Source organism: Quercus suber, unplaced genomic scaffold (assembly GCF_002906115.3).
Source record: "Quercus suber isolate HL8 unplaced genomic scaffold, Cork oak 2.0 scaffold_164, whole genome shotgun sequence".
NCBI lineage: Eukaryota > Viridiplantae > Streptophyta > Magnoliopsida > Fagales > Fagaceae > Quercus > Quercus suber.
The window spans coordinates 391341-463429 of NW_027069625.1; the positions used below are offsets into that span (position 1 = coordinate 391341).

At 35.2% G+C, this 72089-nt stretch overlaps 2 long non-coding RNA genes across 9 annotated transcripts; one reads left to right on the forward strand and one right to left on the reverse strand.

The window, feature by feature from the left end:
- Positions 1-18380: 18380 nt before the first annotated feature.
- On the reverse strand, positions 18381-48613 carry LOC111990751 (uncharacterized). 8 transcript variants are annotated; one of them, XR_010630596.1, is made up of 8 exons: positions 48172-48613; positions 39306-39672; positions 38725-38772; positions 36317-36490; positions 23258-23307; positions 19972-22320; positions 19298-19393; positions 18381-18485 (listed from the first exon to the last, which is right to left on the reverse strand). It is a non-coding gene; the product is annotated as an uncharacterized LOC111990751 (long non-coding RNA). The 8 variants fall into 8 exon arrangements; XR_010630595.1 differs by lacking the exon at positions 36317-36490 and adding an exon at positions 37896-37961 and having other exon boundaries at positions 48172-48612; XR_010630594.1 differs by lacking the exon at positions 36317-36490 and having other exon boundaries at positions 19972-22024; positions 22169-22320; positions 48172-48609.
- Positions 48614-70078: 21465 nt separating this feature from the next.
- On the forward strand, positions 70079-71968 carry LOC136069343 (uncharacterized). The gene is made up of 2 exons (XR_010630586.1): positions 70079-70507; positions 71751-71968. It is a non-coding gene; the product is annotated as an uncharacterized LOC136069343 (long non-coding RNA).
- Positions 71969-72089: the final 121 nt, after the last annotated feature.

Below are 72089 nucleotides of genomic sequence, written 5' to 3' on the forward strand. Positions count from 1 at the left end.
ATGCAGTTACCGTTAAATGGAGCGAGGCACAGTTTCGGTCGAGGCGATCTGGGTCAGCAGCTCCTCTTGCTCCTACAGCTTCATCCACATCTAGTTCCTATTCTTCTTCGAGCGATGTGACTCTCGAGGACATCATGGCACAACTTTAGCGCATGGTTGCTCACCTTGACACTCCTAATGATGAGTTGTGTTAGGTGAACACCCGTGTTGGTCGTATTGCACGATGGCAGGTCATGGGTGGCTTCGTTTCTTCTTCTCCACCTACTCCAAAGGCTTCTAAGGATGAGGATGATGATGATGATTCTACTGCTTTCGATGAGGAGGATGATGGAGATGCTAGCTTTTCTAGTGTTAATGAGATGTCTACTTAACACTTTTACCCTTTGTCACTCGTAACAAAAAGGGGGAGTAGTTTTAGTTATGAGAGTAGTCATAGTTAGGGGGAGAGTTAGTATAGCTAGAGGCTTAGGTGAAGGATGGCGTGGTGGTCTTGCCCAAGTGTAAACTTGTGCCAACAAAGGAGGAAAAAAAAGGTACACTTTACTGTAGGTATCACAAAAGAAGTGACCATGACATCATGGATTGTTACGCTTTGCAAAACATCTTTCATGAAAAGGTGGTCAAGGGTGATTTAGTCATCAAGAATGGGAAGTGTATAGACCAAAGGATGCACAGGCCCAAGGTAGCAATGACCTTGTTCATAGGTTACAGGGACCCTATGGAAGAGGAGGCTGGGAGCATGGCTAGCTGTAGTGCTGCACCCCTACCATTGCTGTGGGCACAACGGTTTTCTCCTAAGAAAGGGAAAGTATGCCTTGGTTGAGTGGAGCGGGGCGGAGAAAATATGGAGTCGTCACCTAGATTAGGCCTAGGAACTATTTACATAACACCCTTAGGTGGAAAGACTGATCTTACTACTAGAGTATTATCGGTTTGGAGTTTAGGTATGATTTTGGGAAGGTGTTAGGCATCCAAAATCAGCTGACCTGTGGGTCAGCTTCCACTCATTGTTTCTTACATCTTAATCCCATTAAAGGCATATTCAACATTGCATTCTATACTCACACACACACACACACACACACACACACACACTAGCATACATCTAACAATCAGTATGACATCAATCATTCCAAAACCCTAACTTACATATATCATGGCATCATATCATCATAAACCCCAGCATGGTCCTATCTCATTGCATCCAAGACAACAAGTAAATCATGGCAGAAACAGAGGCATGGCAAGATCAAAATAAACATGTGATAGATATCCCTACATATCATTCAACTAAGGATATTCATATCCATCACCAAAGCATAAGATAAATGCATGTTCATATGAATGCATACCTTACCTCACTTACCTTATTGCATCTCATCACCTATGCATCAATGCATGGACATTTGAATGCATGTTCATAGCAAAAAAAGAAGAAGAAATCATTGAAGAGGAACCCTAATCTAGCATGTTAAAGACAAATAAACAATCAAACAGAGAAACAGAGACTCAAAAACATAAAAGAGGGTCAAAATAGAGGCATATTATGTAAAAGAAATAAAGAAACAGAAGTAGAAAAAACTCAGATTAGGGTTTCTAGGCATGAGTATGCATGTGCATACATAGGCCTACGTACGTAGCCCAGTTATATGCGTATGCATACTTTGAACTTGAATCATTGAAGAGGAACCCTAATCTAGCATGTTAAAGACAAATAAACAATCAAACAGAGAAACAGAGACTCAAAAACATAAAAGAGGGTCAAAATAGAGGCATATTATGTAAAAGAAATAAAGAAACAGAAGTAGAAAAAACTCAGATTAGGATTTCTAGACACGAGTATGCGTGTGCATACATAGGCCTACGTACGTAGCCCAGTTATATGCGTATGCATACTTTGAACTTGCGTATGCATGCACACGCAGACACACCTGAAAACCCTAACCTAGAAACAGAAATGTAGAAAACAGAGCAAAAACAAAAAACTAAAGAAACTAATAACCTAACACGCTTTAAAACAGGGAAACTATGTAAACCTGTACTAAACAAGCATATTATAACAAAAATAAACAAAAGAAACAAGGAAATGAAGGTCAAAACATATCATAGAAAAGAAAAAGAGACTTAGAACATTACCTCAAAACAAAAGCTCCTAGGCTTGATTTTGACCGTTCCCCACAGTCAAATCTATTCACAATAAAATATTAGAGTGATTAGTAATCTTAAATCTCAAAGATCAAGACTAGAAAATGCCCTAGTCAGAAAATATTGACCTAATGATGTTTTATGAAAAATTACCTCTTTGATTCATTATTTCTAGTGAATCTTGTGTTTTCCCTTCGGATTTTCTATGTCTTTTTGAAATATAATATGTAAGCTGTATATAGTTGAAAAATGGGGGTTTAGAACGATTCCTAAGCGATGTGGGATTCATTCCAAACCTCAGCTTTAATGTAGAAAAAACTTGCATTTCATAGCTTCTGGAACCCTAGCTACATACGCAGATCTATGTAAGCATACGCATATATCAAGCCTGCATATGCATATGCGTGTACGTGTACGCAGCTCTAGGGTTTCCGTGGCCTTTATTTTCCAAAAATAGTTTTATTTTATTCATAAAAGAGTTATATATTCCATAAAAAGCTTCCTCAAGTCAATTTATAATCTAATCAAGACCAAAACCAATCTTGGGCTTTAGAATTTTACTATCATTGGGGAATAAAGGCCCAGGTTGTAAAGGTAAAAAAATGCAATCTCTACAGTTTCAAGATGAAGAAATAACATTAAGAATCCAATAGGATGATAAAGTTCATTCCTTTCTTGAGGTAATAGGTCTCAAGCCATCGGCTAGAAGGGAGACAGCATAGGCTTTGACTTGAGTGGTGGAAAGAAGCAAGGGATTGACTACTTTTGAGGGAAGCTTGTTAGGATATATGTGTTTCACTTGTTAAGAACATATGTCATTATTTTATATAATTGGCTAATCCTTTGACAAAACTCACTTTACTTGTAAATTGGGTAGATCTAGGATGTATTTAATGCTTCAAGAAATTGTGTTTTAAGATCAAGTGTTGAAGTCATCAAGTTTGTCCAAGAAACAAGCTGAGAAGTGCAAATTCATTAAAGCTCGACAGCTAGCTTAAAAGTTGCACCTATCGAGCTCAAGAAAGCTGTTCTAGCCTTGTGTGCTCGATACCTGCTTGACAACTTCTCGAAACCTCCTATTTGTCGAGGTTTAAGAATTTCAGAATTCAGATCTAATTTTCTTAGGATCCGTTTTTACGTGTTTGGGCTTTCTTTTCTCTTAATTCTAAACATATAAAAGAATTGTTTTAAGGGCCGTCAAAGAATTCACAATTTACACAAGTGTTGAGAAAAGTTTGCTCAAGCAAATTGTGACCGGAGATAAAGTTTTGCCCTAATTCATCATTCTTGAAGAAGTTGCTGTTTATGTGCACCATAGGGTTTTGTGACCAAGCATCTTCTTGAACTTCATCGTGCGGATGAACTGAAGAACTTTGCAGCAAACAACCTCCTCTAGTTGGTGATTGAAGTCACGTACTGGGATCCGCGCAATTGGTTAGTCATATACTTGGAAGTCGTGCATTAAAAGGAGAAATTGTTACTACCGAACAAGTCCAATTGGGTATTGGGGTAAGGGTTCAACTGTAGGTTGGTATAAAGTACTGGGATTCCTTTACTTGTAACCGTTTGTTGTGATAATAGTGGAATTTCGGGAGTGGTGACCTGAAAATCACCCGGTAGGGTTTTTGCCGTGTAGGTTTTCTCCATTCATAAATAAATCACCATGTTAATTTATTTTCCGCTACACTTAGTTTAATTAGTGATTTGTTTGTGCTACCACGCACTTTGTATGTTAATTTGATTAATTAATAACTTGGCTAATTAATCAATTAATCTAAATCACAAGGGGTCAATACGTTTTTGGCCTATCAAATGGTATCAGAACAGGCACACTCTGATTAGGTTTAATCTCTGCTGTGTTGATCCATTGACCCCTGTTGTCATGGTTGTAACTGGCTTGAGGAGATCTTTGTTTTCAAATACATCTTGTTTTTCTAATCTCTATTTGTTTAAGTGTTTTAGAAAATACAAGTCTAAAAGTTATTTGAATTCTCTTGTAATGACTATTGGAAAAGATCTCAGTTTGACAAGAAGAAACTAGACTATTTCATAATGAAAATGTGCAAAGGAATTTGTCTAAGAAGAGTAAAAATTAAAGGCTTAGCTTGTAAAAGGCAGATGAGAGAAAGTACCGTTCCCACTGATCTGTCATCTAAGCACGAAGTGTGTTTTATGATGAAGTCTGCATTTAAAGTTACGGACACATGTTTGTGGTACCTTGACAGCGGTTGCTCAAGACACATGACTGGAAACTGATATCTCTTCAAGGTTTTCGAGTCTAAGAAAGGTGGCAATGTCACTTTTGGTGATGGGAGCAAGTCACTGATTAAAGGGAAATGAGTCATCTCTCTACCTGGACTGTCGGACTTTGCAAATGTTCTTTATGTAGAAGGTCTAAGGGTGAACCTGTTGAGCATAAGTCAGATATGTGATCAAGACTTCATGGTACTATTCTCAAAGGGAAAGTGTCTTGTCATGGATGAGTCTGGAAAGAAACTCATTAGTGGTGTTCGCACTTTAGAAAACTGTTATGGATTGGTTCCTAATGTTGATATTATGTGCAATTGCATTCGTTTGCCTAATGAAGATCTATGGCTTCAACGAATGGGACATGCTAGTTACAAACATCTTTCTATTGTATCTAAGCATGAATTAGTCTTAGAGATACCAAAGCTTAGTAGAATAAGCAATGTGGTGTGTGGACCATGTCAACTTGGGAAACAGACAAAAGCTAAGCATTCATGTACTCAGACATCAGTTACATCTAGGCCATTGGAGCTTCTACATTTAGATCATATGGGTTCAACTAGAACCGAGTCTCTTGGTGATAAGAGATACATCATGGTTGTGGTAGACGACTTCACTAGGTACACTTGGGTCATTCTTCTACGATCCAAGTTTGATGCTCCTGAGCACATTGAGGCTTTGTACACAAGACTACAGAATGAAAAAAGCCTGAAGATTGATTGAATTCGAAGTAACTACGGTAAAGAATTCGAGAACTCATATATGGAGTCCTTTTGCACAAAGCAGGTATATCTCAAGAATTCTCTGCTCCTATTACTCCTCAACAGAATGATGTGGTAGAAAGAAAGAACAGGGATGATCATATTAGGAAACCAGAATCAGTTTTCATCCTCTTTTGCTCCTCTTGGAAATCTTCTCAAAGCCCTCATGTTCTTTTTGAACTTGAACAGTTTCAATTCTTCCCCTCATCACTAGTTCAAGGGTTCACTTAAAGGAAAGGTTCTTCCAAGGTATGGAAGGAAAAGGGCTCTAAGTAATTCTATCACTTTTTTTTCTCTCTTCATGTTTTTTTTTTTTTTATTTGCATTACTTGTGTGTTTTGCTTTCAAGTTTTAAGTCAGTCTAGTTTTATGCTTTACTTTGTTTAACTTGTTTTTGTTCGTTTTCAATTTTGTTTATTTTGTTTTTTCATATAAAAATAAATAAATAAAAAATTTAAAAATCAGAAAAATACAAAAACAATGTGTGTTTGTGTACATTGGTACTTGTGTACCTTAAATGGCCATTGAAACAAAGTTATCTAAATGTTGTATCTTTTGTAGCTTAGTTGAGCATCTCTATGCACAACGAAGCAAGTGAGTTTTGTGACTTTTATTTGTGATGAGTAAGATTAAGAAATCTCTTGTACTTAACACTCATATCACTCTTTTTGATAGGAAGGACTATAAAATCTTAAGAGAAAGGCATAAATCACCATCTCACCACTATTGCCCGCCAATCATGAAATGACATCTGTATGCTTCGGCATACCAAAAGTGCAATGTTAAATGCTTAACATCATTAGGTATTTTTTTTCTCTCTCTTATATGCCCATGCATGATTTGCTCAAAAAGAAAAAAAAATGCAAAGAAAAAAATAAAAAATAAAAAGCAAAAAGATCAAAATGCTTTATATGATTGCAAGCATGTATTCTTGGAGATGTAGGAGTTATAGGATGTACCTCGAAGGTGATAGTCCCTATCAAATAGTTATGATTGTGTGTGAGTTAAAGTGATTTTCTCATATCTTAAATCGTCATAACATATAGACACTTATGCAATCTTACGATGTTTTTCACACACAACACACAATATTCTTTTCTACTTTTGATACATGTGCAGGTACAATGTGATTTATCCATCACAAGGTTTACATGTGTTAATGTATGCTCACTAAATTGTCTTGACCTGTTTTTGAAATATAAAATTAGTTAGACTTGTTTAGTGTGTATGTGTCTTAGGATCTATGTGCTAGGAGATTTTTGTTAAGGGGAGTGTTGATTTTTAGGGATGTAGTGAAGATTTTATGTATCTTTTTCTTTTCTCCACTTTAGATACATTTATATCTTGTACATGGGTCTTTTGACCATTTTGACATACATTGTATTTATATTTATTTATTTATTGATGTATGTTTTTCACCTACCTTACATGTGTTGTTTCTTTTCTCTCTTTATGCACATGCTTCTTATATCTTGTATGCAATCTATTATTTATGTTTCACACAAAGATGCCTTGATGAGTTTTGTTTAAAGTGTTTCAAAAATATAGGTTGTCAAAGTCTACTTGTCATAAACTTTTTTCTTGCAAAGTGTTTCAAGAGTTTGTGTTAGGATAGATTTTATTGTATTCAACAAGTGAATATGAGTTGAGTGATTTATGACTTCTCTCACATGTTCATTTGTTTGTTATGGTTTTGTCACGAATTTCCAAAGGAGGAGATTGTTAGGATATATGTGTTTCACATGTTAGGAACATATGTCACTATTTTATGTAATTGGCTAATCCTTTGACAAAATGCACTTTACTTGTAATTGAGTAGATCTAGGATGTGTTTGATGCTTTAAGAAATCTTGTTTCAAGTTTAAGTGTTAAAGTCATGCAAGTCTGTCCAAGATTCAAGTGTGAAAAGTGTTGTTCATTAAATCTCGACAGCTAGCATCTATCGAGCCTTACAAAGCTATTCCAGCCCATGGCTCGATAGCAGCTTGATAGATAGGGTATTTTGTTGATGTTTATAAAATTCAGAATTTCTGGTCTATTTTTCATCCAATCTGTGATTGTATGTTTGGGCTTTCTTTTCTCACAACCCTAGACATATAAAATGATTATTTTAAGGGCCGTTAAAGATGACACAAGTTACACAAGTGTTGAGCAAAATTTGTTCATGCAAATTGTGACCAGAGATAAAATTTGCCCTAATTCATCTTTCTTGTGAAGAAGCTGCTGCTTTTGTGTACCGTAGGATTTTGTGACCAAGGAACTTCTTGATCTTCATTGTGTGATGAACTGAAGAACTTTGCAACCAACAACTTTTTCTAGTTAGTGATTGAAGTCACGTATTGGGATCCACGAAATTAATTAGTCACGTACTGGGAGACGTGCATTGAAAAGGAAAGATTGTCACTACAAAACAAGTCTAATTGGGTATTGGGGTAAGGGTTACATTGTAGGTTGGTATAAGGTACTGGGATTCCTTTACTTGTAATTGCCTATTGTGATAATAGTGGTGATCTTAAAATCACCTGGTGGAATTTTTGCTATGTTGGTTTTCCCCATTCGTAAACAAATCACCATGCCAATTTAATTTCCATTGCATGCTTTAGTTATTGATGATTTTTTTTGTGCTACCACTCGCTTTGCATGTTAATTTGATTAATTAATAAACTTGGCTAATTAATCAATTAATTCATCACAAAGGGTCAATATGTTTTTGGCCTATCAGAAAGCAATTTGGAACATACTACTTTCAAAGGGGGAGAAAGTAATAAGAACAGTGGATTGGGGTTTGCCTAGGTTCTTTCACTTTCTCTATCTTTAGAAGTGACTTCTATAAAATCATTTTTTTTCTTGGGGATTGTTGGTGTACGCCCGATTAGAATCCCCTCCCCCCCCCCCCCCACCCCCCCCCCTTTTAGCATCAGATCTTCTTTCCTCCTTAGAAACCATTTCCTGTACAGAGGCATCTTGTGCCAAAGGAATGGCTTTCACTTTGGTTTGAGTTTGAGAAACAACTTCTTTAACCTGTCAAAGGTCAAAAGAGAGAAAGAAGAAAAGAAAGTCACATACGCCATTGATCAAGAAAAACTTTACAAAAAAATAAGATAAGGAAGGAAAGTAGATACTCTTGGTTTCTTTACAGCTTGAACCTTGATGTTCTTCCCTTTTCTTTTACTGGCTGAAGGTTTGGCTTTGGCAAAGAGTTTCAAAGTCAAATCACCTTGGAAGATAGGTGGAATGTCCACACGTTAAGATCCACTCTCTCTAAAATTCCTGACACGCTCCCTAATACTAGACCATTATGCTTTAAACCTAGGTGAAGGTAATCCAACTCTAAATGGGGGGGCAAGAGGAACTTCGGAACTAGGCACCAACACCTTAATGAGATTCCCACTCTTGAAAGCTAATAATGCCACTAGAGTAGGTGGGGCTGGAGTGAAGAAATGCTCTAGTGCACCTTGTTCAAAACCAAATTGGCAGGCAAATCTCTAAGATTGTAGGCTCAAGTTTCAAAGTCATTCTGAAAACATGCCTATAGATAGGAGATACCACAACCTTCGCAAACCAGGGAACATCTTTATAACAAGAAACAGTTTCATTTTTCAAGGAATGGAATAAAAATAGAAATCCACTCTCAAGGGGGGAATAAGGTCTAGCTGTCCAATTAGTAGGGCCATCCAACACCTTGCAAAAGAAGCTATTAGAAGATACCATAACCTTATTCCAATCCCATGATTGTGGTAAACCTTGGGATGATGGCAAATTGGTCTTAAAGGAACTTAAAATTTTGGGGACAGGAGCATAATTTTTAAAGTGTTCCCACAACTAGATTTGTAAGGATACTACAAGCATGAATATTTCTACTTGGAATCTACCCCAAGAGTGTTGTAGATCAAGGGTGAAACGATCTAAATGAGAATACGGAGTTCCTAAAAAATAAGGGGCAAAAGGGAAATAGTATCCTTTGGTCAACTTGATAGCTATAGGGAAATGTCTACCTAGGATCTTTTCATGGGGATATCCTTCAAATAAACGGCAGGATAGTAAGAAATTAATAAAGCCTCGAGTTTAAAAGGGCTAGAATAACCTTCTCTCATAGCGAAGTTTGTGCCCTCCTTTAAAGAATCTGAGTTGGCTTCTTCATCCATGCTATCAGCATGCTCCCTCTAGAAGTATATAATCCATTCCCAAAAGTTGGCCCTGGAACTTTTGTCTCTGCCAACACTAGTGTCTTTTGACACTTCCTCACTATGGGCTTTCCCTTTCCTCACCACCTTTAGAATTGGTTTCATCAAAGTTTTCTTTACGGCATCTTCAAAGAACTTTATAGCTTTGGCCTCATCGGGAGATAAGGAAATGTTAGCTACCTCTCCATCACCAAACAAGGGGAGTCTCAATATCTCATAAACACCCTCAAGAGAGGGAGAGGCTACTTGACACCCTGTAAAGAAAGTGTGGGTAGTAGAATTCTAACAATACAAGAGAGAAAGAGAGAGAGGAGGCTTTCACTATCCTTTCTGATGTCCAGGCTAGAAAACACCAATACAATGTGCACAAGATGCACTATCTATAAGATATCCATGAAAGGAGGGCGTGTTAGCACTCTTAAACACCAATTTCTCTAGCCTTTGGAAACTGAGGTGTGAGATTTAAAGACCACATCAGTGGTAGGAGCAAAATTTCCTCTGTAAGTGCCAAGCCGAGGGATATGCTTCAACTCCAAATCCATAGTTAGAAGATCATCAGGCTCTCCACATGCTGTGTAGGGAGGATCTACGGAGTAAGGAACAGACTTCTAATCAAAACTCTTATCGAACAACAACCTATTGGTTTTGGAGGTTGAAAGTTTTGTGGCCTCTGAAGAATTGGATCTCAAATTGCTTTTGACACCCATGAGTTTTATGCTTGTGAAAAATTCTAAGATTCAAGTTTGGAAAAGAATAAGATAAGAAGAAAATGAGAAAAATCAAGAGAGGGAAGCAGTTTCTTTCCTTTTATACCTTGGCCAATTATCCTTTTCCTTCTAAAAAGAGCCGTTCAAAGATGAGGCATATTTTCAAAATTATTGACATGTGTCAGCAAGGGGGAATGCCTGATCCTTGACAAGTCAATTAACAAAAAAACCGCCTTTACAAAAATTGTGAAAAGGCGTGCCTCATCACCAAAAAGTTCCATTTTACATCTTTGCTTTTTATTTTGATTAACTGATATGTTTATGTGTTGTTCGTCTGTGCAGAAGCCTTTTTTTCACAAATTTAGTTTTCTTTTAAGTACATTAACAAAAAGGAGGAACATAAAAATAAACATATGAATTGTGCACAGAATATTTATAATAAACTATATTGTTTTAATATATATTCAAGAAGGAAAAGGGGGATTTACACTTGGTTTGGCCTTTATGGTTTATCACCCCTTTCTATACTTTAAGGGAAAAAAAAAATAAACAAGCAAACAAAAAAAAAACAAAATAACCTACAACCTAAGGCTTATAATATGGCACGTTTACAAGAAAAAGAAGAGGATTGCAGGTTTGAAGGTGAGCAACTTAAGGAGAACAAGGCTTCTAAGCGTCCTAGTCTCTCCCTGAATTAGAGTCTTCTTGGAGATAGCACGAAACGAGGTCCACCTCCTCCTCCTCCTCCTCTTCATCCTCCTCCTCATCCCCGGAGTTTGAGGCTGGGTTTGGATACACGTTTGTGTTTAACGTTTGCATTTTCTGCGATTTTTTTTTCCAGTGCATGAACAGTAACATCACATGGATGCACTGTGCAGGAGACAATTATCATTGTAGCAGTACTGTTCACGCACTATAATAATACTGTTCATGCATTTAAAAAATATTAAAAATGGGTCCCATGGTACTATTCACACATTTAAAAATTATTTTGCTACAGTGTTTTTAGTTTTTAGTTTCAGCAAAAATAAGTTGTATCCAAATAGACCCTGAGTCTTCTGAAGAATCTGACCCTTTTGAGTCAGAGTCAAAACCACTGGAAAGATCAAAGGACGTCACGCTCGAATCAAAGCTAGTTTAAGAACCCTTGCACCTTCTTCTACGCCTTGGAACATTCCCCATGAAGGTGTTGTAGGACGCATTCTCAGCATCCTCTTTGGCCTTCAACCGAAGTTCTTCTGAGTTCTCTTCTTCTTCCTCTTCTTCACTACCTTCCCATAGTTGGACTTCCCCATATTAGGAAAGGAAAACTTGAGGAATAAGGGGGAAGATAGGAAAGGAGAGAAGAGGAGGAAGGGGAATGGGATTTGGAATGGTTGGGGGTGCATTGTTGACACTGGGAGAATCTAAGCCACTACTAGAACTACTTCTGGGGAAGTTGGAACCTGCAGACAAGGGGCTAGCCATTTTGTTGACAATAGGGGATTTTCTGTGTAAGAGAAGGAAAGAGTATGGATGCAAAAGGAATGAAGAATAAAGGAAGATTTCATTCCTTTTTAATCACCAACCAGAGTCAAGTGAAGAGACACGACATTTATGAAGATTAATGTATATCTGCCAAGCATAGGAAACGACGATGCCAAAACGGCTAGAAACACTCACGAATGCCACATGTCCCAACTTCAAAAGTCACAGGGGATGATTACACAAGCATTGAAGTCTAATACAATGTGATTGTCAATGACTTTGGTCATTAACGCCATTGACAGTCAGGGGGCTAATGTACATTATACTAGCCAAAGCACATGAGAATGCTAACATGGCTAGATCTAGACCCCACACGTGGAATATCTGTGAGCAAAGGAAGGGAAACATTGGCTGAAGAGTAGGATCTTTGGTTCATGCCAATGGTGTAACCACCTTGGGAAATAGTGAGATTTGCACTTGACATAGATACGCAGTACTTGCACAAAAGGGAGATAGCGAGCCCTTATGGTTAGATGCTATAAAACACTCCTTATTGGCTGATTCTTTTCTAGACCACTGTTGAGGACACATACATCACTCCTAGCCCCCCTGATGTCCTTTTTCTTGTCGATAGTTTGCTCCTCATGTAGTAGCAAAGCCACCCTCCATTCCACTACCCTAACATTGGCGTGTTTTCTCTCTCCTCCAGTAGTAGTATAGTACAATAGTTGTATTAGGGTTTGAAATGGGCAAATAAGGGTTTGACACATGTCTTAATGTGTCTCACAACATTACTCGTACTATAAGGAGAACAATTAGGGCAAAGATTTAGAGAAAACAAGAGAAAGAGTAGAAAGTTTTGGTAGGAAAGTGAGGTAGAGAGAAAAATGCTTTCTTTGGAAGAACATCACCACTGTACAAAGACTTTCATTTTTCACATAGCAAAGAGCTCTAAAGAGTGAGGGACATTCTTCCCTTGCTCACCTATGGTTTTTCATCCCTTCCAAAGGGTTTTCCACATATTTTCCCATGCCTTCTTTACTTTCCATTTTTATTATTCTTAAGCTTTTTCACTTAAATGTACTGTTAGATGCATCACCCATTCTCTCACATGGTTTTGATAAACTAACTTGCACGTACAAAATGGAACATGAAATGCACACTAATAAACATTATATCTTTGATTCCATACAGAAATAACATATGGAACATAAATCAAGATAGTAGCCAATTGTGGAATATAGGGTGGGCTTTAAAAATGATGGCCCACAAAAAAGCCTATAAAGCAAATTGAAAGCGCTTTATATATTAAAGCCCAAACTACTGGCTGTGTATATTAACTGAGAGTAGGGAAAGGAATTAAACTATATATATAGTTGTTCCCTAGCCCTTTAGTTTAAGCCCAAACCCTAACCCTTCATCTCTCTCTTGCTCTCTTTGTCTCATCCTAATGGAGGAAGAAGGATCAGTGATAATTTTTGGTGGTTATAGAGATAGAATCCTCGACGAAAGAAATATGGAATGGTATTCCATTAACGCCCCAGTCCCAAACGCAGAGGCAGACTCAGAGGAAAAGCAAAAATTCGAATCCTTTTCGGTATTGAACTTCAATAATTGAAGCACATTTATAGAGAGTTCAGACGACTCTCAAACAGGCTTTATGCAAATATCATTGGTTCCAGACTTTTGGCCAACAATTTATCATATAATGAGCGGCTTAAAGGAATATAAGGTTTTAAGGGTGATAACCTGCCCTAATCTTCTTTAAAATTATAATGAAACTAATCACTAACCCGTGCAATGCACGGGAAAGCTATTGCGTACAAAGATTGAAACAATTCTTTGTTTCTTCATCTTTGATCTCACACTAGGATTCCTATCCTTGATATGAAACATAAAATAACGAAATGGAAAATATAAATCAAATTAAAATTAAAATTAAAATTAAAATTAGGATTTCAATCCTCTCCATCCTCAAATATCCAATAAATGCTAAAATATCAATTTCCAATAAATTGAAAGACAACTTTAAAGTACTTTTTGTATCTTCTTCCTTTGTTGTTCTTACATTCTTTTGAAGTACCACTAATATAAGCTCGTCAATAAAACATGTTGAGATATGTATTACGACATGTAGAAGTTAGATATCAAATTTGTAATTTTGCTATATTAAAAAAATATGCACTTCTCAAGCTAAATGTGTTTGTCAGTTTCTATAATAGAGTCAAAAACTATCTTAACTATGTAGAATTCCCATCCAAACTTGAGATTATATTCATTTAATTATATTTGGAAAACAAATTTTTTTTCTATTCAAATGTTCTCCTTGCAAAGGTAGGTCGATTTTAGATTGGTGTCATAATACCCATTGACAAAGCATAAAACAAAACAAAAATAAAAAACCCCCTTTCACAATCATCAATCAATAATATTTTAAACTAATATAAATAATAATTCATAAAACATTCATTAAAAAAGACATTTTATATTATTTACAATCCATATAAAATAATAGAATTTGTTAATGCAATTGGAATTGAATCTAATTCTTTTTTTTTTAAGATCAAAGATAGAAAGAATCAATTTCTCAATATGCAGCTCTTGATCCTTTTTTTTTTTTAACTTGATAAGTGCAACTCTTGAACTAACTTATTGTTTAAGACAAAGCAAATAGTTAAAAAAAAATGCATTCAGAAATATCTTAGAAATGTGAATCCTTCTACAATCCATGCAAACTCAATCACTATGCAGTTTTTTATTATTCAACCATCTTGCAAAAGACCAGAACATAACAATATCACTAAGCTATCCATAAAACTCCATATGTTCTATAGATTGACATGCACAATTCAAATTCCCTTCTCACTACTTTAAAGTAGCAGCACATCAAGAATAAATATTCATATGAGCAATCAAACTTAAGGCAACATTTTTATTTTGGTACGTGTAAACATGTAAATATAACATTTCAAGTTTAATTTGCATTCAGCAGCATGTGATTGCAGAATCCTTGAAAGTGTTGTGCACAAATTTTTTTTTATAAGATTGCAGCATGTGATTGCATTCATTCAAATCCAGTATGTTAATACTCCAACTTTCTTCATCATCTTCTTCAAATCATGTGGCTTCTTATAAGGAGATCTTTGACCATGGGGTAGCCCTAACTTTACCCACCAATCTTCATTTCCAGTTGGCCACCAAGGTGGCAGAGCTCCCCTTTCTAGCAAGTACTTCCTTTGAGGGGGGTCATAGTGTTGCATTTAAGAAGACAAAAGTGACCCAAGAGTAGCATCTTGCAAGTCTTGGAGAATGCTTTCAAAGTTCCCATTTTGATTATTTTCTGCCTCACTCATGGCAAGGCATTTTGCTTCATACTTGGCTATGGCTACTAGCCCATTCTTATGAAACTTCACCTTTTCTTTCCACGAAGCTCTAATGTTGTCAAAAGCACCACTCACTGGCTTACCCTTCTTAGGAATGATACCATAGACAAAGCTGCAAGCTTTGCAAACTTCCATCAGCTTTAGCATATACTTGAGAATCCCATCCTGTGCTCTACTTCCTCCGAGCCTGATCTCAGTGGTCTGCTTGGGCTTCTGCTTCTCTGCAGCTTGTTAGGCTGCAATCTTCTATCTTTCCTTAAGCCTCTTGAGTTTGATACGATCCTTCCACGTTCGCCTTTCCAATTCTTTTGCTTCAATCTCTTCATCACTCACATCTTTATCCACTATCTTGTCACACTTTAATTAAGTCATCATCTTCTAAATCCAAACTGTCGCCCAATGTGTCATCAACCAGCATAAGGTGGTCCATTGAATCAAATTACAACAACTCTCTGGTTGATGAGAAAAACACTTGGAGAAACAGAAAACGAAATCTTTAATCTTACTACTTATTTTGTTTCAGTCCCCAAGCTATACAGCCATTCTAGGACTAAAACGAAAAGCTGTACCGAGCTCCCTAATAGCACAAGATTCTATTACATTGACCATCAAAATCAACAAAACCAAACAAAACAAAACATAATTATTGCTGAGATCTTAAAAACCAAACAAAGTTGTACCGAGCCCTTTATCTCAAAAACCAAACAAAACATAATTATTGCTGAAATCTTATGAATTCACATATATTGTGCCAAACAGGGCCCCCTTTTCTTTATTCAATCAAACCCATCTTCCCGATGACCCCAAACCTATAAAAATCCATAAAAAGTCTTAGATTACAACAATTCAAATATTAATATACAAGACCCAGCATCCTATAATAGATTTATAAACAAATCCACATCTCCAAACAAAAAAAAAAAAAAAATTTGATATATAAAACCCCAATTCTCAGAATTTCCAAAAGCTGAATCTTTTAAACAGATAGAAATGAATCAAACTCAAATTCTACAAAATTATTAAATTACACATAAAATAGGTCCACAACAGAATCAATTCTTCAAAGGACCAGGTTAAGTTATACAACAATTTCAGTAGCCATAAAACAAAGCGGTTGACAAATGACATCAAAAGTTATACTGTTATACTACATGTTCATTGAAATCACACAGAATAAAACCCAACCCAAATACTTACACACAAAAATGACAAAAAATACTTTCACATACCTACACAATAGTCGTTGAAATCACACAGGAGAAGACCCAACCCAAAAATCTAGGCTCACATGATGCATGCAACGTAAATAAACTCAAATTCTTTAAATTAATCCCTATCTAACAAAAAAAAAAAAACACTGGTGCAAGCCTAACAACCAAACAGCAGAGCAAGCTCTGCATCATTCTGTATAGCATATTGCAGCTTTAGCTGCAACTTGCAACCTCCATATACAACACAAAGACTGATACTGTTACAGCAAAGGAGAACCCTAATTGCAACGAAATCACCTATACAAAACTATATAGATGAATCTAGTCCATTCCATTACTTGGACTAAAGGGATATTAGAATTGAGACTCCAATTCCTGCATAAGGCTCTATCAAGAATTGAGTCATCATAAATGGGGCCACTCTCCACTCTATTAAGTAGAGTAGATGGAAAAATGAAATAGTAAAACAATGGAATTAGAGACTTCTTCTTTTTTTTTTCTTTTTTTTTTTTTGTGGCTTTTGATAAATAGAATTATAGACATTACTTATCATGCAAAATCGAAAAATCCAAGACTGGAAAAGGAAAAAAGAATATGATACTCCGGCTTAACTTAGTCAAGGCAACTAGGAGAGGGAAAAGTGTGTTTTTGATAAGGAGGAATCATAGCAAGTACCATGGGCTTAACCCGTCAGCTTCTGCTCAGGCTGACGGGCCAATCACGACGGATGTTAAGGACTCTAATACGCCGACGAAAAGAGACACGCTGACAGTAAGGGAAATCCGAGAAAAGCTTAAGGACTAATTATGTTCAAAGAGGCTGACGGCCCTTTATCGACGTAGGGAACGAGACAAGCCGACGGGTAAGAGGTCGACGGTTCCAAGAAAACCTTTACTTGGCCACCACGCTCAATGATAGATTCCTATAAGGAAAGGACTCCGCAATCTACGCTCATAAGGATTCCTATATGGAAAAGACTTCTGCTCCAAGGAAGAAAGGTCAACCCTCTACTACTATAAAAGCCCCAATACCTTTACAAATCGAGGTACGCATAATTAACCCCTCTCTAGCACTCTAGAGTTGAAAGAAGTTCTAACTTGACCTTCGGAGGGTATTTGGCCGGCACCACACCGGTGCTCTCTATTAGGTCCTCTTTTCTTTGTACAGGTGCCGTTTCAAGAGTACGAGCATTGTGCAACTCACTGTTGATATTTTCGGCATCATCAGTTGGCGCCGTCTGTGGGAAACCTCGTAATTAAGCCATACTATCATTTCCCGGACTAAAGGGTTGCATGGTACTCACTCGCTCAATGGCGACTACTAATGACGTACACGGAGAGGAACCACCCACGACTGCCCTCGAGAGACAAGTTCGGATCCTCAGCGCCGCCGTGGAGCGTCTCACCAAACAGAACCTCGACTTAGAAGAACAGCTGCGCCAGAAGGATGCAGCACTAAATGACCAACCAAAAGATCAGGAAGGGACTAGCGCTCCAAACCGGAATCAGGAGAGACCTGAGGGCAGCCACGCCCCAAGCAGGCCAGAGAGGCAGCACGTGAGCATGCCATCCCTCACGAATGCGACTCCTATGTATTTAATTAGTTTTGGATTACCTAGTTTTTTTTTTTTTTTTTTTTTTGTGGATATTTTCCAGATTTAGTATTATTTTTGTTACCACGTAAGCTCCAAGTGTGTCTTTGTCACACATGCATTTTTTGTTAGTGAATTAACGGTATGGACCAAATTGACTTCAAGTTAAAAATAACATTGACCAAATTAACTGTTATCAAAATGTAGTGACCAAATTGACCGTGACACCAAAATGTAAAGATAAAAAAAATGTAGAGATGAAAATGATGTTTTCACCGTCATATTATTAGAGACATCACTTGTTTATTTAAGGAAAAAAAAAAAAAAAACTAGTTATCCCAAAACTAATTAAATACATCTTTATTTCATTTGAAAAATGAATTAGATTACATGATTTTAGAATGAAAAATAAAAATTACAATTTATTTCCTAGTCACATTCTAAGAAAAAATAGATAATTTTGATTCCTAATTACATTTTAAAAATGTAAGACTTACATAAAAAAATAAAAATAAAAAGCCTAATCTAAAACTATTGATTAAGGAAAGGAGGATATGTTATGAAATGGGAAAGTGTCTGACACACTTTTTCTTGTGGGTTAATTAGAACTTAGAACAAGGATTATGAGCTATAAACTAGAAAAAGACTTGAAGAGTTAATATGGAACTGTAATTTAAATCCATACCGTAGGTCATCACATGCATTCACGACCTGTCGTGGAAGATGTAACAAGATAGCAAATTGGCTTGAAGATCCTTAGCTATTCATTCTTTGAGCAAATTTTCCAATCTGAAAAGAAACCAATTGAGCATAACTCCTAGTGGAAAGAAGCAAGCAACTATTTACTATTTAGTTGCAGCAAAACTACCTAGTGAAATAATATTGATTATGGTAATTAATAAGGGGTATATGAATTATGAATAACATAAGATGAAAAGTACAAGGACGTAATTTCATCAATATCAGTAAATATGATATCACTGTATCGTAAAAAGCTTAATGGGATAATGGGATCACAAAATTCAATTTAATTATATAGAAATAATAAAGTCATGCCGAAACTGACGAACCTTATCATGAACAGAAATAATAAAGTCATGCCAAAACTGAAGAACCTATCATGGAGAGACAGTACGTGGAAATGTCCCCAAAAAAAAAAAAAATATGTGGAAATGTGGCATTGAGAATGGCATGATGATTCCCAATTGCCCTTGCAAAGACCATTATCAATTATCTAAAATGTCTTGTTAACGAGTATTTTTAAGGTATTTATAATAAATTATTTTTAAAAAGTTTTTACATAACTTTTATAAAAAAAAATTATCAGAACATTTTTTTTTCCAGAACAACTTTCTTAAAATTGTTTATTAACAAATGTCCTTAGTTCATCGGATAACATTTTCTTTATCTAAAAGACATGGAACAAATATTTATGCACCAACCTATGTACAAGTAAAGATATGTCTAATGGCTTACCAAATATATATATATATATATATATGCCCAATAGGGGGAAAATAAAAAAACTACCGAAAAAAAAATTACAAATAGAAATAACTTTTCTTATATCTTATCTCTTTTTCTTAAGTGCAATCATATACCCATGTGCAATCACAGAAATGTCTTTTGCTATAGCTTTTCCTCTTTTTCTTTGGCTGTGGGTAACCTATGTGCAATCATAGACTCATAGTTGCTACCTGCACAAATCATGCACACATCATTCACACATCATAGAAGAAGTGACATCAATTTATTTAAACTTAAGCAAAAGATCATCTTAACAATAAATAAAATAGTTATTGGAAATTTTGTTCCACACATGTGAATTACATTGTCAAATATAAAACATGATTTTAAGTAACAATTTTAGTTGATTTGGGCAATCACAATATGTGCAACCAAAACTGCCCAAAAGTTATTTAAATACAAAATAGATGTACGGTGGCTAATTTGGAAATGATAATCTAGACTTTCATAACAATGGGTTACCCAAAATAATAGATATTACACAATTTATTAGCTCAAATATTGTAGAAGAATACAACTTTATAATCATGAATCACGATGTCAACCAAAACGCCACACATATATGAAATGACATACCTAGTGGCGGTCCCTTGTTTGTCTTTTTATTGAGAAACAAGTGGCCGTCCCAGTTGAAGGCAAAAAATTATATATATAATATTTTTATTATTTTTACTACCCTATAAATGAATAAAGAGCCCCCTAAAAAAAAGAAAAATAGGAAAGAAAAAAAGAAAAAGAAGAACCAAACATCTCAAAACAATTCGCCCGATTTCGCTGACACCACGCTCATCTGCGATCTCTCGTCGCCTTCACCATCATCGGCAATCGCGATCGGAAATCGCTCGTTGCTCTCATTCTCCGCCTAATACCGACCTCATCCGCGTTAGCTCGTCCCCTTCACCATCATCGGCGATCGCGATCGGAAATCGCTCGTTGTTCTCAGTCTCCGCCTAAGACTGGCCTCATCGGCGATCGCTCGTCGCCTTCACCATCATCGGCGATCGCGATCAGCAATCGCTCGTTGTTCTCAGTCTCCGCCTAACACCGACCTCATCTGCCGATCTTTTGACTGGTATTTCATCTCAACTCTCTCTCTCTGTTTTGGACTATAGCTTATGAAATATGTGTTGTGAATTGTTGTTCGTTGAGTGGGGCCAAATTAATATATGATAAAGTTAAAGAGTAAAGAATTGTTTGCGCGTGAAGGGAGGAATTGGGGTGCCATTTCTTTCCACGCAACCAATTCTTTTTACTTTTTTATTGAGATTAAAAACTGTTTTTTTACTGCTATCAATCTCTCTCCTTAAATTATTATTATTATACGCTTTAAGTGACGTGGCAGTGGGATTTGGTGGTGTTATGTTTGCAACATTTTCATAATAAATTGTTAGTTGTTATTGGATTAAACTTGAACCTAATACTAAAATTATTTTTTTTTACCACAATAATAATAACTAATAACAACTTACCACTAAGGATTTGTTGTGAACATATCATTTCTCTATTTTTTTTATTATTTATTTTTTTCATTGATTTGTGGAATTTTGATAGAGTAACGTTAACACAACACAAATTTTCTTAATACAGTTACAAATACCAATAAGTTGATTTGAATTATAGAAAAAGCACTTTCCCCCAAATGCCGTTCATTATAGGAAATGTTATGGTAACGGAAGACTTAGAAGGACATTTGTTAGTTTGTTAGGGAACCATTTTAGAAATATTTTCTAAGATGTTCTTTTAGCAATTGTCTTAAAGAACCTGTTAACAGGACCTATCATTTAAACCATCCAATTTCCCCTTCATGTTTAAAAAATGAAGTGTCACCAATGACCTTGTTTAACTACTGAACCATTAGCATAGGTAATGAACTCAAAATTCCTAGGCTTGTTAGTATACCATCTCTCATTATCACCACATTTGTTATTTCCCCATTTTCTCAAAACACAACCAACAAAAAATAACAAATCAGAAGCAGAATTAAAAATCACAACTAATATGCCCAGATTTACCAAGGTGCCATCCACATCTAAGCCATTTCACTCAACTAATTATGGTCGTAGTCTTCATTAAACAATCCCAGTTTAAACATCTCACATCAACTACCCAAAAGGCTAATGAGCCTAGTTCAAAAGGCTTTTCAAGTGAAGCGTGTCTTTAAAGCAACTAAAAACCTCAACTAAACTTTGAACCCAAGCAAAATGTTATCAAATATAAGTAGAAGGTTTATCCTATGCTTAAGGCAGATCACTTCTTCAATAAATTTATCTATAAATTTTCTGAAATATTTAATATCTTTGAAGTTCAAATTAGTGAGTTTTTTTCCTAGAAACAAACAAATACATAAAACTATGTTATCCAAAGTACAAAATGATAAAGAAGAAGTGAGTTACTAAGATTATTTCTGTGCAATCCTCATATGAAAAGCTTATGCGTTTCAAAGAAAAAAAAAAAAAACCTAGATCACAAAAGCTTGGAAAATAAGGAATAAATCAAAACCACACAATTCGTCTGCTTTTGGTTGCCGAGAAAATGCCAGAGACAATGTAAACTGAGCAGGATATCACACAGGTCAAAAACCTTCCCTCACACTTCTCTTTTTCCTTCTAGAGAGAGAGGGAGAGAGGAACCTAAGGCTAGCCCATCATCAAAATACAAATTATTGCTTCTAGATTTTGAGCCCATAAGTGACAACTGCTGTGTATTTGGATTCTTCTGAGAAAATGAATGATGATTTGGAAGAGAGCTTCTTCAAATAGAGCAGGTAAAGTTGCTCAACTTCTTTTTTCTAGCTGGATAAACTTTAGAGTGAAGTGAAGGCATGGAAAACGATGAGGGAGAAGAGGAGTCAGAGAGCAGGCGGGAATTGGAAAGGGAAAGAGTGAAAGAGGGAGAAACCCACGCACAAGCACAACACCATGCAGAGGGACCCAGTAGAAACTCACCTGCTGTCTGCTGTCTGCTCCTATCCCTTCCATCCTGATTCGCCTCACTGAATCATGACACCTTGTCCTCTCTCTAGTAGAAATAGTGAGTTTTCCTGCTCTAACCCAATCAAACCATTTTGGCTTACATATAATACCAACGGTGCAAACATCTGCCCAAAATAAACCAATAATCATCTGCTTTTCATGCTTTCTGTTAAGTTCAAAATTTCAATTCACATTATCTCCTAATTTTTATGGGTGAGCCTTAAGTCAGACTGAGGTTATAGTACATAGAAAAGAGAAAAGTAACTAATCACGGGGACATAACGCACAAAGGCACCACTAACTACTCATCTTGGCATTGAACCTCATTCAAACAGCTTGGTCATGGTAAAATATGTGCATACCTCATGGAACATATAAAAAAATACTACTCCAAACACACAGAACTGAAGTGATAAAAGGAATGATATGAAGGAACTAAAACATCAAAATTTTCAACAATTAAACATGATCATATTTGAGTAAAACAATTAGGGTCCATTTGATTGGGGGGGAAAGGTGGGAAGAGGGGAGAAAAGTGTGTTTGGTTAAGGAGGGTGGGGGGTGTGAAAATGGTGGGGTCCAAGATTTTTTTCGCCAGGCCTACCATTTGGGGTGAAATAAGTTTTCTCCCATTTTGGGGATAACATGGGGAGGAGGGAGTGGGTTTGATGGGAATTACCCATCTGCCCTCTCCCCCCTATTCAACATTGCTTTCCTTTTCCTTTTTCTTTTTCCCCTGTATTACGTTAAAGTTGTTTTTTTTTTTTTTTTTTCACCCTTAGTTAACTCACCGAAGATTGGGGAGAGGCATTGTTTTCAACAATGAGCAGTGTAATACAATACACTCCATCATCACATCCCTCAATGCAAATTCTCAATCAACAATCAAAAGCCACCAGCCAAAAGCCAAAAATCTAGATTACGAGGTAAAAAATCTAAATCACAATAAAAGGAAAGAAAAGGACCCTAAATCAGCTGAAATTTTTTAGGGATTAGATCCCACGATGCAAAATCTCAAACAACAACCAAAAAACTGCACATTATAGAAATCAAGAAAAATACCTTCAACGAAGAAACTTTGATGGTATAAAATTCCTTAGCAACTTCATCAACTACAAAAGCCAATGCCAAATAAGCCCATATATTAGTCTATTTTAAGCCAACCAAAAAATTGTACATTAAATAGGCCAAAGAACAAAAATGTTGGGCAAGTACAAAATAGGGGCTTAAACTTGTTCAAAGCAAAGCCACGATTTGTAACCTAGCGGCTTTTGTTGAACTAGTGACTCCTATCTTAAGCCAACCAAAAAATTGCACATTATAGAGAAGGCTGCTTCTAATTCCCTATCGTGAAAGCCCCTATAAAATCCCAAGTTCCAAATTCTATCATTTCCACCACCTATCACTAGAGCCAAATGTTTGGAGAAACTCTCCCATCCTTCATTAATACCATACCATACCACACCCATGGGCTCTTTTGTAGACTTCAGTATTCCACCCCCCTTGACCCTCTCCCTACTTAGTGGCAACAACCGTCCACCAAATATGGGTACCTTCTTGTCCATACCTCCATAGTCATTTCTTTAATAAAGCTTGATTAAAGTGCACTAATTTCTTGATCCCCAACCCACCCATCTCTAGAGGTGAACAAACCTTATCAAGCCACCAAAGGATATCTAAAACACTCCTCTGAAGACCCCCATAAAAAATTTCTCTAAATATGTTCCAACTTATCAGTCACAACTATAGGTATGGTAAACAAGGATAGGCAGTATGTAGGGAGACTTGAAAGGGTACTATTCAACAAAGTAAGTCTACCACCCTTAGATAAATAAGGATGCTTCCAACTTGATAGTTTCTTCTCCATCTTCTCCAAAATAGGATTCCAAATGGATGTTGTCTTGAACGGAGTACCCAACGGAATTCCCAAGTATTTCATAGGCAAACTACCCACCCTGCAACATAGGATATTAGCCAATGCACTAGTGTTACCAACCTTCCCAACAGGGACAATCTCACATTTCCCCACATTAACTTTCAAACCTGTAAAAGCTTGAAAACAAGACAAAGCCAGCCTAATGAACAACAACTGTTCTCTAGAAGCATCACAAAACAAAATAGTATCATCTGTGAATAACAAGTGTGATAGAGTTAACTGGTCCTACATGAAAATCATGAATAAGACCACTCTCCTCAATTTTGTTTAAATACTGACTTAATACTTACATAATCAAAAGGAAAAGAAGAGGGGACAACATATCACTTTGTCTCAACCCACGAGAGCTTCCAAAAAAAAACTTTCAAGGGATCCATTCACAAGAACAAAGAAACAAATAGTAGTGATAAAAGTCTTATTACACCCCCACCGTCTCACCCCAAAGCCCATCCTACCCAACAAATAGAATAAGGCATCCCAATTCACATGATCATAGGCTTTTTCAATGTTCAACTTACAAACCCCGGTGTATGACACTTCAATCTGCTATTTAGACATTCATTAGCAATTAGCACTGAATCTAGAATTTTTCTACCACCAACAAAGGAATTTTGAGACTCATAGACGAGACAATCTAACATCACCCTCAATCTATTTGCCAACACCTTAGATAGCAGCTTGTACACAATATCCAATTAGTACTCATGTCTGCCAATGATGAATTTAGAAGAAAATATCCAAGACTTATGTGATTAAAACTAGGACGAACACAGCATCGAGTAATAGATGTCATTTACATTCATCCAAAAGTGGGGGGGATATCAGAATTTAAAAAACAGTGCCTCTCCCCTCTCTAGAAGTATTAGAATTCTACAAGTCAAGCCAGGCAAAATCAACAGTTTTTATTTTTTATTTATTTTTTTAACGGTGTTAATCATGTGACAAGCCCATGTGGTGAACAGGCTTAACTTTTAATCTCTAATGGGACTTTTGTTTTTAAATTTTGTAATGTTAGTCACAGGATTGCCAAAAGAGGAAGATTGTTAGGATTCTGATTGGCAACTCTCTTGTGATCTTAAGGAGAGTGTTTGAGAGATTGAAACCACAAAGTCTTCTTTTCAGTGAGTTTCACTATTTCAAATCTTGAGGGAAGTTTATTGCAAATCTTATGACTTAGGGGGTTAAATAAATAAATAAGGTTATGCATTTAATACCTGCATTGGCCTATTTGGAATTTGGTAAGTTCATTTTGTTTTAAGCCACAGTTTTTGTATAATCTTATGCTTCATCTAGAAATTATTAGTCTGGTTGTTTATAACAAATGCAATTGGATTTCAATCACCTTCTTTGTTTCTTCAATTTGTAAAATTTTTGTAATTTTGACTTTTTGTAATAAAATTGATAGTGACTTTAGCATGATTCTAATCACATGATTCTTCTCTATCCCTCTTGTTGCTCTATTTGTTGCAGAAATTTTAATAGCCTGATGGCCCTGGGAAGAGCTATTTTGATTTCAATTACAGTTCTGTGGGGTTTGGTATTATACCGTCAGACTGCTTTGGCAGAGGAGTTTCTTGTTGGAGGTCCTGAAGGTTGGACCGAAAACATTAGTAATTGGCATCCTAGTGGAATGACCTTCCATGCTGGTGATGTACTCGGTGAGTTTGATCTCTTATTATCATTATTTTTTTGGCCCTAGAAGGTAAGCTCACCTGCAAAAGGGAAATTTGCTAGCAAACATTCTAACTCTAAGCTATGCGACTGATTTAAGGCAGCCAGACCTTATAGTAAGAGAGACGTAGAGAATAGATGGAATAATGGGAATAATGAGAGAGAGAGAGAGAGAGAGAGAGATAGAGAAAAAAGTAAGAGGAATTAGCATAAGCTTGTCAGTCTCATCATTATCTCTACTCATTGCTTGATTACACTTATATCCATATTCCAACTGTTAATGCAATCACACCAACTAACAGGTCTAACAGCTTAACAACTTGCTGTACCAATATTCCAACTGTTAATGCAATCCATATTCCAACTGTTAACTCCTAACAACTATCTTTAACTGTCTAAAGCACATATAACAATATCAATCTGTTACAATGAGCTAATTACAATGCAAATCTATACTAGACTACATGGTAGTTGTTGCTGACAAGGCCAGTGAGCTTGGACTCTTAACAAAGCTCACCTCTCTGTGGGTGAGCCAGAGGTACCACCAAGCTAAGAAGTCTGTGGTAGATATGAACCATTATTACCGACAAATAATTGCATAGTTTTATCAATGAAAATTCTCTTTCTCACACTTCATTCTAATCTATCAAATTTCTTGGGAAACCTCTACAAGAAATCATTTCATGTATCATATTCTAGATTACCATAATAAAAATTATGTCCTACACATTGTGGTTGCACTTAATGACTTAGCGTAATTCTTACTGTGATATATAGAAAATGGAAGCATATGACTTTTGTTGCCTCTTTCTCATGCTTTCACATCAGTTTTTAAAATCTTACATTTTCCATTTCCACCAAATTTTTTAGTCAAGTTAAATTTCCTTTTTCTTTCAAATCATGAAATTAGATTCTTGAATCTCCAACTAAGATTCTAGATTTTCTCCTTGTTTCTATGTTACAGAGTTTGTATACGACCCAAGGGAGCACAATGTGGTTGTCGTAGACAAACATGGTTATGAAACCTGCAAAGCACCAATAGGTGCTTTTGAAAACAACAGTGGAAATGATCAAGTTTATCTTGAGAAAGGAGCAAACTATTTTATTTGCACTAAACGTGGATGTTGTGAAAAAAACATGAAAATAGTGATCATTGCGGAGTAAGCAAACGAGAAGGGGAGAAATCAGGTGTGTTACTTTTTAATGTAAATGGTTTTGACTAAAGTTAGTATATATTTTGACTTATTTTAAGATGAACATTTTAAGTTCTTTCTATGGAGCTCTCTCATCTAATTCTGTGATTTTTCTATTTTGGCATACTTGAATTGATTCGCTCATAAGACAGGGAATTTTGTTGTTTGCACTAGATATTATTTGGTACTCGTGTGCATCAAACATTTTGTTAGATGTACGGTCATAATCCAGTTCAACCCCCCTCTCCCGAAATATTGAAATAAATTGATGTCCATCTTCAATTTGATTGAAGTTAAGGTTTGCTAGATATATTTCCTTTCCTAATTTGAATTGCTTTTATGTACAAGATATGCTTTGATATGCTGAAAACCAATTGCAAATATATGGTTAAAAGTGTGAAGAAATTTTATATTATGGTGTTGTCCAAGATGTACTTCCTCATTTAGGGTCCACGTTGTGTTGGGTGCTTGTGAATGCCAAAGTCCAGCCCACACCAAAGTAGTCTTATGTTTGTGTGGCTTACAAGCCACATGAAGTTGAACTCTCTTAGTTGAATTAGAATTAGGAAATAGTAAATAGTAGCGCTCTTTAAGAACTTTATTAAAGTTGTGTTAGGAATCCTAGTATTACTAGGAGTGTAAGGCGGCTGAAGCTTTTTTTTTTGTATATAAAGAGCATGTTGTGCACCATAAGATAGTTTGATAGCAGCAACAAGGTTTGCCGCACAAGAGAAAAGAGAGATCAACCAAGAGGGAGCCGCTTAGAGAAAAAGAAGACAGCCAAGAGAGAGTTGTGTGTGGAAAAGAAAATAGAAAACAGAAATGAGAGATCAAAATGTTGCTACCTTTAAGAAAGATAATTAGTGTGTGAGAAGGAAAAAAAAAAAAAAAACAATAGGGATTTTTCTTTAGCCATGAGACATACACGAAATATTATAATTGATTTGATAATAGTGAATTGATTCGGAGTTTGTCTCGTGGTTTTTCCCTTCAAAGAGAGAGAATTTTTCATGTAAATATTTGTGTTCTTGTATGTGATTGTTATTTTGGATTGATAATATTTGTGATAATATCATTTGGAACCTAACAAGTGGTATCAGAGGATAGTTTTGAGTGGAAGCGATGGCCGGAGAAAAAGGCAAGGCTTCAAGAATTGAGAAGTTTAATGGAACAGACTTTGGGTATTGGACAATACAGATTGAAGATCATCTCTATGGGAAGAATTTGCATCTGTCTCTTTTGGGGAAGAAACCTGATACTATGAAGTATGAAGAATGAAGAATGAAATCTTCTTGATAGACATGTACTAGGATTTATTCAATTAACTCTGTTAAGATCAATTGTACACAATTTTGTGAAGGAGAAAACCACAATGGATGTAATGAAGGCTTTGTATAGCTTGTACGTAAAGTCGTCAGCTAACAACAAGGTGCATCTGATGAAGAAGTTGTTTAATTTAAAGAAGGCAAAAGACACTCCTGTAGCGTAACATCTGAATGAATTCAATACGATCACAAATCAATTATCCTTGGTGGAAATTGAATTTGATGATGAGATTCGAGCATTGATTCTTTTGGTTTCTTTACCAAACGGTTGGGAAGCCATGAGAATGGCGGTAAATAATTATATAGGGAAAAGCAATTAAGATTTGATTTTAAGTGAAAAGGTTTGTAGGAGAGATGCGAATATAGACAATGCCCAAGATCAAGCTTTTGTCACGAAGAACAAGAGCAGAGGTAGAAGTAGAGGACCTAATGATCGAAAATTCAATGGTAGGTCAAAATCAAGAGATAGATCCCAGTGTAAGGAAACTAGATAATGCTTCTATTGTGGGAAAAATGGTCACATAAGAAGAAATTGTTGACATTGAAATAAATAAAAAAATAAAAAATAAAAAACTGAAGGCAAAAATAAAAATAATGATAGTGAGAAAAATATTACAAATGTTTGATTGCTAAGGATGTTGTGGTGCTCTTTGTTGAAGAGCAAAAATGTGAGCATATTGTTAATAATGATATTGAGTGGGTTGTTGATTTGGTAGCCTCTCACTATGTTATCACTATTAAAGGGTTGTTTACCATGTACAAAGTAGGGGACTTTGGTACAGTGAAAGTGGGTAATTCCAGTTACTCAATAATTGTGGAAATTGGTGATGTTTGCGTTAAAACCAATGTTAGTAGCACTGTGATATCAAAGAATGTGCGACATGTTCTAGATTTAAGGATGAATGTGTTTTCTACATTAGCTATATACAGAGCGGGTTATTGTAACCACCTTGGTAATGGAAGATGAAAACTTAGGGGTCATTGGTTGTTGCAAGAGGACATGCTTGTTGTGGTATGTACAAGACTCATGTGAAGACCTGTAAGAAGAAGTTCAATAAGATTAAAGATTTTGAGAAACTCCAAAGATAAGAGTTGGGATTGATGGTAATGATGTCAAGAGGGTGAAATTCTCATTGCCTATAGTGCTTCAAATGAGGAAGTAATATGTGATGAAGAATATGAAAATTCTAAGGCTATATGGGATGATGATGAAGTGAAAGACCTTGGAGGTCTTGAGCAGGGGAGCAATATCTTCCACTAGAGATTGATAAACTTCACAATAAGAGGACTAATGGAGAATGTCAAATTGTTAGCTTCAAGAATAATTGGGCTTCTGATGAGGGGGAGCCAAGGGATTGGATTAAGAAAATCCAAGATGAGATGAAGTCTTTGAGAATGAAAGGTATTGACATTGATAAGGCGTTCTTAGTGTTAGTGTAGATAATGAAAAATGTCAAATCTTGTGTTGGCTTCACTAGCATGGAATTGAATTGAAGAGATAGAATGAAGATCTCCTCCCATCGATGCGCTGGAGAGGGATATTGCTGGGTGCACATGGACACCAAAGTCTAGCCACATCGAAGTAGTGCTCATTTAATGAGCTTATGTTTGTGTGGCTTAAAAGCCACGTGAAGTTGAACTCTCTTAGTTCAATTAGAATTAGTAAATAGTAAATAGTTCAAGAACTATAATTAAAGTTTTGTTAGGAATCCTAGTATTACTAGGAGGGTAAGGCTGCTCAAGTTTTATTTTTTTGTATATAGAAAGCATGTGTGTGCACTATAAGATGGTGTGATAGCAGCAACAATGTTTGCCACACAAGAGAAAAGAGAGAGTAGCCAAGAGGGAGCTGCTTAGAGAAAAAGAAGACAGTCAAGAGAGAGTTATGCATGGAGAAGAAAATAAAAAAGAGAGATCAAAGTGTTGCCGCCTTTGAGAGAAATAATTAGTGCATGTGAGAGCAAAGAAATTTTTTTTTTTTCTTTAGCCATAAGACATATATAAGAGATATTGTAATTGATTTGATAATACTGAATTGATTCGGAGTTAGTTCCGTGGTTTTTTCCTTCAAGGAGAATGAGTTTTCCACGTAAATATTTATATTTTTGTGTGTGATTGTTATTTTAGATTGATAATATTTGTGATAATATTATTTGAGACTTAACACTTTGTTGGAGAATGGAAAAGTGTGAGAATATAAATAGATTTTAGTTTTCTTTCGTAGTGTTTAGTAAAGGGTTGAAAAGTGGAAAGATAGAAAAAAATTTTATTTGGTTAAGAAGAAAAATGAGAAGATAAAAAATGTAGATTGTATAAATTTACTCTTATACCCCTAGTATTATACTAGGATAAAACTTTTCTATCATTTATTTTTAATGATAGATAAAACTNGTTTTTTTTTTTTTTTTTTTTTTGAGAAAGAGTATCAACTTATAATGTCTGCTACTGATAATAACTCTTCATCATCAACCAAAACATTAATCGATTTTTGGTGTAGACTAATTGAACCAAAAAAAAAAAAAAAAAACCCCAATAAATAGATGATCCATTCAAGTATTAATCTTTAATTAATTAATTAATTTTTATTTTTTTTTTATTTTTTTTTTTTAAGCCTACTCTCATATTGTTTGTATTGTGGAAAACGAAAATCCATGCCATTATACAATTATCACTTGAGTGTTACAAACCCATGGGTAGAACTCAACCTTGGAAACCGGCTTACAAGGGGAGGGTGCCCAAGAGCTTATAAACACATGGTTAAGCTTATACTTAATCCATGTGGGATACTAGGATCATAACAGTGAATAATATTATGTAATGTTATCTTTTCTATTTTTTTCTTACATCATTAATGATCATTATATATATAGAAGTGGCCTACTATTACTCTTTTGGGATGGAATCTTATATCATTAATTTTCATTTCATCATCTATACTATCTATAAGAATATTCCTCCTTTTTAAACTAAACTTTTATGTAGTTCAAAAAGATCTTCATTAATGAATGGTAACTTCTCTTAGAAATTTGGTCATAAATGTCAAATAACAAATTTTATTTTGAATTAAAAAAAAAAATAACTCATAAAATTTAGGATGTTTTTCCTTTACGTTCATCTTTTTATTCTTTAAAATTTAGCATTTTTTATTCATTTTTCATCCGAATAAAAGTAAAACACCCTTAATTAAAAAAAAAATAAATAAATAATAAAAACTAAGAGAACTCCTAAAATTTTGGCCTTCTTTCCCCTCACATTCATCTTATTTTTCCTAACAAAACTTTTCTTTATATCACTACACCACTTTCAAACACAAATTCAAAAAAGAAATTGCAGTTATTGCCTATTTCCAAAGTTTATCTTTTTTATTTGTTTGAAAAATAAAAAATATATTTCCAAATTATAATGATGCAAATTATTAATTTTTACTTAAAAAAATAGAAGAGCTTCTGAGCATGTGCAATGTGCGTGCTTAGAGGCTAGTATAGACATAGTAATTCAAGTGGCCTATTACGACTCTTTTGGGATGGATTCTCTTGGGTTGGAATACTTGGTCAGTGCACTTATTAGTGGCTTTGCTCAAAGGATTTGGATGCTTATAGTTAGTAATTTGCTTATTCGTCTTGGTATTAGATATGCCAATTAGGTTAATTATCCTTGATCTGTATCTCTAATCTTCATCATACAAAATCCACTTCTTTTTTTATTTCTTATTATTAAGAAGGTGAAACCATAAGTATAAAGGAATTCTCTTTCAAATATTTTGTTCTTTGAGGTAATTTACACCTTAAACTGCAAATTTAATTAGTACTAGCCAAATACTCAGTTTTTTCAAAAAAAAAACTTTTTAACATCATTTATCAAACACTCTGCTTCTTTAGAAGATCACAATTTTATATCGCACTTTTTAAAACCACCATTTTCAAAAAAAAAAAAAATCAAAAAGCTGAATGAAACCCACTAAATGCAATACATTAGCTTCTCCAATTAAATTCAAACAACTAGTTGTTTTAAATTTAATTTTGTTTGGAAAAGATAGCACTATATGTGTTTTATTGGTCAATGTAACCAAGTATTCGAAGTTAATTGGGAAACCTAATGCACAGCACCTAAACTATTGTAGCTAAGTTTTGCATTTTTCAAAATAATCGAATTACCTCTAATGTTTGGCTAAATACGAGACAAGTAACATTTGTCAAAAATCACTTAACTTTCCAAGAAACCTCTAACATGACCAAAATATCCTCCCAATTACTTTAAAAACTGAAATATTACTCTAACACAACCAAATTTAGTGATTTTGATGCTATTATGGCAACTTTAAAAGTTTGCAAGTATTTTAGTCATTCCAAAGGTTTCAAGGATGTTTGAATGAAGCTTTCAAGGATGTTTACATCATTCTTGGTATTTTAGCACTATTTTTATTCATTTTAGTTTTTTTATTAAAATTTATTTTGAAATCTTAAAAATTTATTTTAGTCACTTTTAAAATTTTAAGGTTTTATGGGTATTTTACTTATTTTAGGGTTTCAAGGATATTTTGGTCCTTTTTAAAGTTCTTGAGGGGTATTTTCGTAATTTAATATGTTAATGAGGTTATTTTGGTCTTATTCAAGGCTATGGTATTTTCTCATTTTACAGATTATGTAATTTTTGAACATCCTTAATTTTCATGGCCAGTACATGTGGCATCCTAGGTAGCATAAAACTAATTTTTTATTTTGATTGTTAGCTATGTCATTTTTTTAATCACTTTGGATTGTATTGTCCAATGTTACGTTAGTACCATTCAATGTGTTTAAAAAAAAGAACCACCAAATATGACATTGGTACTGAGCAATGTAACATTGGGACACATCTCATTTTGCCTACCACCTAAAAATTTGTTGTGTTTGTTATTGCTAGTTTTTCTTATTGCTTATTGCATCACATTTTCTTCCCTTTGGTTGTAGAGCCCTTAGACAATTTTATACATCATCTTGGATATAAGTTTCCTGAGGTGTTGCAATCAAAGTAAGGATGTTTTATTGATTCTTTTGATACTGAAATTTTGGAAATGATCGAGTCCAGAAATTTGGATATAAGTTGTAGCCCGCCCCCCACCCCTCCATTTTATTATTTGATCCCTTTTTTTGTTTTTGTTTTTTTAATTTTTTTTATTATGTGTTATTGCATTTCTTTTGTGCTGAGAACATCTCGATCAGTTTTCAATATAGTGAATAATATTTTTAGATGATAGCATGCAAAGAGATTGGGAAGTATCTAATCTAATGTATGGTAGTAATAGGATGCAAGGATGCTATATAACTAATGTATGCTTCAACTTATATTTTTATGATTCTTTTTCTTTATTGTTTGCCATTTTGTATCTCACACAGGTTTTTTCCCTCCATTTTCAAGTGTGTGGCATGGCGGTTAGAAAAGTCAAGCAAGTGATTGAGCAACGAATTTCCAACTCAAGCAGAAAACTCAAACATGTGCCAGGAACCAGATTAAACTTTAGTGTGTAATAAGTGTTCGTATTATTGTATGCATGTAGAAAAAAATCTTTATAAGGAACATGAGGAGCAGTACCAATAAAAAATCAGAGTACTTGAAACTCTTTTGAAAGGAACTGTTAGGTTCTAAGTACTTAGGAACTAATGTATTAAAACTCTAATATGTATTGTTAGCAAACCATGATCAAAACAGGTTGTTAGTTTTGATTACACTTGCTCAAAGTATAAGTCTTTTATGTAAAGTTGGAATCGAGTTAACTACAGAATTGAGTATACAATTCTGTTTGGCTCGATCGATCGAGAATTAGACTTAACCAATCGAAAGTCGGGTAGAATGTTTTTTCTGCAGAATTTTTAACTCAGCCCCAAGCCCATATAACGTGTAGGGTTTTATGTTTTGCCCTAGGTATAAAATGAAAACCCTAGCCACGTTTTAGAGGTTGCTCTACTTGCTGTGTGTGTGAATCTCTTGTGAGATCTGAGAGGTAGTTGCCTTCACACATGCTTAGGATTATCAAGAAGGAGATTTCATTGAGAGTTTGATGATCATTCAGTTGCAGCACTAAAGAGCTTAAAGATACACAAGCAGGAGTGCTTGTACTTGCTGAAGAATCCAAGAAAAAAAGAGTCCGTGGTCTCGGAGTTTGCACGTGGTCGTGTTAATAAGTTTTCTACATGAGGTAGTAATAGGATGTTAGTTGTCTAAGTCGCTATTGTAAAACTTCGATTCTTTCATAGTGGATTCAGTTTTACCTTGAGAATAGTTAGGTTAAATCCTCCCCAGGTTTTTTCCCGGTTTGGTTTTTTTGGGTGATCATATCTTTGTGTTCTTTATATTCTGCACTTTACATTGATATGATTATATGATTGTGTTAACTTCGATTTGTTTAATCTGGACTAAGTAATCACTTGGCTTGTTAACTAGGTTAATCCAATTGTATTTTAAGGGGTCTAAAAACGTATAAGTGGTATCAGAGTGGGTAGCTCTTTTGTGTTAGATCTTTTGATCTAAAAGTTCATCCTTGATCCTTGTTATCATGGATAATTTGAAGTGTCTTTCTGCTCATGTTTGTGATAATTTGGATAAAGAAGATGCTGTTGTTTCTATTGATCTTATTGATGCCTATGAAACTCTTCGTAAGGAATTATTGAAAACTATGAGAATTGCTAAGAAATTCAAGGAAGAGTTAAAATTGGCTAATCTTGAAAAAGAGGAATTGATTATTAGATTAGATAAATCTAATAAAAAGAATGAATTTTTGCGAAATCAAATTTCCTCTCAAGATGAGAAGATGAAAAGTTTGGAACAAGAGTTAGTTGAATCTAAAACTAAAATTGCAATTTGACTAGTACCAAGCCTGCTGTTGATAACAGAAGTGTTTTTGTTTCTCTTAAGACTAAAACTGAAAAAGTTTATATTCCTCCTTTCAAGAGGAATAATAAAGAAAAAGCTTATTTTGCTAGGTTAGACAAATGTAAAAGTTCTAATGTAGACGCTGAAATTTCTAAACCTATGTTTAAACCTACTGTTAGAGAGCATGATAAATCTGTTTTTGTGCCTACTTGTCACATTTGTAGTGTTGTTTGTCATATTAAACCAAATTGTTCTTTGTTGAAGCAAAAACCAAAATCTGAGACTAGATTTATGGTTAGGAATACTGATATTCCTAAATTTGTTCTTGTTTGTCACTTTTGTGGTGTCTTTAGTCACATTCATCGTACTTGTCATAAATTGAAATTTAAACATTCTGTATTTCAATGTAGGATATGTGATGATATTTCTCCTACCATAAGTCCATATAAATTGTTTCATAGCCTTTTGAAAAATTTGAGCTTATTGGCTTGTGAAAGGAATTTGCAGGATTTCAGTCTTTCTTAGAAAATTGGTGAAATCCCTTAAATACACTTTACTTCTCATGGTTTTTCACCTACAAAGCCGAAGACTCGTGTTATATGGGTGGGAAATGATTCTCTAAGGTGAGTGGTGCTGACTTGTCCCTTATTTAATTCTTTCAATTATTTGTGAACATGTTTATTTTTAGTTTTTGGTTGTTTTGATTATTCAAAAATCCAAAAACATTGAAAATTTTCAAAAAGACAAAAATATTTTATTTTGTGTCTAATTTTATTTTTCTTGAGGATTACATGAATTATGATATCTCTCTCTTGATTTTGAACGTGCTTAATATTGTGGAGAAACTTGAATAGTATGTGCTATATAAATGCTAAGCTATTTCTAATTTTGTGTGTGTATGTACTAGTTTGTACATGTACTCATCGGTTAATTAAGAAATTGATATTTCTTGTTTGTGTACCCTCTATAACTTAGTTAAGCACTGTCATGCATTGCATTTGCATTTTTAATCATTTAGCATAATGTATGCTTTTTGTTCTTGGTCATAAATTTTTTTTAACCAAAAAGATTTTTGTGTTTTGTATTATACATCTTGGATTTGAAATCAAAATTGGCCAATTTATTTTTGCATAAGATATTTATGTACCTTGTTTAGCTTGGATGAGCTTATTTATTGCACTTTACTAGTTTGAGCTTTGAAGTGCATGTTGTGTGAGAAGATGTTTATAGTTTTTTATCACTTTGTCTTGATCTTGAAGTCACATGCCTTTGATTGTCGGACTTGATCCTTTTGAGAAATGCATAAATAACCATCTCACCACTGTTTATTAGCCAATCATGAACACCGTAATACATATCATAAGATTTTGTGCTCGAAAAAGTGTAGAATATTCACAAAAAGAACATAAGGTGTAGCCTCGGTTTAAATGCTAAAATTGATATGTACATTATTGGACTATAATTAAATCAATCAAATAAAATTGGTGTGTACATTATTCTAGCTATTATTAATAAGTTTCTGCTCAATTAAATTGGTGTGTACAATATGAGGCAAATTAAGAAACTTACATGATTGCAAGCTTTTATTCTGGAGATGTGGGAGTTATATGATGTAACTCTTTAGGTGATAGTCTTTCTCAAATTCTATGTTATGAATTTTGTAGACACTACAGAAGTTACTTTTTGCTAAATTGTGTACATGTTATGGTGTGTAATTTTGGTTTGGCCAACTAAGTTTGAAAATTCCTTGAGTTTTTGCAAAATCATGTTTGATGCTTCAAAATATAAGGGTCTTGATTGAAAATCTTAATTTTTGGGAAATCTTGGTTCAAAACATGTGTTTTTGAAAAGTATTTCATCTCATACTAATGCATTTTATCTATAAAATTCAATGCTTTGAGAAGTTTCTACATAAAAATGTTTTGTTTTTCAAAACTGTGATTTTTTCCAGAATTTCGATCAATTGAACTTGTTTTTCGACCAATCAAAAATGCGATTAAAATTATTGGTTAGCTTCTGTCTGTTTCGACTGATCGCACCTAATTTTCAATCGATCGAAAATCGTATAGAAAGTTTTATAAAAACATTAGCTTTTCACATGTTCATCACTATTTCAAATTTTTCAAAAGCTGTTCTCTCTCTATCCAATTGGTCAAGGGCTTTTACTTGTAAAGGGCTTTTACTTGTAACTTTGAGTATTGTGTTTGTGTTTTGTCACGGATTGCCAAATGGGGAGTTTGTTAGGTTCTAAGTACTTAGGAACTAATGTGTTCGAACTTTAATATGTATTGTTGGCAAATCATGATCAAAACAGGTTATTAGTCTTTATTAGACTTGCTCAAAGTATAGGTCTTTTATGTAAAGTTTGAATCGAGTTAACTGCAGAATTGAGTGTGCAATTCTGTCTGGCTCGATCAATCGAGAATTAGACTCGACCTATCGAAAGTCGTGCAGAATTTTTTTTCTGCAAAATTTCCAACTCAGCCCTAAGCCCATATGACAAGTAGGGTTTTATGTTTTGCCCTATTTATAAAAGAGAAACCCTAGCCACGTTTTAGAGGTTGCTCTCCTTGCTATGTGTGTGAATCTCTTGTGAGATCTGAGAGGTGATTACCTTCACACATGCTTAGGATTATCAAGAAGGAGATTTCATTGAGAGCTTGATGATCATTTAGTTGCTGCACTAAAGAGCTTAAAGATACACAAGCGGGAGTGCTTGTACTTACTGGAGAATCCAAGAAAGAAGGAGTCCGTGGTCTCGGAGCTTGCACATGGTCGTGTCAGTAAGTTTTCTACATGAGGTAGCAATAGGATGTTAGTGGTCTAAGTTGCTATTGTAAAACTTCGATTCTTTCATAGTGGATTCAGTTTTACCTTAAGGATAGCTAGGTTAAATCCTCCCCAGGTTTTTTACCGGTTTGGTTTTCCTAGATGATCATATCTTTGTGTTCTTTATATTCCATACTTTACATTGATATTATTATTTAATTGCGTTAACCTAGATTTGTTTAATCTGGACTAAGTAATTACTTGGCTTGTTAACTAAGTTAATCCAATTGTGTTTTAAGGGGTCTAAAAACAAACAGGAACCACTAAAGAATTTGAGATAATTTTAGTTTCAGGGGTATGCGCTTTGTTTTATTTCACCCAATTGATTTTTAACTGTTCGTGTTTCCTTATAGATTGTTATGGAACAATTTAACAATTTATATTCAAAGATAATGAAAAAAAAATTTCTTTTGTTAATCCTTGATTTTTATGGTTGTCTTATACCATGAGCAATCCAAATTGTTTCATATGACATCCACATTTTTGTGTTTTGTATCTTATGTTCTCTAATACATATTAGATCTTTTTAAATTTTTAGTGATCCATATCTTTCCTTTATGAGTTTTTTCAGGTTGAACCACATACATTTTATAATAAAAAAATTACCAAAAACTTACATTCTTACTCCTATAATTGTAGGATGAAATCAAGAATATTGAAAGCTTTGTTGACCTCCCTTATGATAAAAAGTTTCTTATCCATTAAGAGTAGTAAGATTTGACATACTTGGAGAATCCCGAAAGAAGTTCAACATGGTCTTTGCTCATGATCCACCTAAAGAAAATGAATGAACATGTAATTTCAGGTTTTGTAAAATAGAATGCACTATTTTGGAACTATATTAAAGGATCAATAAGGCATATAAAGCAGGACAAACCAACACTAACATTATGATGTATCTATTTAACGTTTCAAAGCACATTTATATATTTAAAATATAGTATAATGTTGGTTTGTGATGTATTATGTGTCCTATTATAATCTTTGTGTTTCTTTCTTATATAGTTAAATTAATGTCTCATTTAATGGTACAATTTCTAAGTACTTCAACAATCAAATAACTATATTTTTGGTTTTTGTTATAAATAAATTCTAATTCTAACTTTAATTGTTAACCTTTATACTGACAAACACATGCCTTGCACGTGCTGCCCAAACTATTAAGAAATAAACACTCCATTTGTTTTGAAGAAATATACACTTCATTTTATTTGAAGTAAAATATTTTTCCATTTTTAGGTGATTGTTTGTAGGTAAAATGTAGTCATACTTGTAATATATTTATAAAAAGTTGTAAAATGTATTACCTTTGAAAATTTGGTAAAACATTTTCCAAAAACACACAATGGCTTCCCCTCCTTCATCTGGTGGCTAGGTTACTAGTCCAATGGTCAAAAACATCGCTTTGACATTCCAATGTTCGGAAATTCTGCTTCGGTGACTTATGTCGGTGGTTAGGTGGATGAAGATGCCTCTTCGGCAATCAGTGTTGGCAGTTTGATGACCAAAGATGTCGCATCGGCGACTGGTGTCGATGGTCCGGTCACCAAAAATACCGCTTTGACTATCAATTCCGGTGGTCTAGTCATTGGCCCTCCAGCACTAGCAACTTTGGTGGCTGAGCTATCAGTTTTGGTGGTTTGCTTGAAAAAATTTACTCGTCATACAAAACACCTGAAAATATTTTACATTTGAAAACATTTTACTTTAGAACAAATGCAACAAAAGGAAAGAAGAAAAGATGAGAATTCCATCTTTCCTTGCTTTAGTTTGTAAAGGGAAGAGAAAGGCTTGTAAAAGGGAGAGAAAGGAAATGGTTAAGAATATATTAGTCATTTTACAATATAAAAATCAAATATATCTTAAGGGCAAATTACAACTTATCTACTTATGATTTAACAAAAATTTAAGTTGCTTACTAATGGTTTGAAATTTGACACTTTACCCACCTAAGGTTAGCTAAGTTAGAGTCACTTTTATTAAAAACATAGCTAAATATGTAATTTTGCTCTACTTTTATGTTTCTCTCCTTTGACAACATAAAAAACATAAAAACATAAAATCAAACAAGAATAAAAAGAATCTAACAGAACACTTACATCATGAGATTTCAAACTATAAGTAGGCAATTTAAATTTTTGTCAAATCTTAGGCGGATAAAATGTCAAATTTCAAACTAAAAGTAGGCAACTTAAATTTTGATCAAATTATAAATAGATAAGTTGTAATTTACCAATATCTTAATCATGCTTTCTTATTTCTCAAAAAAAAAAAAAAAAAATCATGCTTTCTCTCTACGCCCCCATTCCCCCTAATTTGGGCTGACACCAAAATGGTGGCCCCCACAAAAATTGAATGATTGAACCACTGCATATCCTTATTTTTCTCCTCCCTTGTTTCAACCAAACAAGGGATTCTCTTGTTTCAAGAGGGCTCCTCCCTTGAAAAATATAATATATATATATATATATATATATATAAAAGGCAGAAAACATAGTAGATTCGGGAGGTCTCACTGTTACCATAGTCGCACGTACCAGGTATTTGCTTTACATATTTCTCAAAAATAAAAAAGGGATTTTCTTTTTCTTATTTTTTAAAAAAAGGTATACTTTTTTATAATTTTAATTCAATATTTCATTTTATTCCTCTTGTTTTTTCTTTTGTCAAGGCAGATCTCCCTCACCTTTTTTTGTCCTCCCAGCTCTCATTTGTCACCAAACATTTTTTACCAGTTATTCTCTCTCCACTCTATCACAGAAACTCTCTTCTATTGTCTCGCACAAGTAATAGCAACTCTCTGTATGTCCAATAACTAAAATTTGAAATCTCGCTTCACTCGTGCTAGTGCCTTTTTGGCACCTCTCGCTTGGGAGAAAGTATATCATGTTTCGGTAATACCAACTCAGCATCTGTTTTGGTATTTCCTACCCAATAAATGAGTGACACATGTTTCAAAAAATCATATCAGACTACTCTAATAAATGATTAATTTATCTTCCCGATGGTATAGAAGATTGTGATTAATTTATTGGAGTAGTCTGATATGGTTTTTTGAAACAGGTGTCACTCATTTATTGGGTAGAAAATACCAAAACAGATGCTGAGTTGGTATTACCAAAACATAGTATACTTTCTCCTCGCTTGGTGCCTCTTGCCTTCATTGTGGTAATTTCTTAATGACTGTTCTTGTATGATCAAGTTATGCTATATGTTCACATATCTCTTGTTTATCTTGATTGCATTTTACTTGTTCTCTATACATGCCTAGTATTCTACTTGCCTCGTGCTTTATAAAGTTTATTTGTTATGTGCAAGTGTTTCAGGATACTAGTGTATATGGTTCAAGTGCTTCACGGCTTTTAGATTTAGGTATGAGTAAGTTTTGCCCATGTTCCCAAACTCACGTTTAAGTTTATATTCAATTTAGAGGTTTTGTCACGGGATAGCCAAAGGGGGAGATTGTATAGTTGCAATTTTCAACTAACTTTTGTTGGCTTCAATTTCTGTCAAATTTGATTGTAATTTCTTAAATCATTTCTCTATATTTATATGAGTTTATTTGTAAGGGATGAGTGTGAGATATTGGTGAAGAATCAAGCTTCAAAGAAGAATCAGTGCAGTTCGCGACTAGCTCGCGAGAAGAGTAACTCGCGAAAGGCCATGTGTGAAGCACATGACTGGAAACTGAAAAGTCATGCCAAGCTGTCAAATTCGCGAGTACTTCGTGAGAAAGGTCATCTCAAAAGGTACCCGCGAAACTCTCTGTTTGGCAAAAAGGAAAAAAAAGTGTTTTACCAAATTCTTTACTCACACTATATATACCTTCATTACCTATGAAATGTAAGGAGTGTTTTTCAGATAAAAAACCCTAGCAAATACACTTGAGAGTTAGAGATTGTTATACTCATAATCTTCTACACATTTCCTCTTGGTTTTCCTCTACTCCTACCTCTACATCCTTGAGAGGTTCTTAACTCAAACACTTACCACACCTAATCTAAGTGTTGTGTCAAGTTTTGGTGCTGTTGGGAAGCATTGGAAGGAGCCATTAAGTGGCAGATGCAATTGGGTTGAATTGTAGGATCTGGAAAGCTAGTGAAGACAAGACTTCGAGAAGTCCATTGGTAGCAAGAGCTTGGAGTGCTCAAGTACATAGGGTAGACTAGGTTTGAAGGGTCTTTTGTTATTCGTGTACTCCAACTTTATTCACTAGTGGATCGATTTCGACTTGGAGGGTCACAGATAGGTTTTTTGCCAAGTTTTTTGGTTTCCTCTTCGATAACAAGTCTTGATGTGTCATCTTGTGTTTGCATCTCTTGTCCCTGCTCTTTAAACTTTACTTTTATTGTTCATTGTGGTTGGATATGGCTTAAAATAGTGTTATTAGTTTATTACGCATATTTACTCTTGTTCCACACTTTGTTAAGTTAGAGTAAAAGCAATCTAGTCATAATTTTTAATTTAGGGTCTAAACAAGTTTTAATATTTTCACACTAATTTGAGCTTTCAGAAGGACTATCACATTTCACATCAATGGCCTCATCAATCCTAGCAGTAGTGGTGAAAGCCATAAACTTACCCTCCTGATCACTATCAGAATCTTGATTAGATCCTTCATCAATTAAAGTGACAGCCATGTCCTTTCCATCAGACCTCAAGTAAGTAAAACATTTAGATTTTATATGTCTATATCCTTGACAACCAAAACATTGTTGACCTAAAGAATTGTTAGAGGATTGACCGACCTTTTCTTTTCTAGAATCTGATTTTTAAGGAAAATCATTCTTAGGTTGTTCAGTCTTCTTCAAATTCTTATAAACAACAAATTTTTCTTTCTTGCCTTTTTATTATTGTTTTTTAAAAAGTTTCTGAATTGTTTAGCAAGATAAGCAATTTTAGTGGATGAGATTTCATTATCAAACAAGTTTTCATGTACATCATCTACTGTTTTCAATGCCATAGATTGACTTGTTGGTCTTAGGAAGGTTTGACTCGTAGGTTTGAGGAGATTCTACAAGTTCATCAACTTGGATAGTATCAACATCCTTGCTTTTAGTGATGGCAGTTACTTTGGGTCTAGCTAATCATAAACCTTACCTAGGTTAAAAGTTAAGTTAACAATATCGAGTTTAGCATAAAATTCATCAACAGATTCAACCTTATACATTTCTATACTCTCAAATTTGGAAGTTAGCTATTACAGTTTGTTGATTTTATCAGCCTTAGTTCCTTCATGCACAGTTTGAAAGATATTCCATCAGTCCATGCTACCATAGGTGTAGCAAGTTTGGTCCATCCAGTTTCTATAGATTAGCATACTTTATCATCAAGAGACTTTAAGAAGGATTTCATCCTCACCTTCCAATAAGCAAAATTATTCCAATCAAAGTGAGGAGGGGTTACAAAAGAGTGACCACAATCTATGACAATAGGGGTCAAGCATCAACTCAAGGTAAGAACTACCTAAACACAAGCTAACTCGCTCTGACACCACTTGTTAGTTTTCAGACCCTTGAAACACAATGTTTAACATGATTTAATTGACAAGTTGTTACTTAAGTCAATTATGAAAATATTAGGTTAAACATTCATCATACATATCGTGCAAGCAGAAAAGTAAAGAAGACACAGATATAATGACTTAGGAAAACCAGTGAAATAATCCTATTTTAAGGTGAAAAAACCCGGGGGACCAATCTGAAGATAAAGAATCCACCATATCAAAAAGAAGTTTACAATCAAGAATATTAAATTCATAGTAAACTTAACTTTAATTATCAAACCTAGCTCTGAAAACCCTCAAACTTTTTTAATGTAGATCTGCTCCAATATAAACCTCCAGTTCATGCCTTTGAGCTTTAGTACGCTTGATATTTGAAGCTTAGGTTGCAATTTTCTTCTACCGATACTTGTAGTATGTGAATGACCTCCCATAAATGCTTGAAAGAGTAGAAGGCACAAAACCTCTAAAATCTAAAAAAAGTAGCTCTCTAAGACTTGAAAAACGTGTTTTAAGGTTTTCCTTATATAAGAAGTAAATCTAAACTAAAACCCTAAACGTTTAATGAGCTGTTGGGTTTCAAACAATATTCCGCAGATCGCATCTCGATCGATCGAGCTATTCTCTCGATCGATCGAGCTCTTCAAATTTTCACTTCTTGAACTTGCACCTTATACGTTCTTGAATTCTGACTCGCAGTACTTTGAACAATGTTTAATACACATCATAGACACTAAGAGCATTATCATCAGATGTTTTATAAATATGCCATTTTAACACACCAAAAAGGCTACTTTATTATTTTAACAGACCATTTTACAATTCATCGTACATCATATCTTCTATTCTTCAATTCTATAGATTAAAATAACAAATACAAATATTAAATTAACATTAAAAAACTAACAATATAAAAAAAAATACAAAATAAAAAACTCATTTCAACAACTCACCGCCACCTCTACCGCAAGCCTCCCCCACCATAACCCACAACTCACCATTGTTACTAACCCACCACCATAACCTACAACCCACTGTTGTTACAAAAAACATCCAAAAAACAAAACCAAAATCAGCCCAACCACTTGCAGAAAACATAAACCCAGCAAACCACAATACCACTGGCCAAAACCACCATTAATCACCACCACCTCAAAACACCAAACCTACAAAACTACAATTCAATTTCTCAAACCAAATCTAATCCCTAAAATCAACCATAAACAATCCAAACAAATAAGGGGATTCAGATCTTAGTGATATCGGGCAGATTTCGAAGGAGACAGGTTGCTTGGCGAGCGGCATCGACGGAGGCGAAGTGAGCTGCTTGGTGAGTAGCAAGCAGCGTTGGCGGAGGCGAGCGACGTTGGCATCGGAAGAGAGGTGAGCTGCTTGGCGAATGAAGGAGGCGAGCTGCTAGCGAGCGGTGGAGGTGAAGCGGGCGGGTGGAGAGATCACTGTGGTGGACTGTGAGAGAGGCTTGCTTAGCGAACGACATCAGTCAAGGTGAAACGAGCTGCTTAGCGAGTAGCAAGCGACGTTGGTGGAGGCGAGCAGCATTGGGGTCGAAAGAGAGGCGAGCTGCTTGGTGAGTGGTAGAGGCAAGCTACTGGCGAGCGGCAGAGGCAAGGCGGGTGAGTGGAGAGATCATTGTGGCGGATTGTGAGAGAGGCTTGCTTGGCAAGCGACATCGGCGAAGGCAAAGCGAGTAGTAAGCAATGTTGGCGAAGGCGAGCTGTGTTGGGGTTGGAGAAGAGGTGAGTTGCTGGCGAACGGCGGAGGTGAGGCGGGCGAGTGGAGAGTTCACTTTGGAGGATTGTGAGAGAGGCTTGTTTGGCGAGTGACATTGGTGGAGGCGAAGCGAGCTGCTTGGCAAGTAGCAAGCGGCGTTGGCGAAGGCGAGCTGCTGGCGAGCGGCAGAGGTCAGGCAGGCGGGAGGAGAGATCACTGTGGTGGATTGTGAGAGAGGCTTGCTTGGCGAGCGACACTGATGAAGGCGAAGCGAGCTGCTTGGTGAGTAGCAAACGACATTAGTAGAGGCGAGCAACGTTGGGATTGGAGGAGAGGCGAGTTGCTTGGCAAGTGGCGGAGGCGAGCTGTTGGCGAGCAGCGAAGGCGAGGTGGGTGGGTGGAGAGATTACTGTGGCAGATTGTGAGAGAGGCTTTCTTGGTGAGCAACATTGGTAGAGGTGAAGTAAGTTGCTTGGCGAGTAGCAAGCAGCGTTGGCGGAGGCGAGCAACATTGGTGTCGGAGGAAAGGCGAGCTACTTGGCGAGTGGCGAAGGCGCACTGCTTGGCAAGTGGCGAAGGCGAGCTGTTGGTGAGCAGCGGAGGTGAGGCAGGCGAATGGAGAGATCACTGTGGCGAATTGTGAGAGGAAGAGAGGGGGGAGAGAAGGGCTGAGAGAAAAGATAGGTAGATATTGAGAGAGAGAGAAACATGAGAGGAGAGAGAAAAAAAGGAGATTAAAATAATGAGAGGAGAGAGAAAAATAATAATAAATTAATTTTTTCATATAGCATTCTCGTTTGCACCATTCCAAAGTTGGAATGGTACTGTTCACTTATGCTAAATGTTTTGGCATTTAGAACACCTCATGTGAGTGTTTAATGTGCCAAATGCCAAATATTTGATATTTGGCACACCTGATAGGAATGCTTTAAGATATATTCCTAGACAAGTTTATGTATATGGTTTGCCAACAAATAAAATCATTTAGAACCTAAACATTTATACATAAATATTTAGAACCTAACAGTAACAACTTTTGAATTTTTCCTTATAGCATAAGATCTTTAGAGTCCATTTAGGAACAACTTATTTAGTTGAAACTGAGAACTTTTTGTTAAAAATACTATAAATAAAGTTAAAAGATAGTTGAAATAGTACAGTGAAGCCCATAATAGTAAAAAAAGTGTAATAGAACCATTGAATAGTAGCAAAAATAAGTTAAATAGTATAAAAAAATAAAAAAAAAAACTGACTTTTTAAGCCAATATCAAATGCAAGCTTAGTATTGCTATGAGATCAAAATCCTATAAGATCCTAATTTTAAGATTTGGATCGGGATCTCACACGAATTTCATTTTAATAGAGATCCTAATAAGATCCTTGACATTTTAGGGACGTAGGATCTTGGGATCTTAAGTCCTAATAATTTTGGTTACATAATCCTCACGTTCTTCCATTAAATTATGTTTTTCATATTGTTCTCACCTGCCTTTCTCTCACTATGCCTCTTGATTATTTTAGTTAGACTCAGATCCATCATATTTTTTTTCTCCTCTGTCTTATACAAAGATGATCTACAACATGTGTAGTGGTTCACAGAGTGGCCAAATGATAAATTTATTTCGGCCCTGATGCCAGGAGTGAGCTAATAATAAGCAAAAAGAGACCAATGATGACCAAGTTTTATTCATTTTTTTTTTGGCTAATTGAAAATTAAATATACCTATAAAAAATAATTTCTCAAAATCCAAGGGAGGCATGGCCCCCCTGGTCAAAGAGTAGCTCCATCCCTTAATCCTCAGGTTCTTTTCCTCAAAATGAACTAAAAAAAAAAAAAAAAAAACTTTTCGTCCTTTAAAAAAAAAAAAGAAGCTTAGTCTCTGACCCCTCCCAAGATTTTGAATATATATATATATATATATGGTTGTGTTCAAGTTATATTTGGTGTAACTCTAAGTAATGTTACACCATTTAATTTTTTTTAATTGAATGCAAATTTTGACAAATCTACTGTTAGATTACATTGTATTCATATATTCTCTATACTTAATAGCTATGTCATCAATAAATTTTTTAAATTCAAGTTTTTGTAATTTAAAATAATATATAAAATATGAGTTTGTGGATTAAACGGTAAATAACATCCATTGACATGAAAATTGACATAATTGTTAAGAACATATAGAACATGTAATTCAACGGTAAGATTTCTAAAATATGAATTCTATAACAAGTTATTTTGTGATGTAAAATTGATTAGAATTACACCAAGTGTAATATATATATGTGTGTGCGCGTGCGCACCCATTCTTTCACCCTTAAACAAATTTGCAATAAACAATAAATAATTAAAAAAAATCAAATCTTCATAATAAGAAATTTTTCTTCTTTTCGAAGATAATCATGACTTCAAAATCTAAATAAATACTAGTAAACAATCGCAATCACAAGAAATTATAAGGTTTTCATAGACCACATGCGATGTGGTCCACCGTTCTATTAAAAGATTCTCACCTGTTTAAAATTGCTGAGTTATAAAATTTGTTTAAACAGAAACTGATTACTAACTCAATAATTTTAAACAAATGAGAGTTTTTTGGTAGAATTGTGGATAAATGATAATGGTCTGTCAAAAGACTATATAGTTTTTCTACGAGAGATACGTCCACAATATTTTTACAATATTTTCACAACAAAACAAATCATAGGTGGTTAGTTGTTATTGTTTCAAATTTGAACCTAACATTAAAATTACTTTTTTGCCACAATAATAACAACCAATAACAACTCATCACTTATAATTTATTGTAAAAATATTATGCACATGTCATATCTCTTTCTCCACAATCACAAAACACAACCCCAAAGTTCACATCCTCAAAGATCCAAACCGTTTCTGCCAAAATATAAAATCTGAATATATTAAGAAACAAAATTACCCTGACGCTGCCAAGTGCCAACGCAACCTTGCAAGTTGAACATCGATCAGTCATCACTCACCAGTCCAGTTTGAGTGGTTAACGATACCGCAGCTGCAACAGTCAACAACAAATCAGCCTCCACTCGACAATTAGGCCACCTCTACCCCTTCCGCGTCAAACTATCTCCGGTGTGGACATGTGGGTTTTTTTTTTGAGAAAAACGGCAGAATTTTATTAGAAAATTGAGAAACCAAATTCAAGGGAACAGAAGATCCAGTAGAGAAACCACCGGGTACTTGAGCTTTAAATCTTTAGATCTAGACAGACCTCCAGACTTGAAAGAGAAACTCTGGAAATTTTGCATTGCGGTTTTCGCTAGGTAATTTCGTGGAACTTCCTTATAGGATTCCTCCCAAACCCTACGATGGGGACACTTTGAGGAATTATGCCAGGACAAAACTTTTTAAAAAGTTTGTCGACACACATGGGGCCCACCCACGTGGATGATGAAAACTTTAAAATCTGGTTTTCTTTGGGATTTGTTTCAATAATACTAAAGACTATTCTCTTTTACTTTCGCTGTCACATCATCCAGCCCTTTATTATACGGTGAGAAAAACTCTTCTTTTTTTTTTTTCTTTAAGCTATGCCAGTGCCATATGGCCACGTGGTACAAGCATAATTCTCTCTCTTTCATCTTTGAAGTGCTTGTCCTTTCTCACCCAACATTTGGTGGAATCGGGTTTAAATGCTTCTCCTTTCTCGTCCCCACAGTTGGTGGATTCGGGTATATGCTTTTCTTTTCTGGTAGATTCGATTAAGGAAAAGTTTAAGACTACCTAATTTTTAAAGAACTTTTTATTATAATTATGACGTAATAAAATGTAATTAGAATATAAAAAAATAATGAGTTTATATGTAAGCGATAATTAATCATTTATAATTTATTACGTCAAAATTATAGTAAAAAAATTGTGAAATAATTTATGGTTTTAGAACTATTCTTTCATTAATGGTGAGAGAGGAGAAGCATATTCTTGGTGTGAATTTGGGAAGTGCAAGTGGGTGCTTTTTTTAGTGATTCTAGTGTATTGTTTATGGAACTTGCAAGTACTTTATTTAGCAAAAACAACTTTAAAATTAGGTTCTACAGTATTATTCATACATTTAAAAATTATTTTGCTACAGTGTTTTTAGTTTTCAGCAATAAGCGACATCCAAATAAACCCTTAATACACTTTGGTGGATTTTATGGGATGGAAAAAGGAAAGGAAAAAAATTTACTGGACTTATTTGGTTAGATGGATTGGCGGAAGAAAATTTGGTAAGTCCTAAGTGTTTTTTCCTCATACTTATTGAAATATTTTTTCCCCCTAAATTGAAGAAAACCTAAAGGTACATTGTATTTGATAACTATTTTTTTTCTTTATTTTTTGTTTTCAAAAATAATTTTCTATTTTTTGGACTAAAAAACTTGTTTGGCAACCCAAAATGGGCAGAAAACAAAAATTGTTTTCAAAACTCAATTTATAAAAAAAACTGAAAACATGCAAAAGACTATTTTAATTTAATGAAAACACATATTTAATTTAATGAATCTATCTCATTTAATGAGTTAGCATAATTTTTTTTTTTTTTGAGAGAGAGAGAGAGTTAGCATGAAAGTTCAAATCTTAGTAATAACATATTTTAGTATTTTCTATTTTTTTCTTCAAAAAACTATCTTTTTAATTTCTACTAACAAAACATGTTTTTGATCTAAAAATTACAAAAAAATTGTTTTATATTTATATTTCCAAAAACAAGTTTTTGAAAATAAAAAATAAAAACTGTTAGTAAACATAACCTAAGGAGAGTAGCCAGATAAAGAAAAAACAATAAAACCATGACCATCTATTTCGGTTTTTCTTCTTTGATGTCTTCTCCTTTTTTTTTTTTTTTTTTTTTAATATTGAAGTCTCTTACACAAATTTTTAATTAAAGAAGTGTTTTTTTGTTTTAATAGGGACATGATTGTAAACTAATACCAACTTTGTTTTTTATCTTCTCATTTTTCTTCTCAACTAAACAAATGACTTTTTCATTTCTCCACTTTTCTATCATTCCAACCAAACAAAGCCTAACGGAACTTATAAAGCTAAGAACATTTGTATCAATAGGAGTATAATAGAAAAATGTGTCAAATTAACACATTTAACCTCCATAGTCACTTACATCAGTCAAGCTAAATATGTGTAAAAATTTCAAAGTTGCTACAGTATGTAAATAAATATATACAAAATTAATGTATCTTTGTATATCATTTTTTTTTCTCTCGCCTTTTGTCTTATCAAATTCGTCTCTCTCTCTCCCTGTGAAGATAATAATAAACAAAGAATAAAAAATGAGAATTTAAAAGAAAATATAATGTAAAATAAATAATTTGTGGGTGTTTTTGAAAGGTAATAGTATAAAATATAAAAAAATAGGTTATTATACTAAAATAAACAAATTTTTTTGCACAAGCTCGTGTGAATGATCTTGGAGCACCCGCATAAATGCTTCTTAGAGCACTTGCATAAGTGCTTTTATAATAGAAAAATAACCACATTTTATTCAATTAAGTTCAAAATTCACATATATCAGGTCATGAAAACTTGTGTAAAAATACATGGTTGTTACCATAACTGTGTAAATTTATACTAACACTATTTATTTTTTGAGGATAAAGAAAGAGTGTGGATAGTAGTTGTTGTGTGTGAAGAAAGGTAAACAAAAATTTAATTTAAAGAATTTTATATTTTAATGATATATAATGTAAAATAAATAATTTGAAATGGTGTTTTGAAAAAAAAAATATCTAAAATAGAAAAAATATGTTCTTATTCTAAAATAAACAAGAATTTTTATAGAAGCAGATACAAATACTATTAGCGTTAAAGAAGCATTCATCTTTGCAAGTGAAGAAATGCAATTCTCTTAGGCATTATCTTAGGCCCACTCCCTTGGTCTACCATGACCCTTTTTACTAGAAATTCTCCAATTCGAGAGGTCACAACTAAAGCATCATCGTGCGGCTACAATGTTCCCTCCAAGTCAACTTCACTAAAAAAGATCGGGACAATGGTTATTTGGGGCTTCTTTTCAGGTCGATCCATGGTGTCCACCTTAGATGGCAATACCACGCTTAGAACTCCCCCTCGGCTGTTCAAACTACACCCCAGGAAGTTGCATAAATGACCTTGATAACTCCCAAAGGGGGTGGAAGGGCTCGGTCGTTTCGACTCTTCGATCCCTGGCCTACATTTACCCCTTCTTGGCTGATTAGGAACTCTTTAAGATGCCCCGCCTTCACCAGCTGCTCCAAGTGATATTTCAACACGCGACATTGCTCGGTGGTGTGCCCTTTTTCCTTATGGTACGTGCAATATAAACTTTGATTCATTTTGGCTAGGTCCCCACCCATTTTTCCTAGCCATTGGAAGTAAGGCTTGTTTTTAATGCGTTCTAGAATTTTATAGATAGGCTCCTTAAATGCCACATTGACCCCTTCGGTACGCAATGCTGACCCCTCCTAGGGGCCCTTGGCTTTCTCTTGGTCCTTTGTTGGAATTTTTCAGGGCGATACTCCTTGCAATACTGGGATGAAGGCTCTCTCTCAGTCTAATCTCTTATATTCCTCTATCCTTCTAATTAGCTTATGCATGTCTTCAGGTGGCCGCATGGTTAAAGAATCTCTCAATTCTGACTCCTTGGGAAGTCCCAACAGGAAAGTGTTGGCTGCTACTTGTTCATTCCCACCCCCGAATCTCATTGTATAACTCACAATACCTATTTGTATAAGATCGGAGGGTTTCACCACTCCTCATCCTCATGGATAACAGTGGACCTATTGGTTAAGGAATCTTACTGCACGTAATGAACCATGCCTTGAATGCCTGCATTAACTCTCCGAAATTTCAAATGGACCCCTTCCTTAATCCATTAAACCACCTCATCACCGTTGGTCCGAGATTGGACGGGAAGACTTTGCACATCAAATTGTCATTTTGTGAGTACAACAACATCATTTGTATGTAGTGACTCACATGCTCCACTGGGTCGGTCCTTCCATCATAAATAGTGAATGGGGTTAGGTAAATCATCTCGGCATTTCCATACGTTTTCTACCTTTTTTGAAAAGGGTGATTGGGAAGCCTTCCTTAAAGCTTGACTCATGGCGTCCAATGCCGTGTTGCTGTGGCCGTGCCAACCATGTTAAGGAGACTTATTACGTTGCACCGCAGTTCCACGGGACCTATCCTTTGACCTTCGCGAGCCTCGCTTCCCCTCAAGATGACTCTTTCGCGTTGTAATAAAGATCATCGGAGGACCCTTCCCAGTCCCTCCGACGGCGCCTCCACCTTAGCTCAATTTCAAGGTCATTAACCTACTTGCGGAGATTCTCCAGCTCTCGTAGCCAATCTCTTCGCCGAGACCGCTCAAGGACATTAGACATAGTTCGTTCCCTTTGTGAAGATCCCTCGTCTGAATCTACTATGGTCTCGTACCCATCTTGCTTGTGTTTCTGTTCCCTTTTGCGCTCCCTCTCCTGCCTCCTCCGGCCCTTCGAGAAGGCCCTTGACTAATTACCTCCCATAGATCCCTCGCTATCATGTGGACCTTCCATGGTTGGGAAGCACCAAGCTCGTTCAAAACCTCGGGTGTAGCAGGATTCCCACAAACGGCTCCAATTGTGGTCACCCAAGACTGTTTTGAAGAAAGTATTTGGGCCACAATTTATTTATTTATGGGTTAAGTCCCAATCCTACGAATTAGGCCCCAAACTTCACTTAGTTCCTCTTAATTCCCTTATTTTTCCCTGTGTTTCTCCTCTCTCTGTCTCTCTCCCTTTCTCACTTCCCAGATTTTCCAACCCCTGAGCATCCACCTTATTTTTCTTCTTATAGTCTCTTGCTAGTGGGGTGATCATCATTATCTTCCCACTTCACACATGTTCCTATATTCATCAGAATCCCAAGGGACCCTCACGACTTTAGAGGATTCCCTTGTGATAGGTGTAACACGCCGACCCAATTTTATAGTTAACCTGTGTTTAAGTGGTTAATTAATATTTTAAGCCACTTTCTTTTTATAATTAATAGAAGAGTATTTAATAAAAATATTATTTTATAATGCCATTGAATAAGAATTATAAGGAGTATAAATAATTGAATGGCTAATTGTATTATAAATATATATATTAAGTATGTACAAACTATATTAAGTGGTTAAGTTATGAGATATATGTATATATATATATATATATAGTTGTTGGTGTTTTAACTATGTATTATGCATGAGATGTTGTAGTGGAATTTTCACCCCATACAACCAATGAAAATTGAACACATATAATGCTAAAGTTTCATGCATGATGACAAACTCCAAAGACCAAGACTTGGCCATGCAATGAGCAAGTTCCACCTAGCTCCTTCTTTGACTTTCAATGCAACTAGAATTTCCAAGAAGCTCTCTTCCTCTCATTTCCCATGGGTCCATGCAAATCAGAAATTTGCACCTCACTTTACTCTCTTTTCTCTTAAGGAAAGAGCTAGAAGCTCTCTTGAGTCTAAGGGTTTATATACTGATGATTATTTTAATTACTCTAAGTGCATAAAGTCTTGCTGTTGTGATATTATAGACACATATATGCTCTTTTAATGTGATGGATATAACTTTATAAAGGTAAGGATATGTATATACATACATACATACATACATATATATATGCAAAGTGATATTATTTGTAGAAAAGTGTGAGTGTGAATGCAAGAAATTATTTTTGTAGAAAAGTGAGTTTGAATGAAAGAAAGTTGAAAAGTGGGGGAAAAAGGGGGTGTGATTTTTCTTCCCTAGCATCCCACGTATCCCACCCCAAATTGTCCACTCTCCTTATCTGAGTTTGCTGCCCCAAAAGTCTTCTCCTTATCTTATTTTCCTAGCTGCATCAGACTGGAAGTCCAGCCTCTTTCTCTACTTCTTTTTCCTCTTTCTTTGTTCTTCTTTCTCTCTTCTCCCTTTGCTCTTACACGGCAGCCTTCCCTCTCTCACCAAAACAATATATCCCTCTCTAAAGAAGGAAATTAAAGATTTAACACTAAAATTCAGCTTCAAATTGTTGGGGATAAGTAATCAAAACTTCATTTGTTTATTTCTACTTCTTTAACCCCCCCATCCTGATTTTATAGGCTGAATTATGATTCTGTTTTAGTGATTTAAAATTTTGATGATTTTGTGATCAATTGAATGTTTAATAACATATTTTAGTATGTTTATTATAGGTATAAAAATACCCAAATGAAATTAAGGCCTATTGCTATTTTTTGATGATTTTGTAAGAATATGTACTGAAGCTGTCTCTGTGACAGATTTGATGTTTACAAAAAGAAAAATATGTATTAAATCATATTCTATGAATTTGGATTCTAGGGTATTTTCTATAAAAACTAAGACATATATGGCTGTTATGGAAGTGGTCTCACAGAATTTGGATGAACATAAAAATAATGGTTTAATTTTTAGGTTGCAAGCAATTCTGTCAGGACAGATTTGAGTATGCTGTCTTGTGTGATTTTTAGTAAATCATGGGTTTATTCTTTGATTCCGAAATTTTTATGGTTTATACTGGACATACATGGGAGTATTTATGTAAAATTTCATGGCAATTGGATGTGTATGGGCAGCCCGTTTGTATTTTACAAATGGAGCATATTCTGCTGAAATGAGCAGTGAATAACATATGCTATGCCTAACTTTGAGGATTTAATTCTATAGCTAGGGTGAATGTTTTGAGCTATAATTTAATATGCTTATCTCTTGGTATGTCTCGATCATAGATTAATTTTGTGTAACTTGTTTTGAGGTCTAGTACTCAAATGAAGAGTTCTAAACCATGTGATGGCCGTATTTATGAAGCTGTTTTGTCCGACGCGTTGTATGTTACCATATGAATGTATATAGTTACATGACCATGCTTAAAGGATTCTATGTTATGCATGCATTATTGCCCTAATCTCAAATCATCTTCTGAAATGAAGTTGGTTTTTTTTTTAAGATATGAGATTTATGTGAGAATGTTGGTTCTCTATGATTTAGTACATCATGTTGTATGATGAATATATTTTGTGTTTGTGGGAACCTCTTTGGGGTGTGATTAGGATTTCATTGATTATGAGAGATAGGCTTTGAGATGAATGAGTAAGATATGATAAGGAATAATGGATAGTAATAAGCTTTAATTTTGGTTTAGGTGTTACCAGCCGTCAGGTCTAAGCTCCTTCAACTGTAGGCTCTTAGTTCCTTTGCTTTCAGGTAAGGGATAAGTTATATGGGCACTTGGTAAATCATGAGGTTATTTTAAAGTATATTATGCATTAAAAGGTTTTCGATTAGAGATATGACATGGAAGCATTACCAGACAAAGATATGTTCGTGAAATTTCGAAAACCTTACGTATATGATTTAAGCATATTAATGCTATTACTAATTCCACGAACATGATGATTAAAGAAAACAATAGAAATGCTATTATTGTAAAATGTAATGCAAACTATGAATTTCAGTATGATGAATAAGTATGAAATGTTTTCGGGTTATGTCCTCTGGTGATCTGAACTCGGCCAGTAGGGGTTAATTACTGGTTTTCCATGAAAAATGTTATCTGTTTGGCCATTTAAAGTAGAGGAAATGGGGCTGCCCGTAAATCTAGGCCATTTAAAGTAGAGGAAATGGGGTTGCCCATAACTCTAATCTGAATAAGGCCTTCTCCCCAATGTGTACGGATGGCAGGGAGGAACAAAATCTTGAGGGGATGTGCCAGCAGGCCTCCCAAAGAGGACAATATCATACACATGGGGGCAGCCAAATGTGATGAGGCCTTCTCTGTACAGACTTATCAGATATGGACTAACCAATATGTTATGAACAGCTATGTTATGTTATTAATCATGAGGGAATTATTTTGTTTAAATGCATTGTGAAAAGTAAAAGCTCTCATGAAAAGAAGAAGTTTCGAATGAAAAGAAAGCTGTTCATTAAAGATAAAAGTTCTGAAGTTCTGTTATGCTATAAAGATAAAGTTTATTATGAAAGTACAAGTTATGTTAAGAAGTTATCTGATATTTGTTTTTCTTTATGAAACGTTAAGTTTCATGATTATGAAAGTTATAATATTTTATAAGAAGAAGTTTATGAATGAAAGTTTTATTATTATTTAAGATGCTTCCAGTTTAAGACAAAGTTACTGATTATCCAAATTAAGTTAAATGATTATTTTGTAATGAAAATATATACGGTGACTTTGTAAGAAATGAAAGAAATTCAATCTGAAGGGTTTCGATAAAATTATTCTGATAAGGAAAGGGAGAACAACTATTTTCTTACAAAAAATGTATAAGCTATTATTATAAATAGTATAAAATACTATGCATGAAATGATGTTCTCCTATCCGAACGTTGATAAAATGAAATAAATTGATTTACATGCATCCTTATTAAATTCTCATATATCTTACCTTTACTGAGCTGTGTAGCTCACCCCTTCCACTCTTTCAGTTAGCAGGTTTTATTTTGGAGTAAAGGGAGCCTTAGTCGAGTTTTAAAAGGAGCTGGTTTTCATTTTATATGTATAGATCCTAAATTAGTAATATGATGTTTAGATTTGTAGCATTGTGTATTTTAGGATCTAATGAAAGTGTATACCTTAAAGCATTAAGAGATGTATTATGGGGAATTTAGAATTTGAGTAATTGGTAGATTATGTTATTCTTTGAGTACAATGTAGATGCTCTGAATGTCAAGTGAAAAGTTATATCATTTAAGTAAAGAAACAAGAATGAAAATAAAGAGGAAAGCTTTTGTAAAAGCTTTTTTGAAAGTTTTTTAAAAGTAAAGTTGGTTCTTGTTAATATCAGGTTTAAGCTTGCTATTAGCGTGCCGGTCATGGTCACAAATCCGGGTATCGGGTTTGGGGCGTGACAGTTATGGTATCAGAGCAAAGGTTATGATTTTGTAGACTCTAAGTATTGATCTTCAGAATAAGATATTAAGATTGGGTAGTTAAGGGTAGACAAGTAGGATATATCTCTTCTGAGATGTTTGAATTGTTTGATCATTGGCTTATTATTTGATGTCTACTAGCATTTTTGGATATTTTGAATTATGAAAACATGCTCAGTATTGCTCTGGTTTTAGCTCTTTTGTTATTAGCACGATGATGCTTGCTACATTGGTGTTTTGTGGTCTATCTTGTTTATACAGGTCCAAAGGTCACTTTCATTATTTTTTGTTCCATAGAAACCTCTGGAAGCATTTTTGTAAGAGTACTATGGAACCATAGTAGGCTAACTCTAGGTTTGCTATATTATGTATTTCTCTGAAGAAAGAAATTGTGTTGGCTTCTCTATTTGACTAGAAAATGAAAATGGAGCACAGACAAAATGTGTGATGTGTCTTTATTAAAAAGTAGATTTGACTGCCTAAATGGAAGCCAAATCTTAAAGCCTTTTTAAAAAAAGAAAAAATTACAGTACTTCAGTCTTTTTTATTATTTGGTGATCTAACTCTTTGCATTACTGTGACATTTAAAAAGAGAAGCATACATGGTAGAGCAAGTTTGTTCCACCTTTAGCCAAAAAAATTAATTTTTTATCAGAGATTTTGTTTATTACAATTGCTATTAACTTAGCAAATTCAGTGCAACAGACATTTCTGAGGTGTCGGAAGGTTTAAGCAGTTGTATGGTACATGATTTTGTCAAAATGAGTGTTTTGGCTTGTTCAAGTATGATAAACAATAACCATTGTTTGGTACTCTATGATTCAAATTGATGACTTGGGGTTAGTCAGTTTTCAAATGGACTCAAGTTTGTTAAGTTTTTATTTATTATTTCTTTCATTTTTCCTTGCACTATTTTCTCCATTACATGTCCAGTCTTTGACAAAGCTATTTTTATAATGACGTTTTTTGGCATTATTCCAATGCATTAATTTTTTACTAGTTTACTTTAGATGTGCATGGTGGACATATACTAAGAAATTGGCCCAGGATCCTAGAAAGTATATATATATATTCATAGTATGTTTAGAAAAAAAAAAAAAAATTGCTTGCTAGCATGCATCTATTCTTGTATAACAATTGCATGTGTCGGTTGAGATAATACATTTTTGAGTTTTCATGCAGAGTTGAGACAAAGTTTTCCATTACAAATTGTAATATTGTTTGAATAGTGAAATGAGGGAAAAATAAGGTTCCAGATTATTATGTTGCTGGCTGCTAGTGCTATCTGAAGATGTGCTTATCTCCTTTGCCTTTCCTTTCTTCTTTATTATTTTAATGTGATGCATCATAAATGCTACATGGGAATTTACTATATCAAACATTAAATCAGCATTATTGCCATGGACATTGTGCTTTTATGACCTTATTTGAATACTATTAAGGTTGGCATCTAAAAAGCAACTTGACCTTGCATATTCTAGAGTTAGTAATCTTCTTGAAGCTAATATGATTCTTTTGGCTCTAAAGAATTTTTGGTAGTATGCATGAATTGTGGCCACTCTGATAACCATATTGATAGTGGCTTTGGGCAGGTTGAAAAATCTTTCTATGAGTGCTTGTGGTACTCTTAGGGTTAGGGTTCAAGAATAACTACGGTTTTGGTAAGCTATGATTATTATGAAGACTATGATTATGCCTTCTCTCATTTCTAGTGCAAGTGAACTTATGAGATACCTCAAGTAAACTATAGTGTAGTGATAATATATTTGTACTTTGATGATGAGGGTTCCATTTTGATTTTTGAAATGTAAAACAATGATTATAATGTTTATTTGGAAATTGTTTATCAAACTTTTTAAGAAAGAAAGAAAATTTTTAAGAGTGAGTTATTAAATGTTTTGAGAATTTGTATATATTATTTTATTGTAGTCAGCCTTCCTAATGTTGGTATGGACTGATTTAGTTGAACACCGCTGGCCACGTGTGATCTGCTAAGTCATTGGCCAACTAACCTTATGTGGGGTGACATAAAGTGATTTTTATGCCTATTCCTTGGTCAAGTAATTTATTAATTGCCGTTGAGCTCACGTGTGGTTAAGCAAGTTATTGACAACGAAAATTTTTTAGTATAGCATAATATCACTTGCGATGATATTATTTGATGAAGTTTATTTTGGAAAAAAAAAATGTTGTCAAAGTGAATTTTGATAAGTTTTTGGTTATTGATAATGTATAACGTTATATTTCATTTTTTTTTTTTAATAAAGGAGAGATATATGCTAAATGGATGCTCTCTAAGAAATTCTTTGAGTTTGTGGAATTGATCTTATTTGATTGATTTATTCTATTGTACCTCTTGAAATTTATTATGTTGCCCAAGTTACTAAAATTTTGACGAGTGAATGATTTTTAATATCTGCTTGTCACAATTAAGATCTTTTCTTATTAAATCCACTGATTATATTGATATTATAAATTTTGATCGGTGCATGAAAGAATTTCTTAATTGTATTCTTAGACTGAATATATGTTAGTGACATGTGCTCTTAGTACTTGTCTGCATGTGTATATAGTGTTGTATCCTTTAATTGAGCATGAAAATTATTGAAAGCGTGTATCATAACTTAAGGAAAGTTTATAATGAGGTAAAGAGTTGTGAGGTATATAAATGACTTGACATGTGATTCTACTATGTTTTGTGATTTTCTCAACTTACCATTTCACATTGTTGTAGTACAAAGATATTTACGATTATAATTTTCGAGGACGAAAATTTTTAAGGAGGGAAGGATGTAACACCCCGACCCAATTTTATAGTCAACCTGTGTTTAAGTGGTTAATTAATATTTTAAGCCACTTTCTTTTTATAATTAATAGAAGAGTATTTAATAAAAATATTATTTTATAATGCCATTGAATAAGAATTATAAGGAGTATAAATAATTGAATGGCTAATTGTATTATAAATATATATATTAAGTATGTACAAACTATATTAAGTGGTTAAGTTATGAGATATATGTGTATATATATATATATAGTTGTTGGTGTTTTAACTATGTATTATGCATGAGATGTTGTAGTGGAATTTTCACCCCATACAACCAATGAAAATTGAACACATATAATGCTAAAGTTTCATGCATGATGTCAAACTCCAAAGACCAAGACTTGGCCATGCAATGAGCAAGTTCCACCTAGCTCCTTCTTTGACTTTCAATGCAACTAGAATTTCCAAGAAGCTCTCTTCCTCTCATTTCCCACGGGTCCATGCAAATCAGAAATTTGCACCTCACTTTACTCTCTTTTCTCTTAAGGAAAGAGCTAGAAGCTCTCTTGAGTCTAAGGGTTTATATACTTATTGTAAGGTTGAATTTAATCAACCATTTAATTGGCTTTATTTCGTGACCAATTTGCTTGTAATTTAGCACTTAGCAACCCTGTATTTAGGTGGGAAAATTGTAAAGGTAGTGTGTGAGAAGTTGTGAAGAAAAGCTCAAGAGTGTGCAAGAAAAACAGAGGTTCGCAGCTAGGGCTCGTGGGTGTATCGCGATTGGAAAGCCGCCAAAAGCTGGCACGTGAAAGGCACACTAGGAAACTGAAGGGTCGCGCCAGCTGTCACGCTACAGGACAAAAGTTCTAGACTGGCCAGGCCGTTACGTCGCGACTTGAACTCGCGACTTGGACAAGCCACGAGACCAAGCCGCCAACTTGCCCTGTTTGGCAAAAACTGACGTTTTGCATTCCCTTCTCACCCTACTATAATACACCCTTATACCCATCATTTTGAGAGAGCTTCCAGAGAGAATTTTGTGAGAGAAAACCCTAGATAAAAACAAGATTGCCTCATCCCCAATCTTCATCTAAAGAGACTCTACAAATTCCTTTACTCTCTTTCTCTCCATTGTCATACCCTTGAGAGGTTATTTACCAAACCCTTATCTCACCACACCCACGTCTGTGAGAAGGTTCATTTAGTGCTTAGGGAAGCAGTTTGGGAAGGAACCAATATACATTGGTTGATGTTATGGTCAAGTAGCGGAATCCGGCAAGCTAAAGAAGAAATAGGTTCGGCGTAACCTCGTTGGAGCAAGAAGCTTGGAGGGCTTAGGTACTTGGGTAGATTAGGCTTGGAGGGTTTTCTGCTATTCATGTATCCCAACTATATTCTTTAGTGGATTTTATCACCGCTTGGAGGGCGGCGGAGAGGTTTTACGCCGAGGACTTCGGTTTCCTCTTTGATAACACATTGTGTGTTGTTCGTGTGTTTGCATCTCTCTTTCCTTTATCTTTGCCTTATATTTACTGCTGTGGATGTGTTTATATTTGGCTTAGATTGTTTTATCAATTTTGTTATAAGTTTGTTATCATATTCCGCACATTAATTGTTTGATATATAGCTTGAATTGGTATTTTTGTATCTGGGGGGTCTAAACGTTCAAGTGTGTTTTATACCCATATTGAACTTTCAATTGGTATCAGAGCAGGTACACTTGTTGTGGTTTTAATACCTAAGTGTGATCCTTGACCCCTTGTTGAGATGGATAGGTCTCAATCTCTCACTGCTCCACCATTTTTTGATGGTAATAACTATGCTTTTTGGAAAGTCCGAATGAGGGCGTTTTTGTGTTCTATGGATGAGGCTGTGTGGGATGCAGTTGATATAGGTTGGACAAAGCCAGTGGATGCCAAATCCACTTGGGACAAGGCAGCTCTTGCGGCAGCTAATGCAAACAGTAAAGCATTGAATGCCATTTTCTGTGGTATCTCTCCAGAAGAATTTCACAGGATTTCACATATTACTGTTGCTAAGGAAGCATGGGAGATTCTGGAGACGACCTATGAAGGAACCAAGAAGGTGAAAGACACCAAACTTCAGATGCTGACCACTCGCTTTGAGCAGCTAAAGATGGATGAGGATGAGTCCTTTGACTGTTTTTATAGTAAGCTAAACGAGGTGGTCATCGGCAAATTTAATTTGGGGGAAAAGACGGAGGAGTCTAAAGTTGTAAGGAAGATCCTTCGGTCACTACCAGAAAGTTTTCGTGCCAAAGTTACAGCCATTGAAGAGAGCAAAGATCTTGACGAAATCAAGGTTCAAGAGCTGGTTGGTTCTCTACAGACATATGAGTTGTCTCTTCCTTCAGCGAAGAAGAGCAAATCCCTTGCTCTTAAGACAATTGATGAGAGGATAGTGTCTCATGAATCTTCAGAAGAGGATACAGTAGATAAAGATGTGGCGTATCTTGTAAAGAACTTCCGGAAATTCCTAAAGCTCAAGAATAGTGGAAAATTTGGTGACAAAGGAAAATTCCAGAGTGCCGAAAAAGAGAAGAAAGACTTCCGAAGAAAAGATGGTAAAGATTCCCAATCCTCACAAGGAATTACATGTTTTGAATGTAATGGGCATGGGCATTTTAAAAAGGAATGTCCAAACTACTTGAAGTCGAAGGGAAAGGTCTATGCCACTACTTTAAGTGATTCGGACTCATCAAATTCTGATTCTGACGAGAGCTGTGATGGAGAAGGAAATTTCTCCGCATTCATGACCATTGCTCATGTGGAATCCTCAGATGACTTGGATACAATTGTGAAGGAGCTTGGTGAACATTCTGATTTGGAGTCTATTGGAGTTGTTGAAGAATCGGAAGCTGAAGAGGATGAAGGTACATTGAGTATTCAAGAGAATTACACTTTACTCCTTGAGAAATCAGGTGAGTATGCAAGGGTTGCAAAGGCGGCTGTAAAGAAGATGAAAAGGGCTGAAGAGGACTACAAAAGTCTACTGGCTAGATATAAAGAGGCTAAATGTGAGATTGAGACACTAAATGGAGAGTTATCGGAAGCTTACACCAAAGTAAGATTCCTTGAGCAAGAGATGGTGCAAGCGCAAGCCAAGATTGAAAGGGTCTCCTCCAGAAAGCTGGAAGATGTTATCTCGTCTCAAAAACATTTCTCAGATAAGTCCGGATTGGGGTATACCGGAGGAAGTAGCTCATCAGCCAAAGCTACCAAAGAAGTGAAATTTGTGAAGGCCATAGAGCCTACTGTAGAAGAAACCATCCCTGAGAATGTTAAGGCTGAGAAGAAGAATGTGAGTGAGCAACGGATGGTGAATAAGCCCCGAAATCAATCTATGGGCAGACACGAAACCAGAGCAAGATCTCTCTCAAGACCACAATGGGGTCCTAGAACTGAGTATGTGTGTCACTATTGCGGACTGCGAGGGCATACTAGACCCAACTGTCAAAAGCTGAGAGCAGACAACAATGCAAGCGCACCTCGGTCACGAGGAAGAAGGAATGACAAGAGGTCTTGGGGTGGTGAGAAACCAAGAGGTCAAAACAATGATCCAGGAATGACGGACGTGATGAAGATGATCGGTGCCTTCACCAACTGCTTGGAGAGCTTCAACAGGAGGTTTGAAAGTCCTAACTCTCGTACCCGATCCGTCAAGGATATCACCCCAAACGCACGTGACGTGTGGGTGACAAAGGGTACTCATGCATAAGCATTATAACATGTCCATGCATCAATTCTTCCTATGCTTTGTGGATATGATTGGTTATTTGCGTTGTGTTTTTGAGTATCTGTTTTATTTGTGGTTTGTTTGTGTTTAAAATGCTTTTACATCTTTCTTGTTTTTGATCATTCTTCTACTGCTTTCGTGTCAAAAATCCAAAAACACATAAAAAGTTGAAAATCCAAAAAGTTTGATCACTTTGTTGAGTTTTGTCTCAAAGCATGTTTAGCCTTGTACCTTTGTACTAATGGCTTTGTGCATTTAACGAGCTTAGCTTGTCTCTCATGCACTCATATCATTGTGGAAGAAATTCTGAAATCTATGTGATTGTTGTAAATAGATCTTCAACCTTGTCATGAATGATTAGTGAATGGTTTTGTTGATCTTGAGACATGCATAGACTCATGCCTATATATCTTCCCACTTTTTATTTTTATGCTTTAAAAGAGCTCTCTAAATGTAAATCTCCAAATGAAAAGAGATATAGAGCTGCAAAAGCCTGTCGCACATACTAGTATTTGACTAGGAAAAAGGGAAAGCGACCAAAATAAAATGTATGATGCTCAAAAAGCCAAAGGCTAACTCATCAATTGAAATATCAAAAATTTCAGGCATCTATCTCACAATGAGATTTTCTTTGCTCAAAATTTGCAAATGATATGTTGAATATGGAGCCAAATGAAAAGCTTCAAAGAAGTGTTATCATGTACTTGTGGGAGGTCATATATGCGTGTTTCTATAATTGAGATAGGTCACATTATCTAGTGCTAGTTGTGTATGCCTTGATTGAATTGATCATTGAAGCTTCACATTGGACTAAGGACTATCTCATTTTTGATATCCACACACAACACACAAGTCTATGTTCAATGAATGCCATATTCATTTGTGTGATTGTACTTGATTAAATGTGTTTTCACATGCTCAATCTTTGTTGGTCAAACACAAAAAGATTTTTGAGTGTTTTGTTTTGTTTTTGGAAAGTACTTTGCTTTTACAAAAATGTGAAATTTTTTCAAAAACAGTGTTGCCCTGTTTTGGCGACTAAGTCGCGGGTTAGCACAGTCGCAAGCCCCAGTCGCGAGCTCAATCAGAGATTTTTCGCGGCTTACTGGCGAGTCAGTATTCTAGTCGCGAAAAAGACTTAGAAAATTTTTAAAATTTGAGTTTTGCTCTATTCGCGGCTCATTTTGGCGGCTTGTTCGCGGGTGGAAAGTCCAATCGCGAGGGTTACTCAGAGATTTTCGCGGCTCAGCTCGCGACTCCTTCGCGGCTAAACCTTCCAGTCGCGAAAAACACTTAGAAGATTTTTCTAGAATCTTACCTTCACAGTGTTTCGCGGCTTGACCTGGCGACTTACTGGCGACTTGGTTAAGTCGCGAAAAACGCGTGTTTTGCGTTTTTAAAGACAGTTTTTAAAATTGCTTTTCAGTTTTCCCTCGATTTTCAGTGACTGTTCATTATCTTCTTCACTCTCTCTCTCAAACAGTTCGTTTCTCACTGAAAAATCTTTTATCTCTGCATCATTTCTGCATAAAACTCCAAGAATAAGGTATGGGTTTTCTTTCCCTCATTTCATTCTTACTATGTTAACCATTACCTTCTTGTGTTGAACATTGCACATGTGCTATGCGATATATTGTGTTCAAATATGGGTTTGCCTAAAATGGTGATTTTGTTTGTTTGAGGTTATTTTCTTTTGTTGCTGAGTTTATTTTATATCTTGTTTGTACTTCAGCATGTTTGTCTCTAGTCTGAGCATTGTTCGTTTGATAGAGTTTCTCTTTCTCTTTAAACATATGGGTTTGAGATCTATGTGGTACTCTCTGTATGTGGCCGTGGGTCATTTGTCTATGGTTCTGTGGTCTTTATAGTTTTTATGCTTATGTGTGGAGTGTGTTTCATTTTAGCCATCTGGTATCTTGTTGTTGATCTGATTCTTGTGTTTGTGATTAAAGTGAAATTTTCTCACATTCTTAACTGAATCTAATCAAGTTGCTGTTGATTCCCTGTGGTATTGCATTTGGTACTTTTCTGTGTGTTTGCTATCTTACAGATGTCTCGACAATCCTCGAAAGGAAAAGAGGTGATGTCAGAAGAAGAAATAGTGCCTGTTGCAAAAAGAACACGGTCTTCCTCACAGCCATCTACTGAACTCAATATTGAGTTATTCAGAACTCCTCAGCACCAAGATGCCTACTTCAACATTTTTGACCGGGGAACTCCTATAGTGGAACGGGAGGTCAGATTTGACACTTTGGACACAACTTTTGTCCCTCGGATCTTCGAGACAAAAGATTGGGCAGCATTATTCGGAAATTTTGTTGATCCGATGATTGAACTAGTGAAGGAATGTTTCGCCAACACAGTTGATCTTGAGAGTGAACTACATTGTCTGGTAAGAGGAACGGAGTTCATCATTAATCCAGACACCATAGCTGAACTTCTCAAAATCACACGACCTGCGGATGCCGACCTTACTCCGTATGATGATCGTACTCCAGTGATTCAGGACATTCTCCAAATTCTTGGTCCTGACCATGACATTTCCAGCACAGGCACATTAATTAGTACTACCAAGTTTTCACCTGAGTTGACAACATTGAAGCTGATTATGTTTTCTAACCTCTATCCGTTGACCAACACGGTGTATATAAACCTTGGAAGGGCTCAATTTCTATGTGATCTCATCACAGGCACCACCATTGACATCTGTGCCCATATTTATCACATCATAAGAAAGACAGCAACCAGAACAGTAGCACGAGGGTGCCTTCCATTCTGTAGTCTTATTATGAACTTCGTTCTACGTGAAGGTGTTACTCCTCCCTCAATTGGGAACGTGATTGCTCGTCCTCGACCAATCTCTATGTTCACTCTACAGGCCAGCAAGAGTCATTCATCCAAAGCTCCAAAGAGTGCACATCTATTTTCTCCTACTTCCTCTACTTCTGAGCAACCAGGCACTACACAACCACAGTCTGCCCCTCAGCCTGACAAGTTGCAAATGCTCTTTGATAACCTTCACAAACGTCTTACGGAAATGGAAAAGACCCTCAGAGATGGCCAGAAAGAGCAGTCGGAGAGATTGGTTGTCATGCAGGACCAAATTGATGTGTTAGCAGCTCAAGTTGATGGCATTTTCACAAAGCTGAAACAGTGACCCTTTGGCCATTCCGGTCAAAAAGGGGGAGAATCTTTGGGGCAGCTCTTGAGGGGGAGTGCTCGTTTTGAGGGGGAGATTTCTTCATCATTTTTTTTAAGTTGTTTTTCTGTATATAAAACTTTGATAACTCAAAATACTGTGGTGGTAGTTGTTTATTTCAGCACTTATATAGTATGATGTTATTCAGCTTCAGCACTTTATGTTGTTGTTTTGTACCCATTGTTGCTTTTGTAAGCTTTGAGGGTTGTTTCTTGTTCTTATGCACTGTTTGTAGGCTTGTATGGTTTGTGCCATGTATTTGCAAAACTTTGCATATGCAGCCTTTGTGCTTTGTGCTTTGGTACTTGTTAATGCCTTGCATTATCTTAAGTACAACACTCTTGTGCCCGTGTAGGATTGTTCCTAGATGCATATATGTTTGTATGCATTGGTTGAGTGTTGGACTTGCAAATGATACTCTTCAATTGAGTTTATCATTTTTGCATGTCCGGATGTTCATTCCTTGTGTGAATGAACATAGTAATCACTTTTGCTTAAGTGACTACTGGTGTTGATCTTGCCATGAATTATTGCTTTTATGCTTATGTTCATTTTTGCTTGATCATGCTTATTTTGCTCCATATGCATATTAAGTTTTCTGCATACAATGATATTGCTATGTTATTGTGTTTCAGGAGTTACTTATTCATATGTTCAAGAGCTTTACAGAATCTAGAGTTAGGTGTGAGTGAGTTTTCCAACTGTTCCCAACTCACGTTTAAGTCTAGAGTCTGTTGTAGGGTTTTGTCACGGAATAGCCAAAGGGGGAGATTGTAAGGTTGAATTTAATCAACCATTTAATTGGCTTTATTCCGTGACCAATTTGCTTGTAATTTAGCACTTAGCAACCTTGTATTTAGGTGGGAAAATTGTAAGGGTAGTGTGTGAGAAGTTGTAAAGAAAAGCTCAAGAGTGTGCAAGAAAAACAGAGGTTCGCGGCTAGGGCTCGCGGGTGTATCGCGACTGGAAAGCCGCCAAAAGCTGGCACGTGAAAGGCACACTGGGAAGCTGAAGGGTCGCGCCAGCTGTCACGCTACAGGACAAAAGTTCCAAACTGGCCAGGCCGTTATGTCGTGACTTGAACTCGCGACTTGGACAAGCCACGAGACCAAGTCGCCAACTTGCCCTGTTTGGCAAAAACTGACGTTTTGCATTCCCTTCTCACCTTACTATATATACACCCTTATACCCATCATTTTGAAAGAGCTTCCAGAGAGAATTTTGTGAGAGAAAACCCTAGAGAAAAACAAGATTGCCTCATCCCCAATCTTCATCTAAAGAGACTCTACAAATTCCTCTACTCTCTTCCTCTCCATTGTCATACCCTTGAGAGGTTATTTACCAAACCCTTATCTCACCACACCCACGTCTGTGAGAAGGTCCATTTGGTGCTTAGGGAAGTAGTTTGGGAAGGAACCAATATACATTGGTTGATGCTATGGTCAAGTAGCGGAATCCGGCAAGCTAAAGAAGAAATAGGTTCGGCATAACCTCGTTGGAGCAAGAAGCTTGGAGGGTTTAGGTACTTGGGTAGATTAGGCTTGGAGGGTCTTTTGCTGTTCATGTATCCCAACTATATTCTTTAGTGGATTTTATCACCGCTTGGAGGGCGGCGAAGAGGTTTTACGCCGAGGACTTCGATTTCCTCTTCGATAACACATCGTGTGTTGTCCGTGTGTTTGCATCTATCTTTCCTTTATCTTTGCCTTATATTTACTGCTGTGGATATGTTTATATTTGGCTTAGATTGTTTTATCAATTCTATTATAAGCTTGTTATCATATTCTGCATATTAATTGTTTGATATATAGCTTGAATTGGTATTTTTGTATCTGGGGGGTCTAAACGTTCAAGGGTGTTTCAAACTCATATTGAACTTTCACTTATGATTATTTTAATTACTCTAAGTGCATAAAGTCTTTCTATTGTGATATTATAGACACATATATGCTCTTTTAATGTGATGGATATAACTTTATAAAGGTAAGGATATGTATATATATATATATATATATATATGTATATATGTATATGCAAAGTGATATTATTTGTAGAAAAGTGTGAGTGCAAATGCAAGAAATTATTTTTGTAGAAAAGTAGTTTGAATGCAAGAAAGTTGAAAAGTGGGGAAAAAGGGGGTGTGATTTTTCTTCCCTAGCATCCCACGTATCCCACCCCAAATTATCCACTCTCCTTATTTGATTTTGCTGCCCCAAAATTCTTCTCGTTATCTTATTTTCCTGGCTGCAGCAGACGGGAAGTCCAGCCTCTTTCTCTACTTCTTTTTCCTCTTTCTTTGTTCTTCTTTCTCTCTTCTCCCTTTGCTCTTACACGGCAGCCTTCCCTCTCTCACCAAAACAATATATCCCTCTCTAAAGAAGGAAATTAGAGAGTTAACACTAAAATTCAGCTTCAAATTTTTGGGGATAAGTAATCAAAACTTCATTTGTTTATTTCTACTTCTTTAACCTCCATCCTGATTTTATAGGCTGAATTATGATTCTGTTTTAGTGATTTAAAATTTTGATGATTTTGTGATCAATTGAATGTTTAATAACATATTTTAGTATGTTTGTTATCGGTATAAAAATACCCAAATGAAATTAAGGCCTATTGCTATTTGTTGATGATTTTGTAAGAATATGTACTGAAGCTGTCTCTGTGACAGATTTGATGTTTACAAAAAGAAAAATATGTATTAAATCATATTCTATAAATTTGGATGCTAGGGTTATTTTCTATAAAATCTAAGACATATATGGTTGTTATGGAAGTGGTCTCACAGAATTTGGATGAACATAAAAATAATGGTTTAATTTTTAAGTTGCAAGAAATTCTGTCAGGACAGATTTGAGTGTGCTGTCTTGTGTGATTTTTAGTAAATCATGGGTTTATTCTTTGACTCCAAAATTTTTATGGTTTATACTGGACATACAGGGGAGTAGTTATGTAAAATTTCAGGGCAATTGGATGTGTGGGCGGCCCGTTTGTATTTTACAAATGGAGCATATTCTGCTGAAATGAGCAGTGAATAACATATGCTATGCCTAACTTTGAGGATTTAATTCTATAGCTAGGTTGAATGTTTTGAGCTATAATTTAATATGCTTATCTCTTGGTATGTTTCGATCGTAGATTAATTTTGTGTAACTTGTTTTGAGGTCTAGTACTCAAATGAAGGGTTCTAAACCATGTGATGGCTGTATTTATGAAGCTGTTATGTCCGACGTGTTGTATGTTACCATATGAATGTATATAGTTACATGACCATGCTTAAAGGATTTTATGTTATGCATGCATTATTGCCCTAATCTCAAATCATCTTTTGAAATGAAGTTGGTTTTTTTTAAAGATATGAGATTAATGTGAGAATGTTGGTTCTCTATGATTAGTACATCATGTTGTATGATGAATATATTTTGTGTTTGTGGGAACCTCTTTGGGGTGTGAGTAGGATTTCATTGATTTTGAGAGATAGGCTCTGAGATGAATGAGTAAGATATGAGAAGGAGTAATAGATAGTAATAAGCTTTGATTTTGGTTTAGGTGTTACCAGCCGTCAGGTCTAAGCTCCTTCGACTGTAGGCTCTCAGTTCCTCTGCTTTCAGGTAAGGGATAAGTTATATGGGCATTTGGTAAGTCATGAGGTTATTTTAAAGTATATTATGCATTAAAAGGTTTTCGATTAGAGATATGACATGTAAGCATTATCAGACAAAGATATGTTCGTGAAATTTCGAAAACCTTACGTATATGATTTAAGCAAATTAATGCTATTACTAATTCCACGAACATGATGATTAAAGAAAACAATAGAAATGCTATTATTGTAAAATGTAATGCAAACTATGAATTTCAGTATGATGAATAAGTATGAAATGTTTTCGGGTTATGTCCTCTGGTGATCTGAACTCGGCCAGTAGGGGTTAATTACTGGCTTTCCATGAAAAATGTTATCTATTTGGCCATTTAAAGTAGAGGAAATGGGGCTGGCCGTAACTCTGGGCCATTTAAAGTAGAGGAAATGGGGTTGCCCGTAACTCTAATCTGAATAAGGCATTCTCCCCAATGTGTACAGACGGCGGGGGGGAACAAAACCTTGAGGGGATGTGCCAGCAGGCCTCCCAAAGAGGACAGTATCATGCACACGGGGGCACCCAAATGTGATGAGGCCTTCTCTGTACAGACTTATTAGATTTGGACTAACCAATATGTTATGAACAGCTATGTTATGTTATTAATCATGAGGGAATTATTTTGTTTAAATGCATTGTGAAAATTAAAAGCTCTCATGAAAAGAAGAAGTTTCGAATGAAAAGAAAGCTGTTCATTAAAGATAAAAGTTCTAAAGTTCTGTTATGCTGTAAAGATAAAATTTATTATGAAAGTACAAGTTATGTTAAGAAGTTATCTGATATTTGTTTTTCTTTATGAAACGTTAAGTTTCATGATTATGAAAGTTATAATATTTTATAAGAAGAAGTTTATGAATGAAAGTTTTATTATTATTTAAGATGCTTCCAATTTAAGACAAAGTTACCGATTATCCAAATTAAGTTAAATGATTATTTTGTAATGAAAATATATACGGTGACTTTGTGAGAAATGAAAGAAATTCAATCCGAAGGGTTTTGATAAAATTATTCTGATAAGGAAAGGGAGAACAACTATTTTCCTACGAAAAGCGTATAAGCTATTATTATAAATAGTATAAAATACTATGCATGAAATGATGTTCTCCTATCCGAACGTTGATAAAATGAAATAAATTGATTTACATGCATCCTTATTAAATTCTCATATATCTTACCTTTACTGAGCTGTGTAGCTCACCCCCTTCCACTGTTTCAGTTAGCAGGTTTTATTTTGGAGCAGAGGGAGCCTTAGTCGAGTTTTAAAAGGAGCTAGTTTTCATTTTATATGTATATATCCTAAATTAGTAATATGATGTTTAGATTTGTAGCATTGTGTATTTTAGGATCTAATGAAAGTGTATACCTTAAAGCATTAAGAGATGTATTATGGGGAATTTAGAATTTGAGTAATTGGTGGATTATGTTATTCTTTGAGTACAGTGTAGATGCTTTGAATGTCAAGTGAAAAGTTATATCATTTAAGTAAAGAAACAAGAATGAAAATAAAGAGGAAAGCTTTTGTAAAAGCTTTTCTGAAAGTTTTGTAAAAGTTAAG